This window comes from Sebastes umbrosus, chromosome 4, assembly GCF_015220745.1.
Source record: "Sebastes umbrosus isolate fSebUmb1 chromosome 4, fSebUmb1.pri, whole genome shotgun sequence".
NCBI classification, from domain to species: domain Eukaryota; kingdom Metazoa; phylum Chordata; class Actinopteri; order Perciformes; family Sebastidae; genus Sebastes; species Sebastes umbrosus.
In genome coordinates this window covers 12,252,478-12,324,087 of record NC_051272.1, presented here as the reverse complement: position 1 = coordinate 12,324,087, position 71,610 = coordinate 12,252,478, and the positions used below count along the sequence as shown (strand labels likewise).

General features: G+C 41.6%; 3 protein-coding genes and 3 long non-coding RNA genes across 7 annotated transcripts in view; 4 read left to right on the top strand and 2 right to left on the bottom strand.

Moving 5' to 3' along the window:
• The window catches only part of LOC119486120, a 4,097-nt gene extending 2,190 nt beyond the window's left edge, over positions 1-1,907 (top strand). The window contains exons 2-3 of the long non-coding RNA XR_005206460.1: positions 213-346; positions 1,377-1,907. This is a non-coding gene — a long non-coding RNA (uncharacterized LOC119486120). The remainder of the gene's footprint in view (positions 1-212; positions 347-1,376) is intronic.
• The window catches only part of LOC119486119, a 13,392-nt gene extending 5,239 nt beyond the window's left edge, over positions 1-8,153 (bottom strand). The window contains exons 1-2 of the long non-coding RNA XR_005206459.1: positions 8,139-8,153; positions 2,205-2,208 (exon numbers count right to left, since the gene is read on the bottom strand). This is a non-coding gene — a long non-coding RNA (uncharacterized LOC119486119). The remainder of the gene's footprint in view (positions 1-2,204; positions 2,209-8,138) is intronic.
• A 17,889-nt stretch (positions 8,154-26,042) lies between these two features.
• Positions 26,043-48,100, top strand: rpgrip1l (RPGRIP1 like). Of its 2 annotated transcripts, XR_005206650.1 has the most exons (26): positions 26,043-26,150; positions 28,050-28,134; positions 29,143-29,287; positions 29,717-30,030; positions 30,288-30,387; positions 31,618-31,761; positions 32,123-32,228; positions 32,670-32,816; positions 33,455-33,528; positions 33,896-34,035; positions 34,358-34,464; positions 34,584-34,634; positions 35,864-36,043; positions 36,855-36,972; positions 37,484-37,936; positions 39,139-39,281; positions 40,424-40,790; positions 41,087-41,358; positions 41,489-41,584; positions 42,604-42,745; positions 43,289-43,386; positions 44,291-44,477; positions 45,405-45,489; positions 46,168-46,304; positions 46,589-47,656; positions 48,003-48,100. XR_005206650.1 is itself a non-coding variant. In XM_037767799.1 (25 exons), the coding sequence occupies exons 2-25, from the start codon at positions 28,056-28,058 to the stop codon at positions 46,735-46,737; spliced, it is 3,834 nt and encodes a 1,277-aa protein (XP_037623727.1). In that variant the 5' UTR covers positions 26,043-26,150; positions 28,050-28,055; the 3' UTR covers positions 46,738-48,100. The 2 variants fall into 2 exon arrangements, 1 of the variants encoding a protein (XP_037623727.1); XM_037767799.1 differs by having other exon boundaries at positions 46,589-48,100.
• LOC119487137 lies at positions 37,985-49,097 on the bottom strand. The gene is made up of 3 exons (XR_005206651.1): positions 48,888-49,097; positions 42,803-42,806; positions 37,985-37,997 (listed from the first exon to the last, which is right to left on the bottom strand). It is a non-coding gene; the product is annotated as an uncharacterized LOC119487137 (long non-coding RNA).
• Positions 49,098-52,058: 2,961 nt separating this feature from the next.
• On the top strand, positions 52,059-71,208 carry nox5 (NADPH oxidase, EF-hand calcium binding domain 5). Its single transcript, XM_037766945.1, has 16 exons — positions 52,059-52,178; positions 53,321-53,513; positions 53,705-53,915; positions 54,659-54,896; positions 55,440-55,593; positions 55,729-55,901; positions 58,814-58,996; positions 59,674-59,806; positions 60,323-60,465; positions 60,583-60,798; positions 60,879-60,923; positions 62,157-62,281; positions 62,439-62,523; positions 62,658-62,757; positions 69,495-69,661; positions 70,779-71,208. Exons 1-16 carry the CDS (start codon positions 52,059-52,061, stop codon positions 70,908-70,910), a joined length of 2,418 nt encoding a protein of 805 aa, XP_037622873.1. The 3' UTR covers positions 70,911-71,208.
• Positions 66,428-68,471, top strand: LOC119487136 (nuclear factor 7, brain-like). The gene has a single exon (XM_037767800.1). It carries the CDS (start codon positions 66,792-66,794, stop codon positions 68,196-68,198), a length of 1,407 nt encoding a protein of 468 aa, XP_037623728.1. The 5' UTR covers positions 66,428-66,791; the 3' UTR covers positions 68,199-68,471.
• Positions 71,209-71,610: the final 402 nt, after the last annotated feature.

Here is a 71,610-nt window from a genome sequence, read left to right as displayed (position 1 = left end):
CATATTGTGTCCTGGACTCAGCAGGGACGACATATGGTGAGCGAGGAGGACAAGTGAGGACAAATAACTGAGACAGAGTTTCAGAGTAAAAGTAGAAGAGAGGATCCAACAGATGGTGGTTCAACAACAGGCTGTAGTTAAAAACTTCACATCAAAACGATGGATTCTCCTCCTCAGACTTCCTGTCGCTGCTCTTCTCTTTGTGTGTGCAGATTTTCAGTTTATTCCGTCAACGGGAGAAAAACAGGAGTTTACCGTAACTCAGCGTGGTGAAGCTGTGGAGGCCACGCCGGACCGTGATAGGCTGAGACGGATGTCCATCAGACAAACACGCCCTTCTGTAAAGGTCAATATGGTCTCAATGAAACAGCCATTTATAAAATCATCATAAAGACACTATTAGACAAAGAAGTATGTACTGAGGCCGAAATATGCAAATGGAAAAAATGATAGTGGGTTTATATTTTAATGGAAAGCCCGGTGCGTTGTGTGCGTCGGTATCTCACGAAGTGGCTCAGGATCCACTATAGTTTCGGTTTAGGAAAGAACTACATGGTTGGGCTGAAGATGACGTATTGTATTTCACATTGCACTTCGTATTGCACTTTGTATTTTAACGTGATAATAACGCGTTAACGCAAATTCATTTTAACGCCACTTGTTTTTTTAAAACATCATCACAACTTGTGATTTTTAGGTTGTAGCGGCTCAGTTTTGAAGATACTGGTATATATATGAAACTAGAAAACCTAATGAATCCATTGGTACCAACCATGTCATACTAGCTTGTTACAAAGGAGGCTAAATAACCCTCCAAACTTGCGCTTAATTCTGGCGAGGAAAAACTGCCATGGCCATTTTCAAAGGGGTCCCTTGACCTCTGACCTCCAGATATGTGAATGAAAATGGGTTCTTTGGGTACCAACGAGTCTCCCCTTTACAGACATGCCCACTTTATGATAATCACATGCAGTTTGGGGCAAGTCATAGTCAAGTCAGCACACTGACACACTGACAGCTGTTGTTACCTGTTAGGCTGCAGTTTGCCATGTTATGATTTGAGCATATTCTTTATGCTAAATGCAGTACCTGTGAGGGTTTCTGGACAATATTTGTCATTGTTTTGTGTTGTTAATTGATTTACAATAATAAATATATACATACATTTGCAAAAAGCAGCATATTTGTCCACTCCCATGTTGATAGGAGTATTAAATACTTGACAAATCTCGCTTTAAGGTACATTTAGAACAGATAAAAAATGTGAGATTTGCAATTAATCGCGATTAACTATTTTAATTGATTGACAGCCCTATCAAATACACATAACATGTTTAAAGAGGACTTTAATTTGGAGAATTCAGATCATTTTGCAGATTCTATTATAAAACGATAACTGACTGGACGGTTGGAGATGAAGCGGTTCTGGTCGCTATTAGCAGTCCTGAAGAAGAAGATTTCTGGCAGGTGATTGTGGATTTATGAAGGAATGTGAGAGCGTGTCGTGACCTTTGACCCCTCAGCTGTTCCCTCAGGGGTTAAAACACTGAGCAGGGCAGCTGGGATCATCACACATCCTGTCCATCTGAACGTCGACCCAGAACCAGCAGCGCTGAGGCAGATATGGATTCACCTGCTGAGGAAAACATGCATTCAGACAGCCGGCCTCTCCTGTTGTCTCCTCTCATTTATTCATGTGTTTTGTGGGCAGTAGAGTGAAACTGTGGTCCGGTGGATGAGTGGCCCGGCTCATGAAATATTCACCCCGACAGTAAACACTCCCAGGACGGCGCGCAGGAGGAAAACATGGGGATGAAGTGAAACCAGGAAAAAACGGATCCTGTTTCTCCAGGAAGTTTAAAGGAAAAACAACTTAAATTCCCTTCACAATAAAACCTGCTTGTAAACAGAAGTAAAAGTCTGACAGAAAAAACAGGAAGCACCACGGATAAAATGTTTGTATGTTAGATTTCACACGTGAGAGATGAGGCCAGGTCCCAGTGTGAAGATGTTTTGGCAGAGCTGATGATTATAGTTTATAGTAGTTTGGCCTGTTTCAGCTCTGTGGGGACGCTTCGACCGCTCCAGACTTTAAGATTAAAAAGAATCACATTCACAGTCTACACTGTCAGAGGATGAAGAGGACAGAAAGCAAACATGGACTTCTTTTGTTTAGCGGTTGTTTTTCGCCTGTCGACCCAAACTCAACTGCGTCGTTGAGTTTTTACCTTTTCTCGTAGCACACCACCTATACAGCGCTGCAGGGATGATGTATCTCCTAGAAATTAGGACCCAACCATTGACTTCCAGACGAGGGAACAGGAAGTGATAAAACTCATTCCTGCACCACTCTATAAGCGTATTTTTTATTTCCATAAATCAATGCCAACATTTGCATAGTTTTCGGCAAAATGTCCAACTGAGAAACAGCGGAGACTTTACAGTTAACAAACGGTCAAATAGACGCGGCTGAATTAATCATAAAAAAACAGTGAGATACGAAAGCATAAACCTGCTGTAATCATTTCCTCTCACTAGATTGGACACAGTGACGTGTGAGAAACCTTTTCATGTTCTGCTTTAATCAGATTGATTCTATCGACTGATAATAGAGATAAGAAGATTAGTGAGGATCCGTCTGAGAGTGTTTTTTTATGGAGGAAGATGCTCAGAGCTGATATGATGAGCCTCTGGCTGCAGCTCCCACACATCAAATACTCAGGGATATAATATACTGTATATATAATATGATATACAGTATATAAAGAGTGATGTTATTGAACCTGTGGGGGCGCGGTGGCTTGTTGTTCCTTCATTCAGTGTTTTGTTTGTTTAATCTAATCATAAATCTGTGTTTATATATAAACCAAACTCAGTGATGTAAATGATGCTGGTGTTGGTGATCGTGACATCTCGCTGAGCAGCTAGAAGTCTTAATAATAATATCTATATATCTATATTTCAGTATAAATCAGGCCTTGATTTGTCAGGCTGCTCCTTCATGAACACGTTGACCTCTCGACCTCGTCAGCTGCTCTGGTGGAAACATGCCGGCCGACTGGAGAAGCAGAAACAGGCCAATTTCCTCTTGATCAATGGCGGCTCTGCGCTCCTCAGATTCGGCTGACAGCTCAATGTGCTCACAGAGGGAATCAAACCGCCGACATATGTTCCCTTCATTGCTGCCCCCTTTGAGGAACTTGTCGGATGAAATTAGCATCTGATGAATAATTGTTGTCAGAGAGGAAACTAATGTTTATCCGGCGACGTTGCTTTGAGGCGCGTATGTTCAGGCGTGCTTTGTAATTACAGCTCAGTTCTAAAACGGCGTTATTTACCAACTTAATTAGCATCATGATGTTGGGCTAAAGATGCTGACAAACTTTCCTTCCTCTTAGCAAAAACATGACAAACTGTTGAGATAAAAACCCTTCTGTCACACAGAACTCCAGTCATTTTATTCACATTTTAACATTCTGTACTGTAGAAACGCTGCACATGATCTCATACATGTTTTTAGGGAGCAGGCGGTGATTTGAAACGACGAAGAGCTGAAGTGATGAAGGAGGAAAGGAAACGAGGAGGAAAGACATGAATACACACCACAATAATGAACACTATAACAATATGTCTTATTTACATTGTGAGGCGTTCAGGGCCGGTTCGTAGCCATGTTGGGGATATTTTCGGCCAATTTCTTTTCGGACATATGTCAGACTTTTTTTGGATTTCTTTTAGGCCTTACTTGGACATTTTTAGGCCTTTTTTCAGACTTATCATTAGACCTTTTTCAGCCTTTTTCTGACATTTCTCAGACTTTTCTTCTGAGTTTTTTTTTTGGCCTTTTTGGACATTTTTGGGCCTTTTTTCTGACTTATTTTCAGACATTTTTCAGCCTTTTTTCTGAGTTTTTTTGGCCTTTCTTCAGCCTTTTTTGGACATTTTTCTGCCTATTTTTCCGGACTTTTTTTCTGAAATGTTTTTTCTTTAAATTTTTCAGACATTTATCAGATATTTTTGGGACTTGTTTTCAGACATTTTTCTGACTTTTTTTTGGACATACTGTATGTCGGACAGTAAACAGTGAATCAGATTAAATTACCTACAGTAACACTGGATTACAGGCTGCATCACTTCCTGTCAATCCCTCCTGTGTGAAGGTAATCTGAATCCAGAGTGGGAATGGCGGACTCCATCACCAACAGTTAAGACTAGTAGGTTGTATAGAGAGAGCTAATTACTGAATGTAAATACTTTGGATGGCAACTGTACTGTAGAAACGCTGCACATGATCTCATACATGTTTTTAGGGAGCAGGCGGTGATTTGAAAAGAGGAAGAGTTGAAGGGATGAAGGAGGAAAGGAAACGAGGAGGAATAAAACTGAGACTTCCTCTCTGATGAAGTCAGTGAAACCTGATTTTGAGTTCTCCGAGAATAAAGGAAGAACAAACATATTTCTGTGGCTTTGTGTAAAAATAATTCTGTGCTCATCACTTTGTAGACGTTTGAATAAAGAAACTAGAGAGAAAAGAAGCTCAGCAGCTTCTGTCAGGTCAATGAGACGACTGTCACGTCCTCATAATACAGGGAAATATAGACGCAACACATGGACGAGCATTTTACACAAAGATGTTTCTGTTTTACCAATTTCACTTTTCCTTTTCAAATTTCTAATATATTTTTTAATATTTATCTATGGTCTGCTAACATATAATAATAGTTTTCTCTTTTCATTTTCTATTTTTCCTTTAAATTTGAATTCTGGTTCAAATAAACCTCCCTCCATACACACCACAATAATGAACACTATAACAATACAGTGGTTGTCTTGTTTACACTGTGAGGCGTTCAGGGCTGGTCGTAGCCAAATGTCCGGTTGCATTTTTGCATCATCTGACTTTTTTTTCGGACATATGTCAGACTTTTCTTCTGCCTTTTTCTGACATTTTTTGGACCTTATTTCTGACATTTTTCAAACATATGTTGGCCTTTTCTTCTGCCTTTTTTTGGATATTTTTCCGGACATTTTCAGGCATTTTCTGGACATTTTTCAGACTTCTTTTCGGACATATGTCAGACATTTCTTCTGCCTTTCTTCAGCCTTTCTGGTCATTTGTTGGACATATCTTGGACCTACTTCTGCCTTTTTTCTGTAATTTTTCGTCCTTTTTTTGGTCATTTTCCGGCCTTTCTTCAGCCTTTTTTTCTGAGATTTTTGTGACAATTTTTGGACCTAGGTAATTTTTCTTTTTCGTTTCAATTTTATATTTAATATTCTTAAGTTGCAGTACTTGTTTAATATGTTTATTGTGACCGTTCTGCACCAAAACATCACCGAGGTAGATTCCTTGTATGTGAAAACGATAAATCTGTTTCTGATACACATGAATTTAAAGGAAATCAAACCCGTTGATTAGTGGAGCTTTACCTGCATACAAACACACTACATGTGTCTTTATAGTAGGATAAATAAGATAAATATGATAAATAATTCTCCGTGTTGTTGATGTAAAAGCGTGAAGCTCCTCTTCATCACAAACTCCTGAAGCCTTGGTAACAAACAACTTCCTCTTTGTCCAGCTGACGGTAATCCAGCCGAGCGCCAGAGGAGGAAACGCTATAGCAATAACAGAATATTTGGCTGTTTGTGAGTAATATTAGCATATTATCTGTGTCTGGTATCTCAGTCGGTGCTGTACTGAGGCCCGGAGCTTCCTTCTCTGACCCGGCGACGGCCCGACATAATGTTCTGTTTGTCACAGACAGAAGAATTAGAGTAAAACACAGCGCCCTGCTCCTCGCCGTGATAATGAGAGTGATTTCTCTAATCCACATCTGCTGCTTCACCACCACAAAGTCACTCTGCCTCATCGCCCGTGACGCTGCCGCCTCGCGCCGATGAGGGCGTAAATCAAACACCAGCTAATTTACCTTTAGAGAGAGAGCGATGAGAGTGGAGCGGAGTCAATCTGGCTGACACGATAATGAGTGAAAACGAGGTTTGGGACCGCCGTCGTGACGTAGGCCGATATCTGTCAGAGGTAAATAACGGGCCATACGCTGCCTTCATGCACCGTTAACTGCTGCTCCCTCAGCTCAGACACACGGTGATAACAAACGCATTTCAACACGGCGAGCGTTCAATACGTGATCCGAGCTCCTCTAACAGTAACCCCGATATACATGAGTACTCACATCCTGTACTCAAGTACTCACATCCTGTACTCAAGTACTCACATCCTGTACTCAAGGAGAGTCACATGAGTCATTATTCACGTGAGTTGTTAGTATCGTCAACCCCGAGAGCCACGTGACTCGTTAGTATCGTCAACCCCGTGAGTCACGTGACTCGTTAGTATCGTCATCCCAGTGAGTCAAGTGACTCGTTAGTATCGTCAACCCCGAGAGTCACGTGAGTCGTTAGTATCGTCAACCCAGAGAGTCACGTGAGTCGTTAGTATCGTCAACCCCGAGCGTCAGGTGACTCGTTAGTATCGTCAACCCCGTGAATCATGTGAGTCGTTAGTGAAGTTAACGTAAAACACGACGTATCGTAACCCTAAGTGGTTGTGTTGCCTAAACCTTCCCGTGGAAACAGAAGTTTATTTTGAAAGGACACTATGAATGTAACGAGCGTGTATTGACACGCCGTCCCTTGTCCTTCCAGAAGTAACGCTAGAGGAGAACCCCGTGGGTCGGTCTCCGATGCCGAGGGACACTGACCAAGTGGTGATAATTGATGAGTCGGGAGTTAGAGCGCGTTGGTCAGATAAATGTAGTGCAGTAAAAAGTACAATATTTCCCTCTGAGATGTAGTGGAGTAGAAGTACTATGAAATACTCCTTTAAAGTACAAGTACTCAGAGCAGTACTGGAGTAAATGTACTCCGTTTCATGAGCAGCTTCCTGTCTCTGATGAATTCATCTGAGTGTTAATGAAGCAGAAGAGATCAACGGTGAGTCTCTCCTGTCACCTCCTCCCTCCGTTTATTTCTTTATCTAACGGGAGATAATGACACAGCCTGAGCTTTGGCGTCCTGTGAAGGCCTCCTGAGGGGGTAAAAACACACCAACACAATGAGCATAAAGGCACTGATGCGACCGAGCAGCGGTCTGTTTGGCACTCTGAGAGTGATGGTGAGCTGGTTGCTTATCAAAGCACCATAAATCTCCATAGCTGAGCCAGAGATGAGGACGTTATCAGAGCGAGGCAGAGGCCGAGAGACGGCTGCTGCCTGACAAACACACCGTCATCTCAGGATACCATTCACAGATGGACGACGGCGAGATGGAGAAATAAAGGCATTATAGAGAGAGAAAGAAAGAATGAGGAGGTTAGCCTGCAGGAGGTTCACTGGAGATAGAGATGAGGCTATTGTGAAGCTTTAAGTCTTTCTATATTTATCAATCAATCACTAAAAACGCTCCTACCGACCTACACGCAGGACTGAGGACGGTTTGAACACAGAGGGGCTTTGATATTTGTATGTAAAATTATTTTTATTTTTAATATTAAAGTGACATTTCTGAGTACTTGATGAAAACGTAATCCAGGATAAAGAACGTTCCCTTCAAACGTGATTGAGAATTCAGTTTAGTTGTTAGTTTTAGGAGACCAGGCTGAGGACAGGATGGATATATATATGGAGATTAGGGCTGTCAAACTATTTAAATATTTAATCGCAAATTATTCACATTTTTTATCTGTTTAAAATGTACCTTAAAAGGAGATTTGTCATGTATATAATACTCTTATCAACATGGGAGTGGACAAATATGCTGCTTTATGCAAATGTATGTATATATTTATTATTGGAAATCGATTAACAACATAAAACAATGACAAATATTGTTCAGAAACCCTCACAGGTACTATATTTAGCATAAACAATATGCTCAAATCATAACATAGCAAATTAGCTCTCTCTATATAACCTACTAATTGTTGGTGGTGGATCCGCCATTCCCACTCTGGATTCAGATTACCTTCACACACATGAGGGATTGACAGGAAGTGATGCAGCCTATAATCCAGTGTTACTGTTGGTCATTTAATCTGATTCACTGTTAACTGTCTGACATATGTTCGAGAACAAGGCAGAAAAATATCTGATGAAAAGCAGAAGAAAAGACCAACATATGTCTGAAAAAACGTCAGAAAAATGTCTGAAAAAAGGCAGAAAAACTTAGAAAAAAAGCCGAAGAAAGGCAGAAGCAATGTCCAACATATGTCCAAAAAACATCCGAAAAACATCAGAGAAATGTTCGTTGGTACCAATGGATTCCTCAGGTCTCCTTATTTCACATATGATGCCAATATCTTCCCTCTACCTTTAAAACTGAGCCGCTACAACCTCCGTAAGATCGATATCAAGGTGTGTTAATGCGTTAAAGTAATTGGTACCGTTAAAACAAATTTGCGTTAACGCGTTATTATCACATTATCTTTGACAGACCTAATAGAGATGTATTCATGTGTTGGGAAATTTGGTTTACCTGGAACACACTAAGGAACAGAGTGCAGGGATGACGTATTTCTGTAGTCCAACAGGAAATGATCATCTCCCTGGTTCCCTCCGCTAATAGGAAGTGATCACCTCCCTGGTTCCCCTCCACTAACAGCCAATGGGATTGTTCCAATGGGTTTTGGATTATTGCAGAAAAATAATCTCTGTGACAAACACACGTTTATGATACTGACACGTCTAGTTCAGCAAGATAACCTCCACTAATGAACACCCCTTTATGATTTATGAAGTGTTAATGCAATCAGCAGAAGTAGAAAGCTAACCTTAGGCTATAAACGAGCTACACCACGGTCACATGAGCGTGAGTAAACACAACGAGGCTGTAAAGGAGGACGAGTTGGCGTGATGATGTTTAGTCGTCTCATTTAGCCACTTGTTAGCAACAGGAAGTGCTAAAATGATAACTCATTTCTGGGTTTTAGGACTCATTCCTGCAGCATTATATAGACCCCGTCTGTATTGTTTTGATTTCTTCTGCTGGTTAAAAACAACAACGTTATTGGTCTTTGCAAACATGATGTTTATTTGATATAGAGCTGAAAAGTGAGATCTGATCACAATTGGAGATGCATTCTACCAAACAACGTACACCCTAAGAAGTGAAAGTCAATAGTTCATTCCACATCAACATCAGCGCCCAGCAGCAGAGCTACGCTTCCACCATTTTGGACTGAAAGCGACTACAAGACGCCAGTAAAACGACCGCCTACAAAGAGACGTACAAAAGTAAAACTACACTATTTCACATTCTAATGTAATGTCCTGAGTTGAACAATAAAATATTATGAATATAATACGCGTTTTCAGTCCAAAATCACAGCAGTTGCTGTCAGAGTTTCGTCTCTTTGCTTCTATACTCTTTGATCATAATGCCAGGTGTGAACTGACGTACTTAGAGCTGTCCACTTGTGATCAGATCACACCTGTTAATGCCAGGTGTGAACGGGGCCTCAGTCGGAGAGTAAACCAGCTCAGTGATCTCAGGTGGGAGAGTTTGAACGAAACGAGGCTCAAAGACGTGAATATTAATGAAGCGTCTCATCTCAGAGCGGATAGATGGAGTCAGTTGAAGTATCGACGCTGGTGTTCATCAGTCGTCCACAGATGTTAACTCACTTCCTGTCACCACTTCGGCGGTCTAGTCACCCTCAGCCCCCCCCCCACCCCAGGTAATATGTGGAGGCCTCTCATCAGTGACAGGAAGACAACAGTGAATATCATCAGGATCACCACCTTCATCATTATCTCTCTCAATACATCAATACATTATTAATGTGTGCCGGCATTAATAAGAGGAAGGAGGGAGCTCCTTGGTTCACGCCTTATAACCACCACGTCACACCTCCCTCTCTCTATCTTCCATTCCTACACGGTCCTCTCTCAAATAAAGAAGAAAGTGATGATGAAACCATCTTTAAAACATAAATAAATGAGTGTTGAGTGGAGCTGCAGCAGCAGAGAGGACAGAGCCGGTTAGAAGTTGATTTCAGCCGTGAAAACAAAGAGAAACAGAAGCTGTCACAGCCGACTAATGAAACGCTTGATTTGTTTGTTTTCTCTCTCGACACACCTCACGTGTCACATCCGGCCGAACGGCGGCTTCCCATTAGCCGGGCTAATTAACTTTGCAACTGTCAAGCTAGCCGCGGTTAACGAAAGTGACAGCGGGAAGCGGCGGAGCTGAAGGCTGCTAATAACTCAAGAGGCTAACAATGGCTGACACCGGCCCCACGCAGGAGAAGAAAGGCACGCCGTCGACATCACATCCAGTTATCTCTCTCCGCCGCGGGGGGAAATAAGCTGAAAGGGGGGGAGCAGCCAATCTCATGATGCTGGCTTATTGGCAGTGGCGAGCGGAGCTTTTGTTCCCGCCGTTTGAGCCGTTGCCTCCTCCGGCTCGCTCCGTCAGCGCCGGTAAAGAGGCGGTGACTGACTCTCATCTGATGATGAATAGTGGCCCGGCCAGGCGGAGGAGATTACTCCCCAGAGAGCCCTGAGAGCCCGCCGCCGCCATTTATGACTGATTTATCTGTCTGCTGTCACTCGGGCCGGCAGAGGGAAGCACGCTGAATTATGCAGCTATAATTGTCAATCATGGCGGAGACTGAGCGCCACGCCAGGGCTGTTTTCATAACGGAGGTGCTTAGAGCCATCACATCTTCAATATATAAATACACTCAGATATCCACTCCTCAAATTATTCATATTATTCTCCACAGACAGACAGAGGTGATCTCCTCACCACCCAGGGCTATGTGATATTCATATATATATATATATATATATATATATATATAGCATTGTATTGAGAGAGCCATCAGGCTAAGAGCATTAACATATGAGTCAGTCAGTTAAATAAATAAATACTTGTGTTCATATTTACATGACACCTTCCTGACGCTCTGATCTGAGAGCAGCGTCTAATAGATGAACCGTAACGTGAGGTCAGTATGATCAGCTAAAGCTGCTTCCATCCTCTCTGAGAGCTGTAACGTGGGTTATTTAACATCCCATTATTACTCTGATTCTCTCCATTCAGGCTTCAATGACAGATTCAAACTGAAACACTACATTTACTGAGCCGTCCCCATCTTGGTTTTTGGCCGTCGCCATCTTGGTTTATGGCAGTCAACGTCTTGGTTTTTAGCAGTCTCCATCTTGGTTTTTGGCCGTCGCCATCTTGGTTTTTAGCAGTCTCCGTCTTGGTTTTTGGCTATCGCCATCTTGGTTTTTGGTCGTCGCCGTCTTGGTTTTTAGCAGTCTCCATCTTGGTTTTTGGCTATCGCCATCTTGGTTTTTGGTCGTCGCTGTCTTGGTTTTTGGCTATCGCCATCTTGGTTTTTGGCCGTCACCGTCTTGGTTTTTGGCTATCGCCATCTTGGTTTTTGGTCGTCGCCGTCTTGGTTTTTAGCAGTCTCCATCTTGGTTCTTGGCCGTTGTCATCTTGGTTTTTGGCCATCTCCAACTTGGTTTTTAGCAGTCACCATCTTGGTTTTTGGTCGTTGAAGAAGACTTGAAACTAGTGATTGAGACGATAAACGCATGTTTACAATGTTTACTGAGGTAATAAATCAAGTAAGAAGTAGCCTAATTTTCTCTTAGACTTCTATACAATCAGACAGACAGACAGACAGTCAGACAGACAGACAGACAGACAGACAGACAGTCAGACAGACAGACAAACAGTCAGACAGACAGACAGTCAGACAGACAGAAAGACAGTCAGAGTATCTGGCAGCGTTCCTGATTAGAAGCAGAGCAGTGAAGTGGAAAACTCATTAAACAATGAATAAGCCTCTTAATCAAATCAATAGCCAAAGTAAGTCCTAACTGATAGCTGTTATCAGAGCTCCAGTAAAGCTGCCTTCGTCTTGTTCTTCTTTTTAATTAGGAGGAGAAAAACCAGCCGGGATTTAAGAGTGAAATAAACAAGAAGTTTGTCTCCTCACTTAAAGACATCCACACACAGAAACACATAATGTCTCAATAAATAAATAAATAATCAATGGTGTGAAAGTCAAACAGCATTAAAAACAGAATCGTTCACTGTATGAAGGATCAATTCATCTGAATTACACTCTCACAGGTTTAATGGACAGCTTTTTTCACTTCTGTTGTGGTCATTTTATAGAGAGGTCAAATTTCAAAAACTGGTCTCACTACAATAAAATCTCTACTATGGGAACTAACATCATCACACATGAATACAGTTGGGCTCATTGGATCCACAAGAGTCTCAGCTTTACAGTGATACCCAATTTATGTAATTCAAGACTGTTTATGGACCCCAGTATGCAGAAATATTCAAATACACCGTTTTAGAATAGGAGAAAATAACACATTTATACTGCATTCAAAAACCTGCATGTGATTATCATAAAGTGGGCATGTCTGTAAAGGGGAGACTCGTGGGTACCCATAGAACCCATTTTCATTCACATATCTTGTGGTCAGATCCAGAGGTCAAGGGACCTCTTTGAAAATTGCCAATGACAGTTTTTCCTCGCCAAAATTTAGCCCAACTTTGGAGAGTTATTTAACTTCCTTCTTGACAAGGTGGTACCGATGGATTCATTAGGTTTTCTAGTTTCATATGATATCTGTGTCTTCACTGTAGCCCTAAAGGTGAACCTGCTAGAGCCTCTGAAAGACAGTAAAGTCGGTGGGGAGTCTCAGAGGGTTAAACTGTTTCACTAAACCTTTTCACATGTTGCAGCTACTGTTGGTGTTTCTGACACAGATGTTATTATTGTGTATGTGAGGCTGAATGAACTAGTGTTGATGGACTGGGGAACTGGTGCAGGTAATTAACTCACTGAATGTGCAGATGTTTTCTGAGTACACATACACACACACACACACACACACACACACACACACACACACACTTCGGCGGCCGAGAGGAGCCATTTGGTGGCAGCTGGTTCAGCCGATGGGCTGGAAAGCCCTCTGTGCTTTAATTAATTGAGGGGAGATTACACGGTCTTCCAACCATGTAGTTTGTCATCAGAAGCCATTACACATTGATATTAGACGCTTCTCCACGGTGTCAACAGCAATTTGGAGGACAGCTAAAGTTGAGAGGGTGTGAAAGTTTAGTGCTGAGATGCTGCAGAGTAATTACAGTCCACATGGTGTATTTATAGCTGCTGGAGGAGACACAATGAGACGCTCAGTCAATTAATACATTGAAACATAGTTCACACCTGACAGCATCTACATGCAGAAATAGGTCTGGGTTTCAATAATCTGTTAAACTCACAGATTTATTCTGAGAAATGCATTTAAAGTCAAAACTAAATAAGATGATATAGAACTGTATTTATCCTGATATGCAGCAGCTGCAGAACAAAGTAGGAAAGAGCGACTGAAACCAAGATGGCCACGGCCAAAAACCAAGATAGTGACGGCCTAAAACCAAGATAGTGACAGCCTAAAACCAATATGTATGACAATGATCTAAACGTATGTAGAAATGTTGATATGAAATGAATTTCAGAAATTTAACATATCTGTGATTAACATAAATGTACAATAACTACATTTTATTCTGGTAACTGAGTTGGAATCTGAGTCATTAATCTAGTAAAATTTAAATTTAGCTCTTTGGGCCCAAAGATGTTGAAGCCTGAAGACGTTTTTCAGAGTGAAACTGATGAGAAACTTTCACTGGAAGAGAAAGAGGACTCTTCCGTTTGTGTCTTAGATGACAGAATCACGTTAAGGCTCTTTTTCTTGCAGCGCTTCCACCTGAAACACGTGGTGATACTGAATACTGTATGTTTGCATTGTGTGACTAATCGTGGTCCTTCTTTGTTCTCCAGCAATCTGGGTAAAATAGATTTGATCAGATATTCAAAAGGACTCAGATTTTAAAAATATATTTTCATCACGAAATTCAGATTAGACATAAATGCTCTGCCATGTTATCACAGAATAATACACCAACAACATTGTACATACAATAAAATAATTAATAATAAATCATGTGTTTAAACACCATTACAGAATTACTCCAGTGAAATATTTCCTCCTCCATCATGAAATCAGGATATGGATCTAAATGATTAGTGCCAGCTGAATAAAGCCTGAAGTTCAGAGGGAGCGTGGCTGCCGGCAGTTAGAGAAAGAATAAATGAGAGATGTTTATCTAAATGTAATACAGCAGCAGCAGCACGCTTTATTATCACAGCTGAAACTACAGCAGGTAGAAGACAAAAGGACGGAGAGTCGTTTCACAACAAAGACAACTGCTTTTATTCTGAAAGGTTTCCTCTCTAATGAGGTGAGAGATCCCTCCCTCTCAATTCTCAGTTAGTAAAGTCAAACCGAGAGACTGAAAACGATACATTACACATGTACAATAATAAACAAAAAAAAATACAGAAACAGGCCGCGGCCTAAAACCAAGAAGGCGACGGTCTAAAACCAAGATGGCCACGACCTAAAACCAAGATGGCCACGACCTAAAACCAAGAAGGCGACGGTCTAAAACCAAGATGGCCACGACCTAAAACCAAGATGGCCACGACCTAAAACCAAGAAAGCGACGGCCAAAAACCAAGATGGCCACGACCTAAAACCAAGATGACCACGACCTAAAACCAAGAAAGCGACGGCCAAAAATCAAGAAGTTAACGATCGAAAACCAAGATGGCCACGGCCTAAAACCAAGATGGCCACGACCTAAAGCCAAGATGGCCACGACCTAAAGCCAAGATGGCCACGACCTAAAACCAAGATGGCCACGACCTAAAACCAAGAAAGCGACGGCCAAAAATCAAGAAGTTAACGATCGAAAACCAAGATGGCCACGGCCTAAAACCAAGAAAGCGACGGCCAAAAATCAAGAAGGTAACGACCTAAAACAAAGATGGCCACGGCCTAAAACCAAGATGGCCACGACCTAAAGCCAAGATGGCCACGACCTAAAGCCAAGATGGCCACGACCTAAAACCAAGAAAGCGACGGCCAAAAACCAAGAAGTTAACGATCGAAAACCAAGATGGCCACGGCCTAAAACCAAGAAAGCGACGGCCAAAAATCAAGAAGGTAACGACCTAAAACAAAGATGGCCACGGCCAAAAACCAAGAAGGCGACGGCCAAAAACCAAGAAGGTAACGACCTAAAACCAAGAAGGCGACGGCCAAAAATCAAGAAGGTAACGACCTAAAACAAAGATGGCCACGGCCTAAAACCAAGATGGCCACAACCTAAAACCAAGAAGGCGACGGCCAAAAACCAAGATGGCGACGGCCTTCTTACTGTAGACTTCTTTAACTACATTTAGATGGTAATACTGACATACTTTAATACAGTACGGTTTTAATGCAGGACTTTTACTTGTGGTATTCGTACTTTTACTGCAGCAAAAGATCTGAATTCTTCTGGTTGACTGTAAATGAAACATTAATCAGAAATCAGCTTTTAAAATCAAGTTTTCTTGTTAAACCAGCAGAAGAAATAACGACATGTTTCACTCTCTCTCAACACGTCTCAGTCATCTTCCTTAGACTTCCTCTCATACGAGCTATGGTGTCGCTGACATCACCCAGCGAGTGTTTCAACGCTGTGACAGGTTGGATGTGCAGCGAGTCGACAGGAACATTGAGGCGGCGGCGTGTTGACAGTAAATAAATACCACTTGTCTCTCCTCATTGCTCGCTGCACAATAAAACTGTGCACTTTGGCAACCTTTTCCACAGAGAAGACAATTCAGCAGGGAGCATTTTAAAGATTTCAAAGTTTAATCGCCTCCATTTTGAAGTTTCTTCCTCTTAATTGACACCTTCGTCTTGTTTCAAACACGTCTCCGTGATCCCCAAGAGGCCCACATTAAACACTGTTTTAGCTGCCGCGGCTCTTTGACGACTTTCACTGTGTGCTTAAAAGAAGATTATAGTTAGAAGTGAGAAAGCAAAAAAGTAACCCGCTGACTTCATCTCCAAACTTGAAAAGCCAAATAGTTTTCCCGATAACTTATGGAGATGACAAAATGTCTGCCGTGTTTTTGGGAGGAATTAAAATGTGCTCTCTTAGCGTGATCTCGTATGATTCATCTCACATGATCCAAGGATTGTTCTCGAGTGCCACAACCCATTTATGTCACACCGCTCCGTCTGAGACGCCGCTAGACGTCCAAGTATTAAAATCTCACTTAACTTCCAGTGGCAGGGCCAAGCGGTCTCTAAGATACACTGATACGTTGGTCTGCATTAACTCGTGATTAACACCTACACTTTATTTACATGGACAACAACAGACAGAAGTAACTGAACTTTACTGGATGACAGTGAAATTATTCTAAATTTAAGAGCGATGGTGATGGCTTAAAACCAAAAAGGCAATGACCTAAAAACAAGATGGTGACGGCCAAAAACCAGCATTTCGAATGGTGATGCATTAATTTACTGTTTTACATACTGAAGTGTGTTTAAACAATGATACGTTTACTTACTGTTGTACATACCTTAGTGTGTTTGAATGGTGATGCGTTCACCTACTGTTGTACATACTTTAGTGCGTTTGAATGGTGATGCGTTCACTTACTGTTGTACGTATTTTAGTGCTTTTGACTGGTGATGCATTCATTTACTGTTGTACGTACTTAAGTGCATTTGAATGGTGATGTGTTCACTTACTGTTGTACGTACTTTAGTGCATTTGAATGGTGATATGTTCACTTACTGTTGTACGTACTGAGGTGTGTTTAAGCGGTGAAGCGTTCACTTACTGTTGTACATACTGAAGTGTGTTTAAACGGTGATGCGTTCACTTACTGTTGTACGTACTTAAGTGCATTTGAATGGTGATGTGTTCACTTACTGTTGTACGTATTTTAGTGCGTTTAAATGGTGATATGTTCACTTACTGTTGTACATACTTTAGTGTGTTTAAACGGTGATGTGTTCACTTACTGTTGTACGTACTTTAGTGCATTTGAATGGTGATACATTCACTTACTGTTGTACATACTGAGGTGCGTTTAAACCGTGATACGTTCACTTAGCTTTGAAAGAAGTACAAACTACACAGTCAATAACATCACATCTTTAAACTGAACTGAATGTGTTTTTGGTTTTATACTTGACATTTATTTTGTCAGTTGACTATATTTGATTGATGGATGACGTCATCAGACCTCAGATCAGCCTCCCTCTGTGTGGTCCACAGGTTTGATCCCAGTTATATAAATCTGATTGGACCGTCTGCTTCAGGTCAGTTAACGGAGTCTGAACCTCATCTAACCGTGTCCATTAGTCTAATCTGTGCTGATTAAATGTTGTTAGCAGAGGTCAACATGAGCTCCGGCATCATAATTAAAGAAAAAGAGTGAGAGCGACAAATGGTGTCATGTGTTGGTGCAGAGCAGCTGGCAGAGTGACCGAGTCTGGACTTTACTGATCCACAGTGAGCTGCCTCATCAGACTAAACCTGAACTGATGTACGCGGAGACTCGCAGCTTCAGGTTCAGTGTTAATGTGTGTTTACATGTGATTCTCAGAGTCATTAACGTCAGTGTGTTCTGTGTAACGATTCATTATTTGTCCCTTATCATGTCCCTGGTCTGGGACAGTTGTGTAGTGGTCCCTGGATATGGACGTTTTTATTGGACTTTATTAGTTGTAATCCACAGAAGACATTCCACAAATGTGTACAATGATTTCCAAATATCTCACTATCCACAAACATGTATTTTTGTATTTGTGTTGTGTAAAGTCACATCCACAAAAATACAGGGCGATTTGCAAATACGCATAACTTAAATACATATTTCAAGGTTTACATGTAAAGTGATATATACGCATTTGTGCATCTATTTCTACACGTGGAATGATATTTGCGCATTTGCAGATCGCTTCTTCTGCATTTATGGGCCACGTGACATTTGCAACTTCCGTTTTGTCAGACGCCCTGTTTCTATTTATTCCGTATTCCAAAGGATGAGGAACGGCTGATTGGTGAAATTGAATCTCTACGGATGTGTTTACATTGTAGTTAATGGAAGGCCCGGTGCGTTTCATATCGACGCTAAAGGGAGCTATGTGCGGCGGTATCGAGTGGTATTTGTCAGTATTTGACGCCCTGGGAATGAGAACATGCTGGAATGTGACTGAGTGTAAATGTCATCTGGATTTTATCTGATACGAGACTCTTGACGTGGAAATGGAGCCTCAGCTGCTGCAGCAGACTGTGGTCTTACTGGTCTTACTGGACATACTGGACATACTGGTCCTACTGGTCCTACTGGTCTTACTGGTCTTACTGGACATACTGGTCATACTGGTCTTACTGGACATACTGGTCTTACTGGACATACTAGTCATACTGGTCTTACTGGACATACTAGTCATACTGGTCTTACTGGACATACTGGACAGTCAAACCTTCTCTGTATAAATGAGAGACCCAGCTAACTGAGGCTAATTATCATAAAGTAGATCTGCTCCTCAGCAGCCGTCTCATTACCACACATCAAACTAACACAGTCCAACACCTTCCTGCTCACATTAATGATGTTCAGCTTGCAGGTGAAAACGTGCTGCTACAATTACACCGCCATGGAACAATACCAGACCGCCAAATGGCGCTGTCAGCCCTCGGGTTTAATTGCTTTGGCACCGGTGCCAACTATAATCACCTGTCACAGCAAACAACGGCTGCATCTGTTTACACGTCTGTCAGAGACGGGAGGCGGTGGCGGCGGCGGAGGGCACGACCCCGGACACAGAAGGTCACATGTCCTCCTGCTATGGAAGTCTCTGGCTCTGCAGGAGGGATGGGGGAGACGGGGGGAGGAGAGGGAGGACATCCTGGGGAGCAAAGAGGACTCAGGGTCTGGTTTCTGGTGACGAAGGCTCAAGTTCTTTTATATATCTTTATGTATTATATTATATCATTTATTGATGTATTTAATACATATATATATAGATATATATAACATTTTATATATTTATAATAAGGATTGCTCTTAGTATTCATTAACTTCCGTCAATAAAATAACAGCCAAACAACTCATTTAACATAATTGTATTGCTGCAACTGATTATTACTTTTTCTATGGATCAATAGGGATGAATTTTCCTTATTTCATTTAATTTGAAGATTTATAACAAGAAAACACAAACAACAGTTTATTCTGACTAAGTCCCACATCCACCGTCCTGCTGCCACTAACACTCACTAGAGCACCACATGTGGATTAATCTGCCGCTGAAAATAGTCCCCAACAAAGTCACTATTTCCTCCTGTTGGTTTGATTAAAGTACAGCGAGCAGCCGTTTGAGGGAATTACTGATGGAACTATTTGTTAGTGTTCTTCAGCAGGAACCGACGGGTCGTAACATTTCGTTTTTAGAGCCTTTTGGCTGCAAAACTGAAGCACGTCTGCACCTAAAACATGGAAATCTCAGACTCCTCTCTACTTATTATACTGTGAGTAACAGATCCCCTCCAGCCCTCCTGATCTGACCCCCTGCTTGTCCACCAGAAGTGGCCTCTGACAGGAGCAGCTGGTCCCCTCCACCCCCACCAACTCACCAGATTGAAGAAATTTTCATAACCGCCTATCCCCAAGTCATAGTTCACCTTCAACATAATTAATGAGCCGCTCCAGAGACAATATGCTCACTGTGAGCTGGAACAAGTTAACAATGTTTAACAATGGACTGAGAGGTGTTTACACTCTGCTGCGTCTCCAGTCGCTCTGTAACAATGTGATATATCATAATAAAATAATGAATAAGAGAATAATAGCTTTTTTCAGCATTTCACCACTAAAATCCACAGGGATCCTACGCAGTATGAAAGAGTATGGAATTTGATTTTAATAATTTCCAGGTCTGGATAAGTATGGAAAAAAGAAAAGAGAGAAAACATCTGTTTCCAGACTGTTGCCCCAATTCTGTTTTCTAAAATATAAAATTAAAAATTTCGAAAAATAAATAGATCATACAACCTGCAGAGAGTTTTTCACAGTTTGGAGCAGCCAAAAATGTTTACTACTGAGTGAGAGTGCACGGGCCAGAGCGAGCCTGATGTCATTGAAAGCAACGCAATTAAGTAGGCTATGACTGAACGCACACTCCTACAGAGCTGCCTCTACGCCTGTACGTCACAGCCAGGGCCGGCACCGCCATATAGGCAATCACCTACAGGCGGCACTTTGGTGGCAAAATGAGCAAAATAACAATAATAATATAATAATAAAAAGTAACCGGTAACTGCAGGCTGACAGCACAGAGCAGAACGCTGCCTGTCAGACTGGGACAATCTAATACTTTACATATTGAGGGGGGGTACAAGGGGCCCCTCGTAATTTGGACTGATCCATTTACCATCCACTGATCATTTTTGTTGAAATCTGATCTGCTCAGTCATTTACATCGTGAACGTGAGGAACTGTGACCTGTGTTCCAGCTCACCTCAGCTCACCTGGCCGGTCTTGTTTTCATTCAGTGGTGACGTGCTGATACAAACTGAGGAGGTGTCATCCACTATGACGTGTCCTGAAGGTCTTCTGCATCATCAGATTCTCTTTATACCACAAAAAACTGCATTACTGGTAAAATTACTGCCGAAAAATACAATTCCCAATGGGAAAAGAGAGCTAAATGCAAGCTTTGTGTAAAATATTGTCACAGCATCCTCCCCGAGTCACAAAGTCACAAAGTCATTACGGTTTTAAAAGTCTACAGAGAAGTCTGGAAATTTGAGTCTGGAAAAGTCTGGAATTTTGAAATGGAAAATGTGTAGAAACCCTGAATCCAGTTTACACTCCGGTCCTGCTAGCAGCTCTGTGAGGCCATACTTAAAGGTGCTTTGAGCTTAATGCTAGCATCAACATGCAAATAATGCTAACATGCTGATGTTTAGGAGTCGTGTCTCGAAGGAAACCCCCAAGTTGCAAAACTCTCGTGAGATGGTTAAGGTCAGGATAGGTCGTCGGACAGCGAGACTTCTTGCATATTTTCGCAACTTGTGGGTTATCATTTAGACATGACCAGCAGGTACAATGCTGCGTGCATGTGTGAACGATGGCGACGGATAAAAACCAAGATGGAGACACCCAAAAAGTTAATTAAAAAGTTAATTCAGTGTCAACAAACTTGACTCTAACTTAACATTTCAAAAATAAATTTAAAGTGTGGTGATTTATTATAAGACACTGGATATTAGACATATTAAAACGTATTTTCTCCTGTTTTATTTTATTTTATTTTAGTAAGTATCCCCATTAGTTGGTGCCATATTGTGGGTGTCCACATTGATCACATATAAACCGGTAGAATACCACACAAAATACAAATGTAAGATTAAAAACCTCAGAAATAACTAGTACAGATAAACCTTAGAGATATGAGACCTGAGATAATATAACAAAAACAAAACAAACACCACCGCCGCAAACGATTTACAGTCTCAGAGAAAACTTCAGTTTCTTTTTGAAAACTGATTTACTAACAGTGCAGCAGAGACTCTGAGGCAAACTATTATTATTATTATTATTATTATTATTATTATTATGGAGAGAAACTGATCCATAAATAAAAGATTGTAGCAACACATTAGTTCTAGTGATTTTATTATTTTTTATTATTTTTGTGTCATGCATAGACAATCTGCCCAGCCCAAACAGGCTTACTAGACACCATTATTTAAAAAATAAAGAAAAGACAAAGGCAGAAACCAGAGTAGCAGCATAAATTACAAATAATATTAAACAAATAAACCATCCTGACGTTTTCTCCAAGCTTGAGAAACAAAATCATATAAGCATTAAAATTAAACAGCCGTTTAATTTTGTCATCATCAGAGCACCAAAACATTTTTGGATTTTGAACAGATATTTAATTTAAAATAGAAGTTATTAACTCATCATAGTTTGGACAATAAAAAAGAAAATGTGATTAATTTTCAACTTCACACAACCTGTCGTCCTCCTGGATGTTTTTAAATCTACCGACTTCACGGGTCAGAGGAAGGTTCCTGTTCTTAACTAAAGACCTCTGACTCCTTGATAAGTTTGCTAGAACATCAGATTCAGAGCAAAAAAAGTGCTTCATTTGAATATATGTTCATAATTTTAGTTTTAACAATATATCTTTCAACCATTTTCCTTAAAATCTAGCAAGTGACTTTGTTGTAGTTGTGTTCATGCTGCATGATAAATTATTACTATACATATATTGTAATTCAGCTTCCTCAAAAACAGCATGACGTTGTGTAGCCCATGGAGCATTATGTGATTTACTCCAAAGAAAAACCTTCTCATTGATCCTGTTTTGCAGTTTACTCTAGTTTACTTTACTGCACATGTATAAATAAAGACACAGTGCAGTAGTAGTTTGTGAGGTTGTTAATGCTGCTGCCCTCATCACAGGTTAAATGTTGCTCTCATCCTGAAGCTGAACACCATCACAGCTCGTCAGACGTGTGAACCAGCTGCCACCTAGTGTCACATCCGATCCACCGATGATGATCAAGATCAGCTCCACGCTGCTCTCAGCTCACGTTCAACCTGCAGCGCTGCACATAAATCTGTTAGTAAAGCAGAAAACACATAAATATAAAACATATATGTCAGTCCTGTAATAATACATCCTCCACATGAAGGTGATCATTTTCAGTTTGTGTTGATTCAACAAGCATTTTGAAGGCTTTGTGCTGCTGTTCAATAGTTATACTGAGAGGTGTTTCTATTATTTAGTCCACCCTCCCTGAAAGAAAAGGGGTGGACAAAATATCTGAAACACTTCTCACTATAATCCTCATAGATTTTTAAAATTGTTTTGGTTCTTTTATAATCCAGTAATATATATTATTCTGCCATGCATGGTGCATAAATGTGGTACTTTAAGTACATTTTGATGCTTTTACTTTTATTTTAGAATTTTTAAAGTTTACTTTTACTTTTACACTGTGGTATTACTACTTAAAGATCCATCCCAGACATGTTTTAAAACACAAAGAAATACTGAATTAGAGCTGTCAGTCAATTAAAATATTTAATCATGATTAATCGCAAATTAATCTGACATTTTTTATCTGTTCAAAATGTAACTTAAAGGGAGATTTGTCAAGTATTTAATACTCTAGTCAACAAGGGAGTGGACAAATATGCTGCTTTATGCAAATGGATGTATATTGGAAATCTATTAACAACACAAAACAATGACAAATATTGTCCCGAAACACTCACATGTACTGCATTTAGCATAAAAATATGCTCAAATCATAACATGGCAAACTGCATTCATACTGCATGAAACAGTACTTTGTGAGGACAGCTGCAGTACGTACTGAAAGTAAAAAGAAAAAGTCTTGAGATTTGGAACTCAGTGTTTGTGATCTGGAGGCTTCACGTTTCATACTGGACCCTGATTGGCTCTAAACTAGTGGTGATGTCATAAATCCTGCAGGTACGTCCAGGTGTTAAAGTGAGATTTAAGGTGAGCAACTCAGAGAAAGTTTCCTCCTTCAGCAGATCAATGAAAACAAACTTTGCACAGTGGAGGAACAAGAAGAAAAACTGAGTGGACGTGGACTTTAAGTGAAAGATCTCACTACAATAAACGGATATTGCCATGAATTGTTCGTTCCCTGTCAACGTCAGCGCCCAGCGCTACGCTTCCGCCATTTTGGACTGAAAGCGACTACCGAACGCCAGTAAAACGTCCACCTACAAAGACAAATTCTTGAAAATTACTCAAACCGATTAATCGATTATCAAAGTAGTTGGCAATGAATTTAATAGTTGACAACTACACGCTACAATGAAGGAAGAATCTGACAAACAGAGGATGTTAGAGACTTTTATTCTCTAGTATGGATCAAACTCCAAAAACACAGTCCAAAATGGCGACAGGGGCTGTTGTAAAAAAAGAGTTACATCTCTTTGCTTCTATTCTCTTTGTCAGTACTTCTGCCATCAAAGTTAAATTGTGGATGTCATATATTCAGATGGACATATCATAAATAAAGTTATTATTATTATTATTATTATTAAACAGCCTAACTCTCTCCCGACAGGTCTGAGCTGTTCAGATTTTTCCTTGAATAAAAGCCCAGACAGGCCGTGTTGGAGGGTAAATCTGCCTATATTACAATAGGAGGGTGAGCTGAAGGTAACATGGCCGCTGTGCTCGTCTGATCGAGCTCCTGACAGTCGTTGCGTGGAGGTGGAGGCACGGCCTGCTGAACAAAAGGTCGGCAGGCATCATAGATTTCAACGACAGGCTGACTCTCTGACAATCTGCTGCTGACAGACACACATTTCGCTCCGTTACCGCAGCGTCCCGGCTCGCCTCGGCCTAAAGAGACGGGGGGGAGGGGTCAAAGGTTACGGCTGGAAGAAGCAGCGGTGATGGGAAGCCGGTCACGGCCCAGTGGTCGCTGTGTAGCAAGCCGTGAGCCTGACATGCAGAGTGAACTCATTCTGTCTCATCTCAGGCTACTAAATTAGATCCATTGCCAATTCATGAAAGGCAGACATCTGACAGCGAGCCTGTCAGATTCCCCCGGATGTACGTCTGTATGCCAGTGAGCCGTCTCACCGCCACGCTGCTCATAAATAGGCCTACATGTAAAGTCAGGCCAGACAAAGTCCTCAAATTGGCCCAATGTCCCTCCAGAGAGATTGTCATGGGTACAAGATAATAGAAAGCAGCTGAAATAGAGCTGATGGGTATTCACAGGAGACACAAGAGGGAGCACTTTAATGGAAATATACACGAAGAATCAGGACCAAGTAGAAAGAGGTTACAGTCACACAGTCACTCACAACCAAAGTGACTTTATTCATGATTTAAAGGAAATGTTTGTAACTTCTTAGAAGTATAAATCACCCGGGTCGGTGTCCCATGCGCGCTCGCATATGCGCGCTCGCGTGTGGCTACGCTGTTCAGACAAGACTCCAACACAAACTACACGGAAGCACCAAAACTGCAAAGTTCTATCCAGTGAAGCCCGTCTTGCAAAACAGTGTTGGCCGCAGTAGAAGGACGCGGGGGAGACCGTAGCTTTGGTCTCCAGGGCAGGAGTCTCTGCTGTATTCTGCTCCTCTGCCTGCCTGCTTGCCTTCACTCAGCTCGCTCCACCTCACGTGCATGCGCGCTCACTACTGCAGAAGAGTTAGTTTAGCTCTGTGAATATCTAGTGAATGTACAGTGAACGTTTATGCAGAAATAAACGTGCAGCTCCTCCAGAACAACAAAGGTTTCCCGTGTTTTGTGAAGTGACGGGGCTCCGCAGCGAGAAACGTTATCGTCTCCGACCGGGTGCCGGTGTCTCCCCTGTTCCCTCCGACCGCGGTCTGGAGGCTGAGGCAGGAAAAAGCCAACACTAGGATCAGCAGTGATTCATGGAGAGACCTTTGTCTGATCAGCTAACATTACTTCCAAGCAGGTGAAATATAGAGTGATATTGTGGTTTTAGCTGACGTGTGTCGCTTCACTGTTTTGAGCAATACTCGTTCATGTCTATGTAGAGCGAGCACAAGAGCGAGCCCGACGCTGACTTTCGTTGACTTAACGGCGTCCGCAGGGAGACACCAGAGCTTTGGTCAGAGACGATAACGTTTCTCGCTGCGGCCTTTCTCGCTGCGGCCTCTGTTGGTCTGGAGGAGCTGCAGCAGTTATTTCTGCACAAACGTCCACTGTACATTCACTAGATATTCTCAGAGCTAAACTAACTCTTCTGCAGTGTGTAGTGAGCGTGCATGCACGTCTAGAGGTGGAGCGAGACAGCGAGAATGCGCGAGTTGTGTGAGTGAAGGCAAGCAGGCAGAGGAGCAGAGACTCCGGCCACACGCAAGCGCGCATATGCGAGCGCTCGCATGGGATCCCGACCCGGTAGATTTATACCTGTAAAAAGTTACAAACAGTCCCTTTAAGTGTTATAAATAATCGTATATCTGCAGAAGTGAAAGATAAAATATGTTTGGAGTAAATATCAAGCAACTAAAAGCACCTACAGTGGCAATAAACTTTAATTTCAGGGGAAAACTACATTTCCCAGAAAGCTCCTCACTCAAGCTGCGCATGCGCAGTAGTATCATAACGACGATGTTCTGTTTTCAGTAGCAACCGTTACTCTGGACTGAATAAAGTCGTTTTAAAAGGTAAGAAATGTTTAAAAAGTAAGCATGTAAATCCTCTAAAATGTTTTTTTATAAAATACGGAGACATATATATCACTCCTGTCATATTTAGAAGAGTGAGCTAGATAGAGCTTTAGTCCTTTTTAGTGAGATAGCTAACGAAGCTAACGAGGCTAACGTGTAGAGGATGTGACGCCAGACTGCGTTTAAATTCTGGCAGCTTTTCTTTCTCACTGGCTAAAGTAATGTTTCATATTCATTCAGACATGTGGCTCAAAACAAGGAAGAATCATGACATGTCTAACTTCAGTTCGGCACATATCCAACACGACAAGCAGCACGTATTTCTTTTAATTTTTTTAACTTAGTTTTTATTGCAGTTTCAGCAACATATACAATCATCATAGAACAGAATAGAAAGCTTTATTGTCATTGTATTAAATACAACGAGACTCACAGTTGCCACTTCTGTCAGTGCTTTAAAACAAATACTTTACAAGACTAAACGAGGCAGATAAAACACAGTTATAATAAGACAAATAAAACAGGTGAAGTAGATGTAATAAATAAATAAATATTTACAGAAGTGTTACATTAGAGGTATAAAATATAAAAATACATGTAATGTAAACAGAGGTAATTGCACTTGTAAAACAGGTAGGGTAGATGTAATAAATAAATAAATGTAAACAAATGTAGTTGCACTTGAGGTGTATATTGCATCAACGATATTGCACAGACAAATGTATTTTTTCACATTCTTTACCACTGTATTTTCATTTTACAGCTGTCTCTTTGTTTTTACACAAAATTACACAACTTAAAACAAGGAGAGAGAAATCACAAAAAAAAAAAAGATTTCATCTTAAACTGTAATCTCAATTGAATTCAGAGAAAAAGGGAGAACACATACTTTAACAATTCAAAGAATTTAAATGAAATAAAGTAAAATAAATAAATAAATAAATGAATTTAAATTAAGAGCGAGAGAACACAAAAAACAAAACAAGACTTCATCTTAAACTGTAATTTCAATTGAATTCAGAGAAAAAGGAAGGACACATACTTAAACAATCCACAGAATTAAAATAAAATAAAGTAAAATTAATTAATTAATTAAAATAAAATAAATGTGGTGAAGGGTCAGGGGTCAGAGTGTGTGAAGAGTGTGTGTTTTATGGGTGTGTGTATGTGCTTAGAGAGATGACCTGGGTCAGGAAGACAAAGATACAAGTATGAACCAGGATATATAAAAATATTCAAATCACCAATCACTGTATTAGTATAATCATGGCAGGGCTCCACCTTTTAATAAATTTGTCTTTTTAGAGTCTTAGAGAAAAGGTCATTTGTTCCATGTGGTAAATTTTCCATACCTTCTCAATCCATAATTGTATGTTGGGGGCTCAGGTTTTAGCCACTTAATTGTGATACATTTAATTGCTGCTGTTAGCAATATTTGTAAGAGATATTTGTTGGCTCTTCCATCAATGCCTTCCGGTATTGCTCCCAGCAGAGCCAAGCAGCACGTATTTCAATGAAATATATATATATATATTTTTCAGAACCAGCTCGCCTCGTATTGCTCCAGTTTTCAAACAAGGCGATGGTGAATCTTTCGCATTTCATTGGTAGATAATATTAAAATGAAATGCTCTTCGTGTATAACTTGTACGCCGAATACACTAAGCTGTCAGTAAAATGTCTTACGTTTTGCTCTGCCGTGTGTCTTTTCTTGTTTAAATCTCCACAGGGATATCAGTTTTAATCTGATAGATATACAAATGGAGTTTGGTGTAACTTTTTCCCCCACAACTACAGAACGCTTTATATTCATTTAAGGCTATATATCAACCCAGTGTCTCGGTCATAAGGTGAATAATATACATTCTGTTTAATGAAGACTCTTTTCATTTTCAGATAAATATGTCCACTCTACTTGATGAGACAGCAGCAGATGTGCCAGTCAGAGACATCACAGTGAACCTGTCCAGACTCGCAGCAGGTTTCTATATATGTTGTTTTATATGTTGTGTTTTCACAGAGATAACTCATTAGAGGGGTTACCCTGGTCCCTTACCATTCTGCCCTCTTTTTTAGAGGGGTAGGGGGACAGGGGATGTCCAGGGGGAGATAAAAAGTCAACAGTAGATGTTGCATAGAAGTGGTGTACATCATCTGAAAGCTGGGAACCTGACGATTAATTTGAGATGCAGCTCAGCACTGTGTGTCAAGTTGTTCTAATCATTAATCAGAAATAAACATGAATTAATTAATTAAAATAAATATTGAAAGTGTATAAGTGTTTAGAACATGATGATAGAAGTATATGATGGTCATTCCCATGATCTATTATGTCTCATATCTTTTGGGTTGATACCATTTGTTAAACAGATTTGGTGCTAAATTTAAAAAAAAATTACCGCTGGAGAATTGATAAAAATTAACAATAATCCCTCGAAAATACCACATTAAGACATCAAGACCTTGAGGAACACCGTAGACAAAGCCATGCTGTGATTTGGGATCAAAAACTTTAGACATTTGGAGATTTCTGCAAGAATTGCATTTTTCTTTGATTAGATTGCATGCACCTATGTTGTGTAAACTGCTGAGAAACCCCCTTATTGTCAATCTAGCTAGGAAAGCCATCCATCCTCTGAATGCTCTAGGTCTCTAGTTTGTGGCTGTAAAGTTTCATGAGGCTGTGATTATCCTAGAGGTCACCACAGGTCAGGAAGTCTCTGAAGAAGATCACATTCCTGCATCTTCCTTATGTTCTTACAACTTTCTGTATTTGCTAATTTGTTATTAACTTTTCCATTTGTCTTGTTCTGTGGTATCTTACCTGCTCACTCTGTGGTCACATGCCTGTTGTGAAAGTATTACAGCTCTGTTTGTTTGTTGCTTGAACGTGTTTTAATCTTAGAAGTGCAGTTTATTTACTCACAGCTGCATGTTTGAAAATGTTAAAAACAACAACAATGAGTGTGTTTTTTTGTCATGGTGACAGATTCATCGCTGTATCAAAATGTTCGGACGCGACAGGACATCTCGCGTGTGTCCAGGGAGGAGCTGGAGGACCGGTTCCTGCGCCTTCATGAGGAGTCCCTGCTCCTCAAACAGCACATCCACAAACAGGACGACAAGATCAAGAAGTGAGACACACACACACACACACACACACACACACACACACACACACACACACATGTTAGACTTGAGACTTTAATTCTCTAGTATGGGTCAAACACAGAATCCTACATTTCCCATAATGCAACAACTTGGTGGGGTTTTTCATTAGATGGCCCAGTTCTTCCAAACCTCCCAACTCTAATTTGTTACACAGGTTGTCTGTTAAAAAGTCTCAAGCCCAAGCTGATGACCCTGATGACATCACTATGACATCATCAGGGTTATTTATATTATACAGCTGTTTTTACAGGTTGTTAATGAACTGATCTCTTTCACCTCCAGACGGCGACACTATAACTTTTCTTTATAATTCTCACCTCTAATCCTCCGTCTCCTCCTCTTCTGCCCTCTTCTGCCCTCTTCCTCCTCTCCTCCTCCTCTTCCTCCTCCAGGCTGGGGACTAAGCTGATGAGGCTGGTGAAGGACCGGGGTCGTATGGAGCAGCTGGCGGTGGGCGGAGGTCAGCCGTTCTCCAGGGTGCGGGACGTGGAGATGGAGGAGATGATGGAGGAGCTCCAGGAGAAAGTCCGGGGGCTGCAATCCGAGAACGAGGGGCTGAAACAGCGCCTCCTCTTGACCAAGCAGCAGCTCATCAACTCTCAGAGCAGGAGGCCGTTGCCGTACGGCCGCGTCCAGTCACGGGTCAACTCAGGGTTAAAGAAGCTGCGAGATGACGCGTCCTCTCCTTCTCCAACACGACCAAAAAGTACGTCACAGATATTTCTATGTGAAGTACAGTAGAGTACCTAGTACATAGCAGTATACTAAAAGATCATAATATACTCAATGTGTTGTATTTGTGTATTTAAATTTACTCTGGTGCTGCTCACAGAAATCCTTTATCTCATGTCGGGTCAGATAAAACCATAGATAGAAACCCTGTTTTATATTTATGGATAGAATAATCACTGTAGTAATGAACTCCCTGGTTCCTGGTTCTGTACCTGGTTCTGTCTCCTGCAGGTACCAGGAGTTCAGAGGGAGGAGGGAGACCTCCGACCGGCCTCTTACCTCGATTTGGACACAGCCTGCTGGAGGAGACAAGGGCCGAGGTCCGCAACCTGTGAGTACTGCACGCCATCGCCAAGCATCTGTCCATCAGACATGAGACATTGAGCAGTTCAGCATTTAGTCAAAGAGTCGAAAGAAAGCAAAAAGACGAAACTCTGGTACTTTTTTGACAACAGCCACTAGATGGCGCTACGGTAGCGCTGACGCCATTTTGGACTGAAAAAAACAGTGAGTCTGTGTCCATGGATGTATAAAGAGACGTCTGTAAATCAGAGGATTTAAATCAACTTCCTAGTAGGAACACTTAAATAGCCCTCATTTAAATCATTAAGTCCTAAAAGTAGTGAAATGAACTAACAGCTGAATCCAGAGTTATTATCCTCGCCATAATGAACGTGCATCAGACCCACGGGACTGCACCGCTCTGCACGCTTATATGACATACCCAGTTCTGCCAGCTTCCTGCTAGCTGTATGCGGCTGTAATAATGGATATATGGGCTGTAATTCATCACTTTTATTATCTTTTAATACAACCATGGGCTGTATGCTGTCAGCCTGTACCGTGGTGGATATCATGTGGTATTAACTTCTCTGTTCCAAAAAAAAATGGCTATCGGCCAGTAGCTAGTAGTGCTAGTAGCATGACATCAACAGAAATGAATGGAGTTGTAGGATATTAACTAACACGCAGGGCAAAAGCACAGGACACAACCTCTTCTACATCCATGGTCTGTGCTCTATTGGACTCCATTTTGGATCCTTGACATGAAAAAGGTTGAGATTGATCTCAGAATCTGTGTGCTGGATTTTTCAAACTTCCATTTATGTCCATTGCTCACTTTATGCTCCTCTGGGAAGCAGCCGGGCAAAAAGTTTACTAAATAAATAAGTAAATAGTTATAATAGTATGAATATTTATAATATTTTATTGTTCAACACTGGATATTTCAGTAGAGACATTAAATACGACAATAGAATAGAAATAATTTAGTTTTACTTTTGTACGGCTCTTTGTAGGCGGACGTTTTACTTGCGTCCGGTAGGCGCTTTCAGCCCTAAATGGCGTAGGAGTCGCCCTCTGCTGGCTATTAGAAAGAATGCAGGTTTAAGACACTTCAGCATTGGCTTCACGTCTCAGACCCGGACGTTGACCACTGTCTTTGACATGCAGAGTTTCTACTCATGCCATCTGACTGGAGACACTATTATATTTTCCATATCTGTAAATAAAGTAAGTTAAAGTGACTAAAGTTAACCAGTTATCATTTTCTGCGCACCAGAGAGAACGTGATCGAGCTCCAGCGGAACCACATGGAGGAGATGGAGGGAGCGTCAGAGCTGCTGAGGGAGGAGCTGAGGAGGAAGGAGGCCGAATATGAGGAGAGACTTCTGCAGGTCCGACAGCAGCAGACCTCCAAACTCAGGTAAAATAGGTGAACTGACCCTTTAACCTCATAATGCTTCACACAAACAAATATCATATTAAATGTTGATCAAACGTGTGGAAATGTTGGTGTATGTTAATGAATCATTTTGGAAGACGTGAGCAGTGTGCGTTGCTGTCATTGTTAGTATTTACCTACAACTATTATACAAACCCAGTTCTGTTAGATTCTGTGGGATATCTTTGTGTTTAACAATCATTGTTTGACAGTGTTTGGACCTCCCCATCTCACCAGACAGAGGATGGAGGTCATACACATGTATCTGCTCTGTAAACAAACATCTCAGGGTTTCACACATGAATGCACACTAACTGTCGTGTGTTGTTGTGTTGTCTCTCAGGTCGCACGTCAGCAGCAACGTGACGATGATCAAACTGCAGAAGCAGCTATCCGACCGGTCCAACGGCGTCACAGAGCTGGAGGGACGATTTCTACAACTACAAGAGGTGAGACAAAGCTTTTACAGCTGAAATCCTGCAGGAATTTTTATCTGTTGCCATCTTGTTTTTTGGCCGTTGCCATCTTGGTTTTTGGTCGTTGTCATTTTGGTTTTTAACAGGAGGAAATAGTGACTCTGTTGGGGACTATTTTCAGTGGCAGAATGTGGTGCTCTAGTGAGTGTTAGTGGCAGCAAGACGGTGTGTTTGTTGATGGTGATGAAGGAACAACAGTGAGGCTCACTGATGCGTTTTAATGAAGAAGAGATATCAGGATACTAAATTTGTCTTAAGTCTTTAAGTCTATCTATCTATCTATCTATCTATCTATCCACCTACTAGTTAGGAGATACATTCATGGGGTTTATTGATGAGAAACATAGAATATCACATTATAGTTGTACTTTAAAATATGTTTTTTTTCCTGATGAGTGAATGTGTGTATTTCAGAGTCAGAGGACGCTGAAGGTCAGTCTTGATGCAGCGATGCTGAAGGTAGACGAGCTGTCGACTCAGCTGAAAGAAGAGAGGATGAAGAGTTTGGACCTGGAGAAACGGCAGCAGAGCTCGACCATATCCAGGATGAAAATGGAGCAGGTGACCTACACAGATTGATATCAGTCACTTTTTACAGTAACGTAATCAACTGTCACTCTGTCAGCAGCAGGTTATTATAGTAAAACTGAAACTAATAAGTAGTGAAAAATATTTTTAGTAAACTGAAACTAAATAAAAATTAAACTAAAAGTGAAACTATATTGCCTGGTTAAAAACAAATGAAAATATAATAAAAATGAATGTAAATTGATTTCAGTTTTTTTTTTAGCTATAATATATCACTTCCGAAAAAAAGTAGACAGCATGAATTTCCATCAACTCTCATGACGTTGAACCACACAAACTGAACGGACTTGACCTTCCAGGAGATGGCACTATGATGCAATGCTTTGCTGAAGTAGCGCGAAGATTAAACATTACACATTAAACATTATGGCCATTCCTACACAGATCTTCATACTTACATCTGAGGTATTATAGCTGGCCCTAACAAAAACAAACTAAAACTAAATATTAGGGATGTCAAAGTTAACACTGTAATAACGTGTTAATGCCACTAATTTCTTTAACGCATCAACGTAACTTGTGATTTTTTAGGTTGTAGTAGGCTCAGTTTTAAAGCTAGAGTCAACCTCAGGACAGACTCATCTCTTCTTCTCTTGTCCTGTGTTGTGTAGCTGCAAGAGAGGATCAATGAGGTGGAGCAGGAGAGAGACTTGCTGAAGGACAACAATGAAAAACTGGTCAACAGGTGAGAAGCCTCCGATTTGTTTACCCGTTTGTTTTTATTGTACAACACAGGCCATTTCAGTAGAGACTTTAAATTTGACAATAGAATAGAAATAATGTAGTTTTACCTTCGTACGGCTCTTTGTAGGTGGACGTTTTACTGGCGTCCGGTAGTCGCTTTCAGTCCAAAATGGCGGAAGCATAGCTCTGCTCCTGGTTGCTGACGTTGCAATGGAAAGAACTATTGACTTTCACGTTCTTTGCTTGTATTGCAAACAGCAAAAATGGCATCCCATAATATGAGTGCAGAGGAAACATTTTACAGTGTTTTGGCTGACTCTGATATTCGATCTGTGATGTCATCATTGTTATGTGTTTGTGTGTTTCAGTGCCTTCGACGTGTCTCGACAGCAGAAGTGGCAGATCCAGGAGCAGCAGCTGAAGCTACAGATCGCCCAGCTGGAGACGGCGCTGAAGGCCGACCTCGTCGACAAAAATGAAATCCTCGACAAGATCAAGGCTGAGAGAAGTGCTGCTTTTAACTACATATTATACAATAACCGAGCAGATTACTAAATATGTTTAATGTGTTGCTGTGCAGGTTGAGAGAGTCCAGAAGAGTGAACAAAACTGACACGATCATTTTCTATTTATTAATAATTTAAAGTGTCTAATCTGGTTAAAATATTCCTCACTGATTTTATTCATTTGTAGAGCTGCTGTCATTTGATTTATTGTCATATGAAGGGATGTTTTTTTGCTAGTGTAAATCAAACTAATATTGGAAAGAAAGCATGAATAATGATAAAGAGATTTAACCCCTGATTTAATCAACGTGATTGTTTTTTCAGATACAAGTGAGAAGCTGTCGGAAGAAAATAAGAAACTTAAGCTCCAGTTTCTGGAACAGAAGCAGCAGCTGGAGGAACTGAATGATCGTCTGAAATTCTACAGCAGGGTCAGATTATTAGATGTTATTATTAATAATAATAATAATAATAATGAGAATAATAAAATGTATCTTCTCGTTCTTCAGAGTCACTGCATCTATAAAGTTGAATGTTGTTTTTGTTAAAGGAGAACGAGTACGACGTGGCCGAACTCACCGAGGCTCTGCTGCTCATTAAGGTTAGTGGAACGTAAAGCTTTTAAAATATAGTGGACCATCATATACTTATATCATAATGTTCTAATCCCTTATACACTTTCACAATTTATTTTAAATAATTAATTTATTCATGTTTATGACTGATGTATGACTAGAACAACTTGACACACATTGCTGAGCTGCACTGCTAATCTTCAGGTTCCCAGCTTTCAGATGATGTACGCCACTTCTATGTGACATCTAATGCTGACCTGCTATCTCCCCCTAAAGACCTCCTGTAACCCCCCTAAAAAATACAAAAACTGGTCCATGTGGGTCTCAGAGGGTTAACAACATTATGATAGAAGTCTATGATGGTCATCCCCATGCTCTATTATATCTCATAAATTGTTGCAGCAATTTTTGGGTTGACACCATTTGTTACACAGATTTGGTGCTAAATTTAACCATTTTTTACCACTGGAGAATTGATAAAAATGATCAATAATCCCTCCAAAGTACCACATTAAGATGCCAAGACCTTGAGGAACACCATAGAAAAAGCCATGCTGTGATTTGGAATCATTGGAAACATTTGGAGATTTCTTCAAGAATTGCATTTTTCAGTGATTGGATGGCGAGCACTTCTGTTGTGTAAACTGCTCAGAAACTCCCTTATTGTCAATCTAGCTAGGAAAGCCATCCATCCTCTGAATGCTCTAGGTCTGTAGTTTGTGGCTGTAAAGATTCATGAGGCTGTGATTATCCTAGAGGTCACCACAGGTCATTTTATACACAGAGGTCAAATTTCAAAAACTGGTCTCACTACAATGAAATGGCTACTATGGGAACAAACATCATCACACATGAATACAGTTGGACTCATTGGATCCACAAGCGTCTCAGCTTTACAGTGATACCCAATTTATGTAATTCAAGACTGTTTAGGGACCCCAGTATGCAGAAATATTCAGATACACCATTTTAGAATAGGAGAGAATAACACATTTATACTGCATTCAAAACACTGAATGTGATTATCATAAAGTGCGCATGTCTGTAAAGGGGAGACCCATAGAACCCATTTTCATTCACATATCTAGAGGTCAGAGGTCAATGGACCCCTTTGAAAATGGCCATGACAGCTAGCCTCCTTCCTGACAAGCTAACATGACATGACTTTTATTTTATGGCCGTGTTCTTTCATGATGAACCTGGCTCACTGCGTCTCCCTCCTGGACCTAAACTTTAAATTTCGTCTCCTCCTCAGAAGCGTAAATCCCAGAGGAGCGGAGATCTAGGCTTCCTGAAGGAGGTGGAGGAGGGAGGCAGCAGCAGCACTGAGAGCGCCGTCCGAGAGCTGCAAGCCGCTCACGCTGAAACCATCCAGGAGCTGGAAAAGACCAGAAACATCCTCAACATGGAAAGCAAGATCAGCAAAGACTACAAGGTGCACACCAACACACTTCATATTATACCTGTCTTTTCTATCCTTCATCATCTTTTTACTTCCTGACAATGACTGATATATTTGACTTCAGGACATCTCTCACTACATACATGCTGAAAATCAAACATTTTTACTGGATTAAATAAGAGATTTTCCAAAGTAAAAATCCCTAGAAGTGTATGATTCAACTTTTTCCCATGGTCTAGTGTTAAAAAAGTTAACAAAAATCATGATTAATCGTAATATCGAATCACAAAACTTAAAAATCGCAATATATATTGAATCGGCACCCAAGCCGAAGTATCGTGACAGTATCAAATCAAGAGATAGGTGAATCGTCACAGCCCTAACACCCTGGGTATGTTGAACTCACTTTGTAGTACAGGCCTCTGTGTGGCCTTGTCAGCAATTTAGGAGCTTTTATTGTTGCTGCTTTGTTCTAAAATATGTGTAAATATGCTATAAGTTCAACACTGTTCACACAATATAGATGTGTAAAACACTCAAACGTCCTCAAAGCTGATAGTCAGCAGTTTAACCTCATAGTCATACTAGTAGTAATTCAGATCCAGAGGATTAAGACCCTGACCCTGTAACCTCTGGTTCAAGTCCTGCTGGGGGCCTCTGTTGTCTCCTCCTTATTTCCTGTCACCTCTCTGTTGAACTTTATCCAGTAAAGTCACAAAAGGTGTCGTAGTTAATCCAAAACAGTGACGCATGTTGAGCTACGCGTGAAGCCGTTGATGTAATCTGATTACAGAGAGTAAATGCTCAGTAGAGTTTGTTGTGAATCTCTCCTCTCGGTGATGAGGTGGAGCTGGAAGCTGTGATGAAGAAGATGGACGTCAACAAAGTGGAGTTTGATCAGAAGCTGGAACGACAGGCCACTCTGCTCGACACCAGGGCCGCCAAAATCAAGAAACTGGAAGGTATTTATTCATTAGGGGTGTAAGAAAATATCGAATATCGGGATATTAGATTTTCTGATACTGTATCGATTCCCAAAACCACTGTATTGATTTTAAATTATTAGTTTACAAGCAAAGATTAACTCAGTCAATACCGGATTTAATTTGCAAAGATATGTGCTCTCTCAAAGTCGTGCTATGATGTTGGATGTTACAGGGACTGTGTAAATGCAAATGCAGATCCCACCATTGTGATTGCATAAAAAAGTATTTTTTTTACTCGGGTTTTATGCATATGATGGTGTGTTCTTTATACTGACAGTTTTCTTAAAATTAGATTAAAAACATCGCAATATAAATCGCCTGTCTTACAGTATCGCAATATATTGAATCATAACCCTTGTATCTTGGTACGGTACAGAGCCCTATTATTCATTATTATATAAATGATATTATCTATTGATCTCACCCAGCAGCTCACGATTAACTCTTTCTGTTTTCCGATTAAATCTTTGCGTTTTTCTCTCCTCAGCTCAGCTCAGAGACGTCGCCTACGGCACCAAAACCTACGTCTTCAAACCAGACGTCACAGATGAAGATGATGCCGATGAGTTTGAGGAAACTCTTCACCTCGAACGTGGAGAGAACCTCCTCGAGCTTCAGATGGTCAGTGCCATGCTGTCTCCGTCCGCCCTGCAGGCTCTGGGTGACGGCGAACCTTCCACCTTCTGTACCTACACCTTCTATTTGTTTGAGCTACACTCCACTCCGGTGGCGACGGGCCAGAGGCCAAGGTACGGCTTCACCTCGAAGTACGTGGTGAGCATGGACGAGCGGTTCCTGGACTACCTCCAACGGTGCTCTGTGAGCGTGGAGCTGCACCAGGCTCTGGGTTTAGACTGGAGGACGCTGGCGACCGGTCAGCTTCGACTGCAGCAACTGTTAGAGCAGGACGGAAAAGTTCATGGCACCGTGCCGCTGGTCGGTGAGTGAGATCACATCAGATTAATGTTGGCAGGAAGTGGTGGAATAAAACACAGTAGAAACTTTAAACAACAACAGAAACTAGCTGATATTTGGAGAATAGATGAGACTAAAATGTCCAGACTTTTAGTCAGCTAAAAAAACAGGATGAGGTGACTAAATATGATAAAAACTAACAAGGACATTTGATACAGGATGAAGACTAAATAAAAATAAAGCCGCAAGCAGCCCTTCTGGGGTTCAAGGCAACACAGACCATTAGAATTTGAAAGCTGCGAGGGGTCTCGACATTTGACACTTTCTGACACCTGCATTAAAGATAACTAACAGGTTTTATGATGATTGGACAGACGATCATTCATTTACCTCCAAATCTGTTGCATTTGTAGCGCGCCCTAGTGATTGATGATTGAATGAAACCTTCAGGGTATGTTTCAGATACTTATGTGGACATATCCTGCTAGTTTCGAGATGATTGGCCCAACGGATGTGGAGTTAGATCTGTTGATGTGCTGAGCCACACTCCTTTAAAGTTTAATGGTCAATATCTTCAGAATGCAATGAGATATCAACAAGCTTGTGTTAACTTTTTATAAGCTTCGCCCAATAATGATCCGCAGAAAATGTGGTGGTTTTTGTGTCAAAAATATGTTTTTCAGGCGGACTTTAGTGGTCCAAGAGGCTTTTTTGTAGAGTGAATGGAGATGGATGTTGCTACCAAGTGTAGTGTAAACAGTGTAGTAGTTATGATGTATGATGTTTTCAAAGATCAAAATTGACCTTTAATTATAGCACGCCCATCAGGCCAGTTGGGGTCATATTTGTTGAGCTGTCATATGTCTACAATGTGCCATCACACGGGAATTTACACAAACATTTCTGAAGTCTAAATCAGCACAAAAACAATAAGGGTTCATGCCCCTGTCCATGCTGATTTTTTTTTTTTTATATTTAAAAAATAACATTTAAATATTTTTTAAATATTATTCAATATTACAATATTATTGATAAAATATTATTAATATTTTAACATATTTTAAATAATATTTTCAAATATAATTTTACATTTATTTTAAAACAATATTTTGAAATTATAATTATTTTCAAATGATACAAAATTATTAATAAAACATTATTAATATTTTAAAATATTCAAATTGTAATTGCAGTTGTTATTAAAACAGGTTGTCATGTCTTTGTCAGGTGTGTGTGATGAGGCTCGGTCCTTCGGCTCCGTGGATTACTGGTTGAGGTTGAGGATCCCGATGACGGAGACCATCCGTCTGTATAAAGAGAAGGTGAAGGCCGCGGGCTACATCAACATCGCTCTGAACCAAGACACTCAGGTACCGGCAGGAACAAGGAAAACTACCGTCTACTACAGCGTGGGTTTTATTTCTGTAGCGCCGGCCGTTAGGGGTGGGCGATATGGCCAAAATCTTCTATCACGGTACTGTAACAGTATATATCCCGATACAGTAATTATTCTAAATTCAATTATGAAATGGTTTAAAAAAAACATACAGTACTTCATCACATTTGATTATTTTCTTCTTCTATTTGGAACAGCTGCCTCACATGAGACTCACACTTGAGTTAAACACAAAAACACACAAAAGACTCAGACTTTGAATATGAACTGGTGATCATGTAAGCAGAGTTCTTCCTCATCTTGAGTTGGTTGGGATCAGGTTGGGATGCCTCCGTCTGCTTTGTATTTACAACTTCACTCCTCTCCTCCATGTCTGCCCAGATCACGTCTGCGGTGGAAATGGTATCGCCAAATCTCTACCGGTAGACACATTTCTACCATTGTACAACGGTGTACTCAAATATTCTCTGAGATTATAAAGTAGTAAATTAACGGGGGAAAAACTTAAATATTGTCTGAGATAAAAAGTTGTAAATTTCTGAGAAAAAACTCACAAATTTACGAGAAAAAAATAGAATTTTCTCTGAGATTATAAAGTCGTATATTTATGAGGAAAAAAATAGACCGTCGTACTGCCCAACCTTACCGGCTATCAGTTCTATCAGTTCTAATAACAGCGTACGATCCAAGGTAAGCAGCAACAAACACCAACAGTCACATGATCAGACACATGAGCTGCCACTTTATTTAGAGGTAAAACTGAAACTCCTCATCACACAGAAGAAGGCAGGTCAAAGTTAAACCCGTCTGGAGGTTTCAACTGTCAGTTTCAGTAATAATTTCAATATTTGTCTTGTTTTTTCTCCCAAATAAGTTTGACTGAGTTTGTTTACAACCTGATCATGGTTCTTGACTCATTGGACTTATTTTTAGCAAAGTTTCTGCGTTTCCCAGATCTTATTTGGTGAGTAGAGTATTATCATAACTGATGGCCACAGCTACAAAAATCAAACCTATGTTGTAATAAACTATTTACTTTAATTCTCTCTTACAGTAACTGAAAGTTTCTGCAGAATGATGTAACCTCAACATAAACCTTTGATTGTTGTCCGTCAGCTGCGACCACCTGGCGGCGGCGGCGGCGGCGGCGGCTGGAATGAGCTGTGTATCACAGTCCAACGCTGCAGAGACCTGAAGAAGTCGAGAAGCTCCCAGCTGCCGAGCCCCTACGTGGTCTACAAGTTCTTTGACTTCCCCGACTACCCGACCGCCACCATCCACAACAGCTTCAACCCCCATCTCAACGAACTCAAGTCCTACCCGGTCCCCATGGACGCAGATCTGGACCAGTACCTGAAGTCTGAGGTCCTTCAGCTCTACGTGTTTGACTACAAGGAGGAGCAGATGGACACGTACATGGGGAAGGCGAGAGTGCCTCTGCTGCCGCTGGCCCAGGACCAGGACCAGGACCAGGGGATCACTGGTGAGGGTCTACTGGGTTTGAGTGACTCTGCCGGGGCTTCAGTGTCCCAGCTGCTCCTCCTAGACTTTTACTTTCCTCAGATTCCTAAAATTGCCACAATTTGATGGTTACAGGTTTTCAAACTTTTGTTGCTTTTCTTGACCTTACTTTACAGTAAATAAAATACAATAGAAGAAAGCTTCTACAGTTCCCTGACTGCTGGCCAACTCTCAGCGTTTCTTTAAGGTCGTCTTTGTACTGCTTCAACCTTTATTTCAACGTTTTGTATGAGGTAATTTCTCTTATTTGTCCCTCAGGTGTGTTTGAGCTGATTAATCCCTCTGGACTCCACGCCGGCCACATTGAAGTGACGCTGAAGTGGAAGTTCTCTTACGTCCCTCCATCAGCCGCCATCGTGACTGTTGAAGAGCCCAAGTTCATCCCAAAGGAGAAAGAAAGCAAGCCGGCAGAAGAGCACAGCGTGGAGGACGAGAAGACAGACAGAGATGTTGATGAGATGCTGCAGGAGGAAGACAAGCATCTTCTTCATCACCCCCCCATCTCACTCCCTGGGGTCTCTGCGTCTAAGGTCAGCAGATGATTTTAATACATCACAAAGATGCTGAGAGGTTCCCAGTCTGAAATACATGTTAATATCTACCTTTTAAAGGTGTGTTTCTATAAACTATTCATTAATCTGAATGTTTTCTTCCCATCAGGCCCCGCTGCCAAAACTCAGACAGAGGACACTATTAAAGGACTTACCGACTGCCAAAAAGGTCACGTTTATAGATACCTCAACTACAGATGACGAGGTGAGAAACATGCATGTCCTGTTCCATGTTTTAGGTGCTGAAAGAGAGATGGACCAGACTGATAATGAGCAGCCGTTTATATAGTCACTGACACCTATTTGACACCTCTTCTGATAACTAGAGAGAAACTACAACCAGAACATTTCAGTCAATACAAAATAATCTGGTGCAAACTTGAAAATGCAAATGTATTTCCACAATAGTGTTTTTTAGTAAAAATTGAAATGAAAATGCAATAATCCAATTTTTCATTTTCACGTACTCGTATGAGCGTTGTATGGCCGTATTAAAATTAAAATAGAAAAAGCTGTTTGACGTTTCATTTTTAATAAAGTTGTACCCCGCTGTACTATGGACAATATTCAAATGTTAATTCAAATTTGAAAATTAAAATGTAATATAAATATTATATAACCTAATTTTCCATTTGTGTAAGCATTTTATTAAATATATATAAAATAAATGATTAAATAAATAACTCGATAAATGAATAGATGTCATTAAATATAGCAAAAAATAATAATAAAAATGAATGTAGCCATTAATTAATTGATAAAATGTGACATCAATTTATATTTCTGTTTTAATTTGCTTATTTTGTTATTTTTTTTAATCTTTGTATCAGTTATTTTATTTATTTACTCTTCTGTTTAATTTGACCTTTTATTAATTTATGTATTTATTTTTTATTAATTTGTTTTACTCATTTATTTTTTATTTTGGTAGGTTTGGCCTCCATAGGGCTGTACAGTGGACAATATTTAAATGTTAATTCAAATTTGAATATTAAAATGCAATATAAACAATGTAACTTAATGTTCCATTTGTGTAAAGATTATTTAAGTCAAGATTTACATCAAAATGCTCTATTTTTCTAACCATTTGAAAATGAAAACGGCATTTGACATTTCATTTCAAAGATTCACCCTGCTGTATATACACATAACACATAAAGCAGAAGAATAATAACGGAGTGTTAATCATAGCTGATTTGTAATAAATCTGTTGTGTGTTTGCAGGTTTCGCCAGCTCCGGCTGCTCACAGCAGCGCAGTGGAAGAGGATGAAGAAGAAGAGTCTCACTTCTCTGAAGGTCAGCTGGTCCCGGCCAGCTCTCAGTCTTACTCCGACGACTCGGACATCTCTGAGGAAATCATGGAAGGTGAGGAAGTATTGATTAACAGACTCTCCAGAGATATTGTATGATATTATTAAGAACAAGACTGACACATGACGGTGGGTTAAATCCTGCTGGGGTTAATAAACCTGAACATAATCCTGTTAAATAATGAATGTTATTGTTTTTGTGTGGACTCCAACAAAGTTTTCTGCTTTTTATTCAAGTCTCTGTTTACACGATATGATCCTTGTTATATTTACACTGAGGAAAGAAAACAAGTGTTTAATCGAGGGTCAAACTCCAACATCAACTCCCCAAACTCACTCTGTGTTAAAGTTTGTGTTTTCTAACAGCATTTCCTGAGCAGAGCAGACATCAATAATGAATGTGGCTGCCAATAATCTTTAGAGCAGCCTTCATAAATGATAACGACGGCCCTCTGAGAGACTCCGCTGGTTACTTAATGTCAGCAAACTGCCTTTAATTTAGGAAAACGATGCCTTCAAAACTGATTTCTTTCTTTAAAGAGACGCGCTCAGAGATGTCAGTCTTCTTCTATATGATGTGTTTTATTCCTCCGTCCAGATGTTGAGGAGGCGCCAGCAGCCAGAGAGGATCAGAGTGAATCGACTCAGTCCGACAGCGACGACTGCATAGTTCATGGGCAGACCGCGGGGAGGAAGGTCAGTGAACGCCTCTGTTTACCTGGATGGAGTCATTGAGCAGAGGAGGAACAGAAGGAAGGCTTGTTGTGTTGTTATCACACAGCTCAGTTGAGGTGTTTTGTTTTTGTTGAGGTTCAGTTCGATTTTATTCTGCGTACAAGCAGAAGGTTGTTTCTGAATCCTGGTCTGAGTAAACACCACCAACCTCCAACTGAAGTCAGTCTGCTGTTGGTACACAGAAGACATGAAGTCAACAACAGAGACGGACTGTAACCCCACTAATTTCTTTAACGCATTAACGTGATTTTTAGGTTGTAGTGGCTCAGTTTTAAAGCTAGTGTGAAGATACTGGTATCATATGAAACTATAAAAACCTAATGAATCCATTGGTACCAACCATGTCATATTAGCTTGTCATGAAGGAGATTAAATAATGCCTCAAACTTATGCTAAATTTTGGTGAGGAAAAACTGTCATGGCCATTTTCAAAGGGGTCCCTTGACCTCTGACCTCGAGTCTCCCCTTTAAAGACATGCCCACTTTATGATAATCACATGCAGTTTGGGGCAAGTCATAGTCACAAGTCACACTGACAGTTGTTGTTGCCTGTTGGACTGCAGTTTGCAATGTTATGATTTGAGCATATTTTTTATGCTAAATGCAGTACCTGTGAGGGTTTCTGGACAATATTTGTCATTGTTTTGTGTTGTTAATTGATTTCCAATAATAAATATATACATACATTTGCATAAAGCAGCATATTTGAGCAGCATAACTTTGACAGCGCTTCTACAGTTGAACAGATCCGATCTTTATGTGCAGCCACACTCGACCATCACAACACAAATACACAGTAATAGAAGAAGTCCATCCTATAATAATGCTGTGAATCTGATGACTGATTGTGTGTGTTTGCTGTCAGCCGTCGGAGCGAGTTCGGGTGGAGGTGGTGTCTCTGAGCTTGAGGCCGGAGTCTCGGGTGTCTCGGGACGTCAGCGTGGTGCGTCTGTTTGTGGAGTACTCTCTGCTGGATCTGCCCACAGAGGAAACCCCCCTGTCCCTCCCCAAACCGCCACAGGGCAAGACCATCAACTACAACTACAGCAAAGGTCAGAGCCTGTACTACTTCTACTATTACTATTACTACTACTACTATTACTACTACTACTACTACTACTACTGTCTGTTACAGTACATGTACTGTGTGTAGCAGCACAGTAACCTTCCTCACACATCAACGTCATATCAGTGCAACAATCATGTAAAACTCCATTTTGTCCTCCTTCCTTTTCTTCCATCTATCCATCCCTCCCTCCTTCCTCCCTCCTTCCTTCCTTATTCCTTTCCTTCCCTCCCTCCTTCCTTCCTTCTCCTTTCCGTCCTTCATTCCTTTCCTCCCTCCTTCCTTCCCTCCTCCCTCCTTTTCTTCCACCCATCCCTCCTTCCTTCCTTCCCTCCTCCCTCCTTTTCTTCCACCCATCCCTCCTTCCTTCCTTCCCTCCTCCCTCCTTTTCTTCCACCCATCCTTCCGTCCTTCCTTCCTTCCCTCCTCCTTTCCTTCCCTCCCTCCTTCCTTCCTCTTCCCCTCCCCTCCCTCATTCCTTCCTTCCTTCCTTTCCTCCCTCCTTTTCTTCCATTCATCCCTTCATCCATCCTTCCTTCCCTCCCTCCTTCCCTCCTTCCTTCCTTCCTCCTCCCCTCCCCTCCCTCATTCCTTCCTTCCTTCCTTTCCTTCCTTTCCTCCATCCTTTTCTTCCATCCATCCCTCCAGCCATCCATCTTTCCTTTCTTCCTTTCCCTCCTTCCTTCCTCCTCCCTCCTTTCCTTCCCTCCCTCCTTCCTTCTTTCCCTCCTTCCGTCCTTCCTTCCTTCCCTCCTCCTTCCTTTTCTGCAGCAGCAGTAGTAGATATTGTTTTCAGGGTCGTGTTGAATCACAGCGCTCGTCGTTTTCTGTGTGTGTTTCCAGATAAATTCAGACTCCGTTGTGTCGCGTTTTTAATGTTTTAATGACGTTTGACCTGTTTGTTGTCCTATAGTCATTCCTGTGGACGCAGAGACCAACGGGGCGAGGCGGCAGCTCCTAAGGGGAGTCCTGCAGGGACGAAACCCTCAGATGGAGAGGTGGGTGGGAGAAAAGTTTGAGGTTTTAGTTGTTGAGACAGAAATGTTCTGGTCAGAGTTAAACTGTCCTCCTTTCCCTCCCTTCCTTAGCTACTTATCAATATCTACTGCATATCAGGGCAGTACTGAATAGTTGGAAGCTTCATTCATAACATTGACATTTGAATTCCAAATCAATAGATAAAGATAAAGATCAGGCTCCACTAATATTATTAGTATCATACTATTAGTAGAATTAGATTCCAGTGGTGGCTGCGTGGGATTGTTTCTGACTCTGTGATCCAAACATTTCCAATAACTCCAGAGCGTTGTAAAGGCCAAAAGTCAACATTTATTGAAGAAAGATAGATGTAATCATTTCCAAAATTCACAACATGTTTTTATCCAACAAAATATCCTGCTTCAGTCCGTATTTGTTGGCATTTAGTCTTTCAAAAACTACATTTTCACTGAGGTAAAAAAAAAACACACACAAATATTTGTCCACTCCCATGTTGATAAGAGTATTAAATACTTGATAAATCTCCCTATAAGGTTCATTTTGAACAGATAAAAAATGTGAGATTAATTTGCGATTTATCGCGATTAAATATTTGAATCATTTGACAGCCCTAGTAATAACATGAATCATACTGACTAATATTAATAATGACTAAATGTGCTGTTGTTGTTGTACAGGATCCGGTTCACGGTGGTGAGCGAGCCTCCGGAGGAAGAGGAACAGGAGAGGGAGTGTGAGGACGTAGGGGTGGCCTTCCTCAGGATCCCCGACATCCTGGAGAGACAACGAGACCTGACCGAGACCAGCTTGATAGGTCCGGTTTAATTCATTTGATAACTTAAAGGTCTTAAAGGTTTTTTTGTCTTTAACATTAGGTCAGATGGTGCTGTGTTGTTGCAGGAAAGTTGGCTTGGTTCCTGACCATTTTTTCTTATGAATATGGAATTTTTCAAAAAGAGTAAATAATGATGTGATATACAGCGTGTACTAACCCAGCACAGGCCGAAGTATGAGAGCACTCTCTCAGCTCAAATAAAACACCACAGACGTCTTCCTGCTGGTAGTCAGTGTCTCTTTGTCTCTGTGTGTCTCCTGCAGTGTTGGACGTGGACGACAGCAGCGAGGTGGTCGGCAGTCTGACTGTGTCTGTGGAGGGACTGGAGGCTCTGCAGGCCATCATGGAGGACCAGCACCAGGACCTGGACCAGGAGAGAACCCCGGTCTCCTCTCTGCTTCCATCAGCATGAGGCAACAACACCAACTCAACATCACCGACACAAAACACTCCAGCAGAGAGAACAATACTACCAGTGTACTAACGCAGATATCATCTGGAGTACTTTATACCTTCAGGACTGACGCAGTACTTCGATAGAGAAACTTTCCTGTCTATCAAACACTTTATTCAGATTTTGCACTGTTGTGTTGTTATTAAGAAGATATTTTACAGATATATTGACATATTTTTAAGCATGAGGGAACTCTGACTGTCACTTTGCTCTGTGAGCACAGAGTTGTTTATTTGCAGGTCAAAATAAATGCGGGTTTAAAACTGTTAAGCTTGGTTGAAAAGTGTAAATGTTTTCGCCGTGTTAGCAGCGTCCACCACTTTGGTCCACATCTCAACAACTATTTTGTACAAATGTTCACGTTCCCCAGAAGATGAATCCTAATGACTTTAATGATCTTCTGAGCTTTTGTCTAGCACCTCATGAGGTTCATATCTGGTTTTGAGTGACAAACATCTCAACAACTGTTGGATTGATGGTTATGAAATGTGGTTCATCATTCATGTTCCCCAGAGGATGAACTGTAATAACTTTGGTGATCCTCTGACTTTTCATCTAGCTCATAAAGCTGCAAGCTGTAAACTATATTCCAACAAGATTTCAGTGTGTAGTTGGGACTTGTTTCACATTGAAATACAGTCATTATGTGTAAACTTGATGCTTAAAAAAAACTTAATCCAAATTTTGCCCACATTTTTTATCCTGTAAATCACCAAATTAATGCTTAATATGAGGTCAAGATTGTAAAGAAGCTGTGGACAAATGAAAAAGTGACTTCCTGTCTCAGTCAAGTTGGCAGGTAAACAGCCACCATGTGGATGTCTAATAACAACTGAATAAAGCCTCCCACGCCAGAGAGGAAGACGAGTCTACTGAGGTACGTTTGATAAAGCAGCTTGAAATGTAAATGATCTTATTTAATATATAACTGAACTCAGAATGTATCATGAAGTAAACTGTGTAAAGGTTTGTTGATATACGGTACACCAATGATCTATTTATAAATGTGAAAATGATTTAAAGTTTGTACACTGCAGTTATTGTGTTTCAGGTCTGTTTATGTGTTTTTTAGGCAGAAGGGATTCGTTAGTGAGCCCACATGTGTTCATGTAATATTGACTAGCTCAGGTGAGCAGCAGGTAGAGGCTCTGGGTTTCTACAGGTGGATGTGATGGTGTCAATGTGTTGCTATAATAGATATTTTGTTGGTTTGTTGTTTATAGGAGAGACCGAGAAAGAAGTCTTACAAGCATGCCTTAAATTTGATATTTCCTGTATGATGTTTTGTATTGTGCTCTAATAAAGAGTGTTTTTTTCTGTATATCTGGAGAACCAAATACATTTTTTACACAAGTTTAGTTTCATACATATGATAAAACTAACTACACAAAGGCATTCATATCAATAAAAGCTCCACATAATTTAATGTTGTATTAATATGAACAAATAACAAAAGTTTCTTGCTGCAGAAAAAGGTCAACTGAGAGACTTTTATAAGACTCTGAATGTTGGACGTCTTCACTCTGAACAGCTGAAGCCTTTAAAGATAAAGTTCAACATCTGCTGAAATCCTGAGAATCAGATGTTCAGATTGATTCAACTATAATGTCTGTATGCTAAAGATGAAGCTACAGCCAACTGCTGGTTATCTGATCTTAGCATAAAGACTGAAAACAAGGGGAAACAGCTGGTTAGCTTAGCTTATCATAAAGACTGGAAACAAGGGGAAATATCTAGTTTAGCTTAGCTTATTTTAGCATAAAGACTGGAAACAAGGGGAAACAGCTGGTTAGTTTAGCATGAAGACTAAGCATAATATTGTAGTTATTATTTTAGGGTTTCATTTGTTGTTATTGTTATTATATATGTGTGCTATTATTGTTTTATCAATTTTAAAAAAGAAAGAAAATCAACAATCATTTAGATTATTGATTATTCATCTCAGTCATTTTACAAGCAAAAATGCCAAATAATCTGTGAGGATTTGATGATTTTCTTTATTTTATAAAATAAGATAAGATATTCCTTTATTAGTCCCGCAGTGGGGAAATTTTCAGTGTACAGCAGCAAAGGGTATAGTGCAAAAAACAAGATGCAAGATACAACACGGTGCAAAAAGTGAAACAAAAAAGAACAATTTAAATAGAGGGAAATATAAAAATAGGAACAATATATACAGTATTGACTATTACCAGACTATTAACAGAATTGTACAAGTGGAAAAATTATATTGCACAGTGAGAATGAATATTGCACAGTATGAATTACACCTGAGTGGTATTGATGTGTACAGTATACAGTATAGGGCAGATCTAAGATCTATCTATATACCTATCTCGGTTAACTGAATCTTTGTTGGCTGTTTGGCTCTGAATAGATAGTTTATTTCTCTTAGGGCAACGGTTCCATCTCTAACGGGTCTTCCTCAGGCCCAATAAAACAACATTTCATAGACTAAATGATTAACCAAGAAAATAATCTGCAGATTAATGGATAATAAAAATAATAATTAGATTTCATCTCTCGTGGATTTTTGAGTGTGGATCCTGAACTCTTTTATTCTATAGGGAATAGAGCTAAATGATTAAGGGCAGCTGTAGAAAAATCATTAACATTGTTGTTATTATTTGTTTTTTTGGTTGTTTTTTTTATTATTATTATTATTAGTGTGTATGCTGCTTGGACTGTTGGTCAGTCACTGTGGGCTTTGAGAAACTAAATGATTAATCAGGAAAATAATCGGCAGATTAGTGGAAAGTGAAATGAATCATTAGTTGTAAAGTGAAGGCTGAATGGCTAACTGTGGTTTCTGTGTCGGGGGAGTTGATGTAAGACTAGTTCTGGTCCTGCTGTAGTCCAGTTCACTTTAGATCACCGTCGGCTCTGGTTCTGTATTCTCATGTTTACTCCTCTAGTGTCCCAGTTTGTCCACAGAGGAGGTTCAGTGGGCATCAGGGTGTCATCTCCAGCTGACACTGACAGCAGCTCTGAGGAAGAGGAGGAGATGAAGATGAGGAGGGGGTGAAGAAGGAGCACTGAACAGAAACATCAAACACACCAACAGGATCCAAACAGCAGCAGGTAAAACTCTGTTTCATTCACTGTATTTACTGTCAGCTTTGAGCAGTTTGTGAAGTTATGAAATGTAGATCAGTCAAATGAACCCCCAACTGTTTTCATAATTATTTCATCGTTGAAGTCATTTTTCTGACTAGAAAGCTCCAATATTTGATGCTTCCAGCTTCTTAAATGTGAGAATTTCCTCTTTTTCTTGGTCTTATATCTCAGTAAAGTGAATAATTCTGGTTTTGGGAAATTTAATGACATCAAATTGTGCTTTAGGATGTTCTAATGAACATGTTTCACTGTTTGCTGATGTTTTATTGACCAAATAAATCCAGAAATGAATTAGCAGACGAACTGATAATGACAATAAATGTTACTTGTTGGAGCCTGAATGATACGAGCTGTCCCTCTCTATTCAGACTTTAATATTTCAGTAAATGCAGTTTGTTCACTTCAAAACTGGAACAAAAGAACCTGAACTGCACAGAAACTGCATGTTGTTTCTTCATCACAAATCAGATTCATAAACGTACAACAGGTGACTGTTTATCAAGCTATTGATGATGCAGATGCAGATGATATTGATGATGATGATGATGATGATGATGATATGCTTCTATCCACCCTGTGCATCACCTCTGTGCACTGCCTGTCGCTACCTGTGTCCGATCGGACTTGAAGCCATTGTTGTTACTTACTCCCATTATTCCCTCCTATCTAGATCCTTGCTTGTGTTGTACAAACTCTCAGATGTACGTCACTTTGGACAAAAGCGTCTGCCAGATGAAATTGTAGAATTATAAGAGTTCAGCAGATTGTTTCATTGTTAATATTTGTAGGATATTTAATAATAGACTGACAGAGAGGAGCTGGAGGATGAACTGAGTGTTGTGGTCCAGTCTGAGTGTTGAAGGCTTGTTGTCTCTGATGTTTTCAGCCAAACTGTGTGTGTGTGTTGTCTCCGTCTTTCTCTGTGGCTGACATCTCCATGGCAACCTGCTGAATGCTGCTGCAGTCTATCAAGTGGTCGCTGTGTAGGAATACAGCAGGACGTCCACGAGACTTCAGCTGTTCATGAAGGCTGGACAGAGGAGCTGACCGCAGCCTCACCGCCTCAACCCTCCTAAATACTATAAAGGCAATAAGGACATTATAGGGCTGACCTGTGAGCTTCCTCTGGGGTTTATTCTTTACTGGTTTTTAGTTCTGTTAAAGTTAACGCGTTAAAGTTAACACCTTAAAGCTGAAGTAGGCGAGATTGGAGCAAATATGATTAAAAAAAGTTATTTTTATAAAATAGTCGCTTTATCGTGACAGTAGTGCATGAGACAGGTAACCTGAAAAAAATCATGTTCCTCTGTGTCCTCCGGTGTCCTCCGGTGTCCTCCGGTGCCCCTAACGGCATCTGCTTGATTTCACCAATCGGAGGAAAACAAGCAGTAAGAGCTCATCTGAAGTCTGCTGTCCATCTGCCGTCTATGAGAGCCGGCTGTCAATCACTCGCGAACTCCGACGAAATGGTCAAACTAGGCAACGCTGAGCAAATATGAATCAATATTCTGTTACGTTAATGCCTATTTCTCACCTCAAATGTTTTCAGAATCATCTTGTAGTGCACGGTTTAGCTGTAAAATGAGAAAGTTTGTGACGCGGCCGCCATTGTAAAATCTGTTGAAGGAACGCCAAGTTCCGGTCAAGACCGGAGCACAGCCAATAGGAACGCTCTCTCATTGAAATGACCTGTGATTGGTCAAAGTCTCCCGTCACGGACTACATTTTTTAAAGCCTGAAAAACAGAGGCATGATGAGGTGCAGTTGTCGAGTAATCTCTCAGAACACTTGAATTACAATATGCTGAAAGGTTATTATGGAATTTTTGCCCACTGATGCCAAAAATATACTGCCTACTGCAGGTTTAACGCAAATTTGTTTTAACGGCACTAATTTCTTTAAAGCATTAACGCAACTTGGGAGTTTTAGGTTGCAGTGGGCTCAGTTTTTTATGTGTATATATTAAAGAAGCGGTGTGTCATCCAGCAGCAGCATATATATATTTATATATATGTATATGTACAGTATGTGTGTATATTAAAGAAGCGGTGTGTCATCCAGCAGCAGCATATATATATTTATATATATGTATATGTACAGTATGTGTGTATATTAAAGAAGCGGTGTGTTTGTGTCGTCCAGCAGCAGCAGAGCTGGTCACCATGAGTCTGGACGAGGACGCCCGCTGGCTGGAGTGGGTCACCAAACAGTTTGAGAGCATCGCCGGAGACGACAAAGAGATCGACATCGACGAGTTTAAAACGGCTCTCAAGGTCAAAGAGGTGAGAATACCGCCAGTACTCGCATCCTCTACTTCAGTACAATACTACTACAAAGTATCAAAAATAAAAGTATTCATGTTGTCCCTGGGACTGATATGTGATGCTGTGTGATATTAATAATGTTACTGCTGTAGCTGCTCCAGGTGGAGCTACTTTAACTACTTTATATATAGCTAGTGCAGTCAAGAAGAAGAAGAAGAAGAAGAACGAGGAGGAGGAGCAGCAGAAGACAAAGAAGAAGAACGAGGAGCAGAAAAAGAAGAAGAAATAGTAGAGGAAGAAGGAGGAGCAGAAGGAAAAGAAGAAGGAGCAGTAGTAGAAGAAGAAAAACGAGGAGGAGGAGCAGCAGCAGAAGAAGAAGGAGTAGAAGAACGAGGAGGAGGAGCAGCAGAAGAAGAAGGAGGAGGGGGAGGAGGAGCAGCAGAAGAAGAAGAAGGAGTAGAAGAACGAGGAGGAGGAGCAGCAGAAGAAGGAGTAGTAGAAGAAGAAAGAGGAGAAGGAGCAGAAGAAGAAGAACGTGGCGGAGGAGGAGCAGAAAAAGAAGGAGGAGGAGGAGCAGCAGAAGAAGAAGGAGCAGTAGTAGAAGAAGAAAAACGAGGAGGAGGAGCAGCAGCAGAAGAAGGAGGAGGAGAAGGAGCAGAAGAAGAAGAAGGAGTAGAAGAACGAGGAGGAGGAGCAGCAGAAGAAGAATAATGAGGGGGAGGAGGAGCAGAAGAAGAAGAAGGAGAAGAAGAACGAGGAGGAGGAGGAGCTGAAGAAGAAGGAGGAGGAGCAGAAGAAGAAGAAACTAAATTCTCAGATATAAATCTGTTTTCACAAACATGATAGTTTTATAGGAGAGATCTCGAGACAACCACTGGTTTCATCTTTAATGAGTTTTTGTATTTTATAAGTTTATGATGTGTTTTTATCAGCCTTGTCTCCCTAGCGATTACGTTCCCCTACTACTACTAAACTGCATCCTCAATTATGTTTGGAGGGAAATGGATGGGTCCAACAGACACAGGACTTTCCCCCAGGAGACCGCTGTTCACTTATTTAAAATAACTTAACGAGCGTAGTCATTTTAAGCCAAACCATGAAGTTGTTTTTCTGAACCTGACCAAGTAGTTCTGTTGTGTTTTGTTGTCTTGTTTTAATTCACAGCGTGTCTAAACTTGTTGTATTGTGTGTTTTGTCTGCAGTCGTTCTTTGCTGAGCGTTTCTTTGCGCTGTTCGACTCTGACGGCAGCAGCTCCATCAGCCTGGACGAGCTGCTGAAAGCTCTGGACCTCCTGATCCACGGCAGCGAGACGGACAAGCTCAAGTTCCTGTTCCAGGTCTACGATGTGGACGGTCAGTGATGCTGATAGCTCCTCTTCCTCCGTACCATAGAGGTCCTTCATCACCATACAGAGACCGTCCTGCTGCCGCTAATACTCACTAGAGCACCACATGTGGATTAATCGTAAACAGAGTCTCTATTTCCTCTGCTGGTTCCCTTATCCTCTCCTCTGTTAGTTAAACAGTAGTTGTTTTTGTTTCAGGCAGCGGTTCTATCGATCCAGACGAGCTGCGAACAGTTCTGAAGTCGTGTCTGCGTGAGAGTGCCATCTCTCTGCCGGAGGAGAAGCTGGACGACTTGACCCTGGCGCTGTTCGAGTCGGCCGACAAAGACAACAGCGGCTCCATCACCTTCGAGGAGCTCAAAGCCGAGCTGGAGAACTTCCCCGAGGTGATGGAGAACCTCACCATCAGGTCAGAAGATCACAACAGCTACTGTCTGCACTTATTCCTCCAAGTCTGAGGCCATGGTTCTCAGCCGGACTGCTCCCTCCAGGTTGGGAGTGAGTCTTTGCCCCAAGCGAGAGAGTTTAAGTATCTCGGAGTTCTGTTCACCAGTGAGGGTAAAATGGAGCGGGAGATGGACTGGCGGTTCGGTACAGCGTCAGCAGTTATCGGCGCTGTACCAGACCTTTGTGGTTCAGAGGGAGCTGAGACGGAAGGCAAAGCTCTCGATTTACCGGTCCATCTACGTTCCAACTCTCACCTGTGGTCATGAGCTTTTTCCCGAATTTTCTGCTCCTTCACCTCTAAAGGGGCCAGCTGAGATGGTTCTGGCATTTGATCAGGATCCTCCTGGACGCCTCCCTTTGGAGGTTTTCCGGGCACGTCCAACTGGTAAGAGGCCCCAGGGTGGACCCAGAACACGCTGGAGAGATTATATATCTGGTCTGGTCTGGGAACACCTCGGGGTCCCCCAGGAAGAGCTGGAAAACGTTGCTGAGGAGAGGGACGTCTGGAATTCCCTGCTTAGCCTGCTGCCCAGATCAGAGGAAGAAAATGGATGGATGGATTAATTCTACTCTTTAATTAATTATTCTCCTCCTCCTCCTCCTCCTCCTCCTCCTCCTCCTCTTCTTCCTTCTCCTCTTCCTCTTCTTCTTCCTCTTCCTCCTCCTCCTCTTTTTCCTCCTCCCTCTCCTCCTCCTCCTCCTCAGTGCAGCTAACTGGCTGAAGCCTCCTGATGTGGATCAGGGGAAGCATCATGCTCCTCGCTACCTGACCAGAGCCTACTGGCTCAACAACAGCAGGAAGCTGTTCTTCCTTTGTCTCTACGCCATCCTCAGCCTGCTCCTCTTCATCATCGCCATGCAGCAGCACAGGCAGGGCGGCGTCTGCTTCATGGTGGCCAAGGGCTGTGGACAGTGTCTCAACTTCAACTGCACCTTCGTCATGGTACGGGACAGAGGAGAGAGGACAGGGGAGACGGGACTGAGGAGACAGGAAAGAGCAGACAGGAGTGAGGAGACGGGACTGAGGAGGCGGGGCAGAGGAGACAGGACTGAGGAGACAGGACAGAGAAGATAGGACTGAGGAGACAGGGCTGAGGAGACAGGACAGAGAAGATAGGACTGAGGAGACAGGGCTGAGGAGACAGGACAGAGGAGATAGGACAGAGGAGATAGGACAGAGGAGACGGGACTGAGGAGGCCGGGCAGAGGAGACAAGACTGAGGAGACAGGACAGAGGAGATAGGACAGAGAAGACGGGACAGAGGAGGCGGGGCAGAGGAGACGGGACTGACGAGACAGGACAGAGAAGATAGGACTGAGGAGACAGGGCTGAGGAGACAGGACAGAGGAGATAGGACAAAGGAGACGGGACAGAGGAGGCGGGACAGAGGAGACGGGACTGAGGAGACAGGGCTGAGGAGACAAGACAGAGGAGACAGGACAGAGGTGTTTAGTTTTCAGTTAGTCTGTGTCTACCTGTCTCCAGGTGTTGATGCTGCGTCGCTTCCTGACGTGGTTGCGGGCGACGTGGGTGTCGAGGTTCTTTCCTCTGGACCAGAGCATCCTGCTGCATCAGATTGTGGGCTACGCCATCCTCTGCTACACGCTGGTGCACACCACCGCGCACATCTTCAACTTCGGTACTAACTCAGCGTCACCTCATGTTGTTGGGTTTAGTAAAGCTTTACAGTCAGATAGCTCTGGTCTTGTTTTAAAGGGTTAACGGAAGTATTCATCCAGGTGAAGTGTTGATGTGTTGACGTTGTGTGTTCCAGTGCAGCTGTCAGAGAGCGGCGAGTACCGGCTGTGGGAGTACCTGCTGACCACGCGTCCGGGGATCGGCTGGGTGAAGGGGACGGCGTCGCTGACCGGGGTCGTCCTGCAGGTGGTCATCTGCCTCATGGTGCTCTGCTCCAGCACCTTCGTACGACGCAGCGGACACTTTGAGGTGAGAGGATTTGAGGAAACGGACCACCAACAGGCATATTTGCCAACCCTCCCGATCTTCCCGGGAGACTCACATTTTTCATCGCCCACTGGCCAGTGCTGGACCATTAGAAGACAGCAATGAAAAATAGAGTGCAATTTATTGACACATCTTCGTAACAAAGATGTCCTGTTGCTCGCGCTTGCACTTGTACTCGCTCTACATAGACATGAACGAGCATCGCACAAAACAGTGAGGTGACACACGTCAGCTAAAACCACAATATCACTCTATATTTCACCTGCTTGGCAGTAATGTTAGCTGACCAGACGAAGGTCTCTCCATGAATCAATGCTGATCCTAGTGTTGGCTTTTCCTGCCTCAGCCTCCCGACCGCGGTCAGAGGGAACAGGGGAGACACGGGAGTTTTGGTCAGAGACGATAACGTTTCTCGCTGCAGAGCCCCGTCACCTCTGTTGGTCTGGAGGAGTCAACAGGCTGGTGATGGGTTATACTGGTGTGACCGGTGGACTTCTGTGTTGTGTTGGTCAGATAGTAAAGATGCCGTGACAACGGGATCTCTTTATGGTTGTTAATTCTGATAAACACACAGGGAAACAGAACCTCCATGTTAAATCTCCTGCCCGCTCCAGCTCCTACTCAAACCAATACATTATACAGAACCGAAGTTAGCTAAATAGGGAAGCATTCTGGGGCGCGCCGCCATTTTTAGAGGGTAACGTACGGAGCTACAGTAGACTATTATTATCTGTCACGGGTTTATTCATCTGTCATCTGTCATCATCAGAAATGTATAAAGGGGCGATATATTAAATTGAAGTTAGTTTCGGATATTGATCCTTATGAATTAGGAGCACCTTGACAGCTGACCACCCATAACAGTCACTGATGTGTTGTGGCGTTAGTGAACACCTGTCAGCAGGTACAAATATTAAAATCTTTGGAGGCCGATGTCCAGTTTACAAACTGGTAGGTATATGACATTAAGATCTACAAGCCAAATACCAACTACACAATTATCTGGACAAATATAAGCCAGCTAATGTTATGCTAACTGAATACTAACAAAAGGTCGGCTAATACTGTATCTTTAATCTACCGGTATCTTGTAAAATGAAACCCATAACGTTAGTCTGCCTTTGTGTCTGACTGTATACCATACATATACTACAATTCAACTTTTGAATCTTAATCACTGTGCAGTGTTTTGTGTTCTCTTTTGACACTTAAGGAGGACGAGTGTCATTTAGCCACTTGTTACTATAGTAACCACCTTTTTGAAGACACATAACGGCTTCATTCACCAGTGGGATATTTACTGGCATATTTTGTATTGTAGAACAAAACGTAACTCAACCACAGACCTTATCTCTGACATCTAACTAAAAACCCATTGACATCCAGACAAGGGAACAGGAAGTGATAAAATCCGGACTCATTTCTGGGTTTTAAGACTCATTCCTGTAGCTCTGTATTGTAGAGAAGGGGAGCGGGGAAGGGGCAAAAGGGATTTATAGTACCACAGAAGAAGAGATGAAGGAGGACGGACTCTGAACTTGTTCACATATTCTGGAGTTTGGTGGTTCTTCCAATCCAAATAAAGTGTAACCAGATAACAGAGGTACATAATGACCCCGTTACACTGGTATATCAACATGAAAGGAGGAAGTCGGTGTTAAAACAACAGTCAGGTGTTCAACAGGTTCTAATCATTCCTTTTGTTCATACTGTACAAAGATACTGAAACACTAAAACATGTTTACTTGTAAGTACAAAGTGATTTTGTTATGTTGCAGCTCTTTTACAACGTTTAGTTTAAACGTCAGTAAATCCATATTGAAGTTATTTATTTTCATATATCCAGTCCTCATTGATGGATTATCTCTGCATATAAAACAGAACTCTCTCCTCCTTCAGCCATAATCAGCAGGTTTCTCCTGTTTCTGCTGAATTCGGTCCACATTCAGTGTGACCGTCTCCCTCTGGTGTCTGTGGACTGTTATTACATTAATGACTATAATCTCCTCTTTTTATTCTCAGGATACGTTCATATTTGTTCTATTTGTAGTATATATATATATATATATATATATATATATATAGTATAATGATCCGTATCATTCTAAAAATTCAGCTTTTTCAAAAACAACATGGCTCAGTTCAAAATTTTATTTTAAAACAAAGCTCCTCATCTCTTCTCTGACATGATTTTGACATCAGATGATTTGCTACGACTACACTTCATAGTAATGTTTGTCTAAACTGAGAGAGACTGAAATCTCATCTGTCACGGGATTTAAATTAATGCCTCTGACTGCAGTAAATACAGAAAAATAAAAATTGTGTCCAGGTCCTAACATCTGTTGTTAAAGGAATGTATAAAAATAAGTAAAAAAAATAAGATAAAAAAAGAATCTGATTAATCTAAAAATCTGAATTTTACAGAGAAATTTGTAGCTTTGTGTAGTAAATTTCAATTTTATATATATATATGTATACATATATACGTGTAGACGCGGTGCGAGGGTCCGTTCATCGCTACTTGCAGCTTTAATTGTCATTGTTTTGTGTTGTTAATTGATTTTCAATAATAAATGTATACATACATTTGCATAAAGCAGCATATTTGTCCACTCCCATGTTGATAAGAGTATTAAATTCTTGACAAATCTCCCTTTAAGGTACATTTTGAACTGATAAAAAATGTGTGATTAATTTGCGATTAATTGTGATTAAATATTTTAATAGATTGACTGACCTAGTTTGTCCCATCTCTGATCTAGAGCTTGAACACACATGGAGTTGTCAGTGAAACACTGAGCGTCTCCGTGTTACATGGCTGGAAGAGATAAAGATGATCTAAAGATGTTTCACTGAGTCCACTCTCAGACTGTGTGCTGTGTGTCCTCCAGGTGTTTTACTGGTCTCACCTGTCCTACATCTGGGTCTGGTCTCTGCTGATGGTTCACTGTGCCAACTTCTGGAAGTGGTTCATGGCTCCTGGTTTGCTCTTCCTGCTGGAGAAGATCGTAGGAATCGCGGTGGCTCGTATGGGAGGTCTTTACATCGTGGAGGTCAACCTGCTGCCGTCCAAGGTGCTCCACACAACGACTCACCTGATCAGTCATCACATTCACATCAGTCAGCGCACATCATGACAGTTTATATATTCAGACAGCAGCAGGCTGGTTTTAAGCTCGTCTGTATTACATCAGTTATGGTTCGTGTCCACAACCTCCATCCTTTTCACGCTTCCCATTCATTGTCTATGTAAGCAGCTGTGCAATGCATTCTGGTAGCGTGACGGCGCGATTTGAGAGACGGGACGTCACGTCGGCCGCTCTTCATTTGCATGAAGTTGAGGTCTCGGCTACTTTATGCAAATCAGAGGCGTCCGGCGCGACTCGCCGCCTCTGGAAACTCTGAGAAACTTTTAAACTAACCATTATTGATCTAAAATAAAGACAGATTAATCAGATGCATGGATTATTTCTCTCATTAAATGTTCTCAGAAACACATTTCAGTGAACTATTTTCATAATATAAGAGAAGTTTCCAAACGAGCCGCCATGTTGGTTCTGGTTTGAAAGCTGGGAGAAGCAGCCCACGAGGGAAAGAGTTCGTCCAATCAGATGCCTAGTGTCTGGTGGCAGCCCATCAAGCGTCCAATGCTGGGAAGCAAGGCGATCCCTCGTCATGAAAAACACCCCTGTGGACACGTACAGCTCAATCAGACAGTGTTTTAGTAGTTATTTTCTATGTGTGTGTGCAGGTGACTCACCTGGTGATCAAACGTTCTCAGTTCTTCCATTTCAAACCTGGAGATTACGTCTACATCAACATCCCGGTGATCGCCAAGTACGAGTGGCACCCGTTCACCATCAGCAGCGCTCCTGAGCAGTCAGGTACGCCTCACCTCACACACACGAAGGTGGAAAGTAACTAAGTACATTTACAACAGTACTGCACTTCAGTACAATTATCAGGTTCTTGTACTTTGCTTGAGTATTTCCATTTTCAAACCTCCCCTCCACTACATCTCAGAGGTAAATACTGCACTTTTTACTCCACCACATTTATCTGGCAGCTTTAGATACTTTACAGATTAATATTATTAAAACTCAAAATGTAGCGTAACTTTGTAGTGTTCTTCCTGACAGGATAGTATGACATGTTGGTACCAGTGGATTCATTAGGTTTTTTAGTTTCATATGATACCAGTATCTTCCCTCTAGCTTTAAAACTGAGCCCACTATGACATCCGAAAGATCGGCGGCCTGTCAGATTAAATATGGCAAATTGCGTTAATGTGTTAAAGAAATTAGGGACGTTAAAACTAATTTGCGTTAATGCGTTATTATAGCGCCAACTTTGACAGCCCTAGTTTAAAGTCGTTGACTGCTGTGACCTTTGACCTGCAGGCAGTCTGTGGCTTCACATCCGCTCCATGGGTCAGTGGACCAACCGTCTGTACGAGTACTTCAGGCAGCCAGAGAGCGAGACGCTCAGCCCCAAGAGACTGACCACCAGCCTGAGGAACCGCCGCCAGCTGGGGAAGGCCCAGGTCCAACACACACACACATACACACACATGCACACACACACACACACACACACACACACACACACACACACACACGCTCTGTCAGGTTATAATTCATCATGTGTTTCCTCTTTACAGGAGGAGTTGTTCAGCTCTACAAACTGTAATGGAGCCGTAGCTTCTAATGAGGACGACGCCATCGAGCTGATGATGTACCGTCAGAACGGCTCCCGGTGCGATGTGGTCTTGGCTCCCGCCCCGGCCCCACCGTCGTCTGGACCTCATAGCCCAGCGGAGCCTATTCCAGACGGGCTGGAGCCAGCGGAGCGAGGCGAGGCTCCTCCACTCAGAGAGGTCCAGACACGTGTCCTCAGTATATTCACAGTTGTGTTGAATCAAACTGATTTTAACTGCTTCTCCTGTTGAAACTGTAGGTTTCTGCCAAGTTTGGTGAGAATCACAGGTTCTGCAACATCAAGGTGAGCAAACACAAATACACCATAACTGACTGCAATACTGAGAGCCCCTAGTGTAGGATGTGTAGGAACAATATTATTAATACACACATAAACACAAATACAGACAGCTGCAACAATACCAACAATCAACAGCAGCCACCAGAACTTAACATCTGATATAGGATGTAAACACACTGATAAATATCACGTGGAAGTATAAATACGACATATATATGTATATACAGTATATACATATATATGTACGTATATATATTTATATATGTATATATATGTATTAGGGCTGCACAATTATGTCAGAAATGATAATCATGATTATTTTGATCAATGTTGAGATCACGATTAATTATCACGATTTTAGGGACAAAATATTTGTATTCACATTTAAATAAACCAAGCACTGCTTTCACTTCCATGTTGAGCTACATTCCTGCTAATTAACACGTCAAAATAAGACTTAAAATCAGGATCTCCTTCACCTGAACCAATTTTTAAACGTCAATAACGCAGTCGATCATGTGCATGTAATTGTCGGAAGCCATAATCGTGAACATGATTAATATTTGATTAATTGTGCAGCCCTAATATATACAGTATACAGTATATATATACTGTATACTGTATATATACACATATGATAGAGTTAAAAGACGTTCTATTCATATTACTGTTTTTCACATAATGCAGATTAGCAAACAGTCCATCATGGTGGACTTCTATGGGCCCCCTTGGGTAGGGCTTCAGAATTAATCAAAATGTTATCGAAATCACAATATGACCTCCTCCTCGAAGGCGCAATATTTATTAAAGGTGAAATGTGTCAAAATAGCATTTTAAATTAAATATTGTGTTGCTGCAGAGACGTTCTTGCCTACACATCACATTCTACAAACTAAAGAAAACATCTTTGTTTGGCACAGATCCCCACAAAAATCACACCATAATCATTCATGTTTAATTCAATCATGTTTTTCAGTGAAAATGAGAATAATAATGTAAATATGATCATTCCCCCCAATACTGCAAATCATATTGCAATTATAATATCAGTCAAAATATTTGTAATTACATATTTTTTCAAAATCACACGCACCCCCCAGTTTTAGAACCACTGCTATAATGTAAAAAGTCTGCACACCTTGGCTTTAATACTGTAAATGTAATGAAATGAAGTACCTGGGTATGTTTTTAACAGTATTCAGATGCAGTATTCTGAGTGTTTACTGTCTGTGTCAGTGTTATGTAGACGGACCGTATGGGACTCCTACGAGACAGATCTTTGCCTCTGAGCATGCCGTCCTGATCGGGGCCGGTATCGGCATCACACCATTCGCCTCCATCCTGCAAAGCATCATGTACCGGTGAGATACAAGACTCTTGTTCTGTCCATCAGGTTACATCCTGGTTCAGAGGCTAGCACAGCATCACACAACCTCCTCTTCTCACGACACCTCTTCCTCCCAACGTGGTTAAATATATAAAAGCAGTTTCATGTGATGTTGTGTTTGTGTTCTACAGATACCGCATGAGGAAGCAGAACTGTCCCAGCTGTAACTACTCCTGGTGTGAAAATATTAAAGACAGCGAGATGAAGTTACGCAAAGTAAGAAACCACCACAGAGGACTAGTCTTCAGGGATGTTTGGTGGCACATATCATGTTGTAGTTTAATGAACTGATTGAGGAAATGTGTTTGATGTGAATGATCGTGGACATGAGTCTGTTTTGGACCCTGCAGGTCGACTTCATCTGGATCAACAGAGACCAGAAGTCCTTTGAATGGTTTGTTAGTTTACTGACTAAACTGGAGATGGACCAGGCTGATGAGGAGCCAGAAGGTAGGAAAGAGTAAAATAAACATTTATTTATATAAATTTTTATCTGTTCAAAATGTACCTTAAAGGGAGATTTGACAAGTATTTAATACGCTTATCAACATGGGAGTGGACAAATGTGCTGCTTTATGCAAATGTATGTATATATTTATTATTGGAAATCAATTAACAACACAAAACAATGACAAATATTGTCCAGAAACCCTCACAGGTACTGCATTTAGCATAAAAAATATGCTCAAATCATAACATGGCAAACTGCAGCCCAACAGGCAACAACAGCTGTCAGTGTGTCAGTGTGCTGACTTGACTATGACTTGCCCCAAACTGCATGTGATTATCATAAAGTGGGCATGTCTGTAAAGGGGAGACTCGTGGGTACCCATAGAACCCATTTACATTCACATGTCTTGAGGTCAGAGGTCAAGGGACCCCTTTGAAAATGACCATGACATTTTTTCCTCCACAAAATTGAGCCCAGAAATTAGTAGCGTTAAAATGATTTTGCATTAACGCATTATTAACTTTGACAGCTATGTATATACATTACTGTTCAAAAGTTAGACATTTTCTGCTATTTGCTGCTTTGCGCCAGGTGTAAGATAGGGCCCTGGTATGGGATATCACGCCTCACGTGACCTAACTGAAGACACCTCTATTCATGCCTTTTACAGCAGATGACCTGTGGTGATGTATGTGAGGCTCCGCCTGCACATATATATACACCCGTCCCAACAGTCATCCTTCAGTTCGAAAGCGGGGTTTATGCTCACCATATTGAAGCTGGTGCGAGGCGCTCTGTCGTGCACATTTTAATTTCTGTAACTACACACCGACTGCACGTGTTGCGCTTTTCATTTGAACATAGACGCCTTCGAGGGAGGACTGGCCGAGCGGGTTGGCCTGTACAGACATCTCTACAACTGTTCACTGAGAGACCACAGGGACAGTCACATGACATTAAATACTTTCATTAAAGAACAGGACGGTGGTACAATGCATCTCTCAAGGACATAGAGGAAGTAGACCAGTTCAGGAAGGATGCCGTGAGAGGCCCTGAGAGCATCGACAGGACTATGCTCCCCTGGCAAGTTGAAGCTCTGGTGCATGCAGTTCAGAGGCCTAGAGCTACCCATCTCTAGTCTCACAGAGGAATACAAGTACGCCAAAGTAAGACTGGAGATGACGCTAACTGAGTCACGTGATCCATTTGCAGCCCAAGCTGCTCCCACCCTCCCACTACTTTATTTCTCAGAGACGCAGGCTCATGGTGGAGGAGCAACAAGGTGTGCAACAGCCGTGGCTCAGGCAAGGCAAGGACAATGGATGAAATGGGAGGGAGTAGAGAAGAAAAAGATCTCCTGGAAAGAGCTGTGGGAAATGGAGACATTCAGAGCGAGCTGCTCCATCAAGGCTGCCTATGATGTCTTGCCATCTCCCAAGAATCTCAGCCAGTGGTACGGAGAAGACCCAACGTGCTCCCTTTGTCCTACACCAGTGACTCTAAAACACATCCTAGTGGGCTGTAAGACCCGCCTCACGCAAGGCAGATACACCTGGTGGCACAACCAGGTGTTACGGTGTCTTGCAGCAGTGCTGGAAAGCCAGCGTCAACTCCCTTCCTCCCCCTTCATCCCACCGTCCGAAACCGAATTTGTCCGGGACGGTGAGGGTCAAGCCAGACTCGGCCAGACTCGGCCAGACCAAGGACAGACACCGGGCAGCTGGGTGGGGCTCGTGACTGGAAGATGGTAGCAGACTAAGACCAGAGACTCTGCTTCCCAGCTGAGATTGCATCAACCAACCTCAGACCAGACCTTGTGCTATGGTCGGCCTCACTCCATCTAGTTTATATCGTCAATCTTACAGTGCCCTGGGAGGATGCAGTGGAGGAGGCCTAAGAGCGTAAGAAACTGAGGTACGCTGAGCTTTCAGCCAACGCTCAAAGCAAAGTTCTGACCAGTTGAGGTAGATTGCAGAGAGTTCATAGCCACATCCACATCAGCTTCTCCGGGAGATGGGAGTCCGAGGCAAGCAGTCAAAGACCTCTCCAGAGCTGCTGATAAAGGTAGTCAGTGGCCCTGGATGAAGAGGAAAGATTCCACCTGGGCCAGGTGAGCGGCCAGGTGAGCGGTGGCATCTAGAGGGTGATCCTGGGATGCCGGGAATCATTGCTAAACCCTCTGGAGGTGTCGTGGGACTATCAGCAAAACACTGAGGAAAGAGAGCGCCCACTTGATAACCCAGAAGATGCCATTACTCACCAGATCACCCTACTTAAGCTGGGCATACACTGTACGATTTTAGAAATGTTGTGTAATTCCTACTCCTGCTGTACGAGTACATCATTTTGTGATGTAAAGCCAAAGCTCACGATTTACGTGTAAAATACAAAGAAAAAACACAGCCCGTCGGAACCTGGGAACGGTTCTTGCCGTTGACAGTTGTCAATAAAGATTGGTTTGAAAGTTCCGAGGCAGGTAAAGTTTGTTTGCTAGCAGAGGTCTGTACCAACCCCCCAGGAAGTGCGATGGTCGTTGATGCAAATTTTCGTAGTGGCCAAACGGTGGTACCACAACTTCCGTGTCTGTCACGTGATGCCATTTGGGCCAAGCCAGCAAGCCGTGATGACAGCTGTGACCCCGTGACCGAGCCATGTGACCAAGCGGAAGCTACTGCGCCTGCTCCATGGGCCCAATGGATGTGGAAGATCGCCAGAAGATCCGGGTACTTTTCCAGTCAGAGTCGAGCCATTTTGGCTTCATGCGCCACTGAGCCACTCTCATAGGAATGAACATGGCCCCGCCTCCAACGCTGTATCCAGTTCTCTTTATACATCCATGGTCTGTACGGGTCACAATGCTAACAAGGCAGAAACGTGCTGCCTTGATCATCGGTGCCATCCTGTCTGCTGAAATGTATATATAAAAAAAAAGAGGCGCCAGCATGTATGGACTCTCAGGTGGCGAGGAAGACGTGGCCAGTATGGCTTGTGCATTTTGCAGAGAGAATTGGAGGTAAGCTATTGTCCATTGTTATCTTGATAGCTACGCTCGGATTACTGTAAGAAAAGTAGAAAAAAAGTACTGACGTTAGGGAATCGGCTGCTCTGCTTCAGCTCTCGCACTTCAACTGTGCGAGAGCCTGTGGTCCGCAGACCAAAATTTGTGACATGTCAGAAATTCAACGAATGGCCGGTAGCCAGGAGTTAATCGGTTCTCGGTCTCCCCTGTACACTGCATGGCAAACGACGCTGAAATTCGGTCTGACTCTAAAAGGAGTCGTGCGGCTCAAAATTCTGGCCAGAAACGGGCTCAAATCATACAGTGTATGCCAAGCTTTAGTTTAGGTAGCAGGCCTAAGGTGTGCAATTTAAGGGAAACCAACAACTAGTCCTATCGGACAAGTCTGTTGCCATGGTCACAGTCATCATCTCTGTTGTACCAGGTGTAAATGGGGCCTGAGGTTCAGCTTTATGACGTTTCTAGGACATGACAAATTCATGATTTTCAGTCAGTTTGAAGAAAAAACTGGTTATGTCAGTTTGAATGCTGAGATTATTATTTTATTATTATGAGATTATTTGATATGATTTATTTTTGGATCATTTCTTGTGTGAATGAACTTCATACTCAAGACAGAAGTAGTTAACAGTATGTAATGGGTACAACACAGTGTGGAATGAAACTCAACATGACAAACTTGAATGATGAAGCTCCGCCCATCACCTGACTCACCTGAGACAAACCAGGAAACAGGTTGTTATTCTGCCTTCACTGAGACGACACACACACACACACTGAGAGACGGACGATAAGATTCACCTTCAGACCAAAACCACCACTTCCACTGAGAGAGGACATCTACAGGAGGGAATACTGGGAATACTGGAATACTACCATTTCAACCAGCTGCTGAATCCACAAACTGAACCAGAGTTTTACAAGAACAACGACTCAAAGTGAAAGTAACTTTCAGGGAACAGGGAGTGGCTGAGCCGTCTGCCTGCTGTGTTTTCAGCTTCACTCAGAGACTAAATGGCTTCCAGATTAGAGGACGATCTCTGCTGTTCTGTCTGCCATGACATCTTTAAAGATCCTGTCATGCTGTCATGTAGCCACAGCTTCTGTAAAGTCTGTCTGCAGAGCTGGTGGACAGAGAAACACGTCCAAGAGTGTCCACTTTGTAAGAAAAGACATTCAAAGGACTTCCCACCTCCTAACTTGGCTTTAAAGAACCTGTGTGAGAGTTTCTTACAGGAGAGAGCTCAGAGATCTTCAGAGGTTCTCTGCAGTCTGCACTCTGAGAAACTCAAACTCTTCTGTCTGGACCATCAGCAGCCGGTGTGTCTCGTCTGCAGAGATTCAGAAAAACACACCAACCACAGAATCAGACCCATCGATGAAGCTGCACGACAACACAAGAAGGAACTTCAGGAAACTCTGGAGCCCTTAAAGGAGAAGTTAAAGGTTTTTGAAGAAGTTAAAGTGAAGTTTGATCAAACAGCAGAACACATGAAGGTCCAGGCCCGACACACAGAGAGGCAGATTAAGGAGCAGTTTAAGAAGCTTCACCAGTTTCTAGAAGAGCAAGAGGAGGCCAGGATGGCTGCACTGAGGGAGGAAGAGGAGCAGAAGAGTCAGATGATGAAGGAGAAGATGGAGGCTGTGAGCAGAGAGAGAGCAGCTCTTTCAGACACAGTCAGAGCCACAGAGGACGAGCTGAGAGCTGAAGACGTCTCATTCCTGCTCAACTACAAGGCTGCAGTGGAAAGAGTCCAGCAGCGCCCCCTGCTGGAGGGTCCACAGCTGCTCTCAGGAGCTCTGATAGACCAGGCCAAACACCTGGGCAACCTGACCTTCAACATCTGGAACAAGATGAAGGACATGGTTTCCTACACTCCTGTGATTCTGGACCCAAACACTGCTGATCCAGAACTCATCCTGTCTGAAGATCTGACCAGTGTGAGACGAGGAGAGGAACAGCAGCTTCCTGATAATCCAGAGAGGATTGATAGTTACTGTTACTACTCTGTCCTGGGCTCTGAGGGCTTTAACTCAGGGACTCACAGCTGGGACGTCCAGGTTGGAGACAGTACATACTGGGAACTGGGTGTGTTAGCAGAGTCTGTCCAGAGGAAGGGATACATAGAGTCTGGATTATGGAGAATATGGTTCTTGGATGGTGAATACAGAGCAATCTCCCCACCAGGTACATTCACTAATCTCGTAGTCCAGAAGAAGCTCCAGAGGATCAGAGTGAATCTGGACTGGAACAAAGGAAAGCTGTCGTTCTCTGATCCTGATACTAACACACACATACACACCTTCACACACACTTTCACTGAGAGGATGTTTCCATATATTACCACTTATGATGATGATGAACTCCCACTGAAGGTTTTACCAGTGAAGGTCTCTGTGACTGTAGGACAACAGAAATAGATGATGATGATGATGATGATGATGATGATGATGATGATGAAGATGAACATCAATCAGTATATTTCAAAACGTACTGAATTTTCTTCTCTTAGTCATTGAGGAACATGTGACTGTGTTGTCCTGATGATGATGTTGGTTGTCATGGCATTGATTTGTTTATTGATGTAAAGTGTTAAAGAGATTTTCTTTCACATCATCTGTTCACTGTAATTCATCATTAGAAATGAGGTTAAAGCTTCAACTGGAAAATTAAAGTGTCTCATGAAGCAGAAACTGGTGGCGCTTTTGATTTTGATCTGAGGTTGTAACTTTAAAATGTAATATATAGTGTGTATATATAGTGTGTGTATATATATATATATATATATATATATATATATATATAAGGGCTGAAGAGTTTCTGTTCTAGTCCTCAGTAAAACTACCTGTCAGAGTCAAAGCATTATTGAATGTTGCTTTATACATCAGGCTTCAGTCACACAGTCGTGCAAACCTACTGTTAGTAATCTGCTGCAGTCAGATGTGTGAGAGGGCGACTCTATATGTCTGAATGGTACAACGTCCTCTTTACTAATACATGTTATTTACTTTAGTTTTCACATAATTTACACATGTTTTTTCGAATATTTGTTCACATAATTTACAAATAATTTTCTGATATATTTTACATTTGTCTGAATGGTCTTTGATGCTTTCAGCTTGTAGAAAAGTCCTCTTTACTAATAGATGTTATTTAGTTTAATAGATGGAGAACAAAACGCCGTCCAATATTTCAACCAGACTAACAACTGAAAGAGACGTTGATCCCTCTGAGCACCAGTTCAATCAGAACAGAAGAAATCAGCAGTCACTGGTGAAAGAAACTGGAAGCTGCAGATTTAAACAGGAACAGCTTCCTGTTTCAGTGTCAACGTCACAATAATGCAGCCGAGAACAGCTGGAATAAACAGCTGCAACGTGTTGCTTTAGCAAAGCAGAAACAGAAGGTTACTCTAGGGTTAGCACTACTGGAATATCAGATGAACGTAATCCCAGTTTAAACCTATAGTCTAGGATATTTTAGGGCATTTTGGAAAATGGCTGTCACGGCCCTCAGGGCCCAGATTTGCAGCGTCCCGATATCTATATCTTTTCATAACATATAAACCTACATCTGTGCCACATTTGTTGCTTTTATCGCAAAATGCACAATTGTTATGTTGAGCTGCCGCACTATAGAGAACACCATGTAGAAAGATAATCCTGATCATGTTCAGACAGAAATGTAACCTGTGTTGACCCTCTGCTGTGTGTCAGGACGCTTCCTGGAGATGCACATGTACATGACGTCAGCGCTCAGTAAGAACGACATGAAGGCCATCGGCCTGCAGATGGCACTGGACCTGCTGGCCAAGAAGGAGAAGAGAGACTCCATCACCGGACTGAGGACCAGAACCCAACCTGGACGCCCTGAGTGGGGGAAGGTGAGGACAGTTAATGTATTAAACATAATTAAAAAGGAGAGTATCAATATGTAACGGTACATATCCATCATATAAGTTACTGCTAATAATGATTGTTTTCATTACTGATTACCCTCTGAGACCCACAATAGACCTGTTTAGTCTTTTTTAGGGGGGTACAGGGGGTGTTTAGGGGGAGATAGCAGGTCAACAGTAGATGTCACACAGAAGTGGTGTACATCATCTGAAAGCTGGGAACCTGAAGATTAATCTGAGATGCAGCTCAGTACTGTGTGTCAAGTTCTTCTAGTCATAAATCAGAAATACACATTAATTAAATAATTAAAATTGATTGTAAAAGTGTATAAGGGTTTAGAACATGATGATAGAAGTATATGATGGTCATCCCCATGCTCTATTATGTCTCATAAGTTGTTGCAGTCATTTTTGGGTTGATACCATTTGTTACACTGATTTGGTGCTAAATTTAACAATTTTTTACCTCTGGAGACTTGATAAAATGTATCAATAATCCCTCCAACTACCACATTAAGACACCAAGACCTTGAGGAACACCATAGAAAAAGCCATGCTGTGATTTGGGATCAAAAACTTTTGACATTTGGAGATTTCTGCAAGAATTGCATTTTTCGGCGATTGAATGGCGAGCACTTCTGTTGTGTAAACTGCTCAGAAACCCCCTTATTGTCAATCTAGATAGGAAACCCATCCATCCTCTGAACACTCTAGGTCACTAGTTTGTCAGAGGTCAAGGGACCCTTTTGAAAATGGCCATGACAGTTTTTCCTTGCTAAAATGTTAGCCCCTCATAGCGTTATTTAACCTCCTTCACGACAGGCTAGTATGACATGGTTGGTACCAATGGATTCATTAGGTTTTTCTAGTTTCGTATGATATCGGTGTCTTCACTCTAGTTTCCAAACTCAGTCCGCTACAACCTTTGAAAGACGAATAGCCGCCGGGCCTTCGGCGTTTTAAGGGGGTAAAGAAGGGGTATATTTTATTAATACATATAAATATGTACATATATGACTACTGTATGTCAATGTTCAGTTTCCAGTCAGCTGGCTCTAATGAACCAGGTGTGTGTGCGTGTGTGTGTGTGTGTGTGTGCCAGGTGTTCCAGAAGGTGTCGGAGGAGAATAAAGGGAAAGTCCACGTGTTTTACTGCGGCTCTCCTGCTCTGGCTAAAGTCATCAAAGCTCAGTGTGAACGCTTCGGCTTCCACTTCTACAAGGAGAACTTCTGAGGAGGTCACCTGCTGTGTGTGTGAGTGTGTGTGTGCGTGTGTGTGTGTGTGTGTGTGTGTGTGTGTTTATACCCTGTGTGTGTTTATGTCTCCCAGCAGCTCCATGACGACCGTCTGCGTTGTGTTTCCTGCCTGTTTGCTGGACAGTAAAGAAGAGCCATACTGTATGTGTGGACTGGTGTGGTTTTACATAAATATATATATAAATATATATATAAAGTACCTGCGTAGATGTTGTGATGACTCATTTATGTCTGAATGTAGAGAATTAATCAGGTAATAAATGATGATTAATGAATTCCCACTGATCTCTTCACTGATCTTTGACATCCATCACAGTTCAGCTGATGTTACTTTGAACTCTCGTCTACGTATGCTTAGTAACGTCCTACATTTCCCAGAGTGCATCTCCACAGGAAAGCATTTCTGTGTGATATTGTAATGATTTATAAACAAAAGACATGTCAGAAGGAGGGTCAACAACTGTTCAATTTTTCTTGTTAAATGTTGGATAATTTAAACAGTTTCCTAAATGAAACCATGTGAGAAGTTTAGAGGGGAAATGTCTTTTTAGTATAACTGACAACAATTCAGGGGCATCTCAAGATTTTATCTTTTTATAAACTGATTGTATCTGTTTAATTTAAAATCTTAATCTGAGAAGTAACCACTTACTGCAGCTGTCAGATAAATGTAGTGC

Bases quoted from the DNA above. Each gene is read 5' to 3' on its own strand.
- LOC119487136 (XM_037767800.1), top strand. From the start codon at position 66,792: ATGGCTTCCAGATTAGAGGACGATCTCTGCTGTTCTGTCTGCCATGAC.
- rpgrip1l (XM_037767799.1), top strand. From the start codon at position 28,056: ATGTCCACTCTACTTGATGAGACAGCAGCAGATGTGCCAGTCAGAGAC. The intron at 32,817-33,454 runs GTGACCTACACA...TGTGTTGTGTAG, and splicing joins CCAGGATGAAAATGGAGCAG to CTGCAAGAGAGGATCAATGA. The intron at 44,478-45,404 runs GTCAGAGCCTGT...GTTGTCCTATAG, and splicing joins CAACTACAACTACAGCAAAG to TCATTCCTGTGGACGCAGAG.
- nox5 (XM_037766945.1), top strand. From the start codon at position 52,059: ATGAGTCTGGACGAGGACGCCCGCTGGCTGGAGTGGGTCACCAAACAG. The intron at 60,924-62,156 runs GTGAGCAAACAC...TGTCTGTGTCAG, and splicing joins ACAGGTTCTGCAACATCAAG to TGTTATGTAGACGGACCGTA. The intron at 62,282-62,438 runs GTGAGATACAAG...TGTGTTCTACAG, and splicing joins CTGCAAAGCATCATGTACCG to ATACCGCATGAGGAAGCAGA.